The sequence below is a fragment of the Prunus persica genome, chromosome G1 (genome assembly GCF_000346465.2).
Source record: "Prunus persica cultivar Lovell chromosome G1, Prunus_persica_NCBIv2, whole genome shotgun sequence".
Lineage (NCBI taxonomy): Eukaryota > Viridiplantae > Streptophyta > Magnoliopsida > Rosales > Rosaceae > Prunus > Prunus persica.
The window spans coordinates 39,055,557-39,112,744 of NC_034009.1; the positions used below are offsets into that span (position 1 = coordinate 39,055,557).

The 57,188-nt window shown below is 36.2% G+C and overlaps 5 protein-coding genes across 5 annotated transcripts; 4 read left to right on the forward strand and 1 right to left on the reverse strand.

Moving 5' to 3' along the window:
• Positions 8,654 to 11,934, reverse strand: LOC109948316. The gene is made up of 2 exons (XM_020560969.1): positions 11,558 to 11,934; positions 8,654 to 8,875 (listed from the first exon to the last, which is right to left on the reverse strand). Exons 1-2 carry the CDS (start codon positions 11,898 to 11,900, stop codon positions 8,853 to 8,855), a joined length of 366 nt encoding a protein of 121 aa, XP_020416558.1. The 5' UTR covers positions 11,901 to 11,934; the 3' UTR covers positions 8,654 to 8,852.
• On the forward strand, positions 29,046 to 32,421 carry LOC18788167 (cysteine-rich receptor-like protein kinase 26). Its single transcript, XM_007226076.2, has 7 exons — positions 29,046 to 29,983; positions 30,361 to 30,483; positions 30,608 to 30,723; positions 30,803 to 31,013; positions 31,129 to 31,366; positions 31,516 to 31,666; positions 31,784 to 32,421. The coding sequence occupies exons 1-7, from the start codon at positions 29,131 to 29,133 to the stop codon at positions 32,159 to 32,161; spliced, it is 2,070 nt and encodes a 689-aa protein (XP_007226138.1). The 5' UTR covers positions 29,046 to 29,130; the 3' UTR covers positions 32,162 to 32,421.
• LOC18792486 (cysteine-rich receptor-like protein kinase 26) lies at positions 32,957 to 36,275 on the forward strand. The gene is made up of 7 exons (XM_020554595.1): positions 32,957 to 33,844; positions 34,202 to 34,324; positions 34,449 to 34,564; positions 34,644 to 34,854; positions 34,970 to 35,168; positions 35,296 to 35,446; positions 35,566 to 36,275. The coding sequence occupies exons 1-7, from the start codon at positions 33,004 to 33,006 to the stop codon at positions 35,941 to 35,943; spliced, it is 2,019 nt and encodes a 672-aa protein (XP_020410184.1). The 5' UTR covers positions 32,957 to 33,003; the 3' UTR covers positions 35,944 to 36,275.
• Positions 43,243 to 46,277, forward strand: LOC18790381 (putative receptor-like protein kinase At4g00960). Its single transcript, XM_020557717.1, has 7 exons — positions 43,243 to 44,095; positions 44,452 to 44,574; positions 44,675 to 44,796; positions 44,881 to 45,091; positions 45,198 to 45,435; positions 45,668 to 45,815; positions 45,950 to 46,277. The coding sequence occupies exons 1-7, from the start codon at positions 43,243 to 43,245 to the stop codon at positions 46,268 to 46,270; spliced, it is 2,016 nt and encodes a 671-aa protein (XP_020413306.1). The 3' UTR covers positions 46,271 to 46,277.
• On the forward strand, positions 50,487 to 55,109 carry LOC18791274 (putative receptor-like protein kinase At4g00960). The gene is made up of 8 exons (XM_020554596.1): positions 50,487 to 51,428; positions 51,810 to 51,932; positions 52,033 to 52,076; positions 53,542 to 53,619; positions 53,704 to 53,914; positions 54,013 to 54,250; positions 54,504 to 54,651; positions 54,789 to 55,109. Exons 1-8 carry the CDS (start codon positions 50,579 to 50,581, stop codon positions 55,107 to 55,109), a joined length of 2,013 nt encoding a protein of 670 aa, XP_020410185.1. The 5' UTR covers positions 50,487 to 50,578.

Consider the following 57,188-nt stretch of genomic DNA (forward strand, 5'->3'; position numbering starts at 1 on the left):
CTTGAAAATGGAGATCTGTGAGTACATATATATATATATATATAGATTATTGTTGGGTTGTTGGTTTAATGTAAAATTATTATCATGACTTCTATTAGAAAGGTATATTTCTGGACATGAAAAATAAAAAACAAGCGGACAATAGATAAATTAGTTCAATCACAAGTTGGATCTCTTAACAAGTTCTTTATTCATTGAAAAAGACATGGTACAAAAACTTGATTATGTAAAATGAATTGATAATTTTATATTGAAAAATACAAAATGAGTGATATTTAAATAATATTTAATTATATTTTTTAAAGTTGCTATGTGAATTATATTTTGTTTTGTTTTGTTTTGTTTTTGTTTTTTTTTTTCAGATTACAATAATTTGAAATGAGTAACAAAGTTTGGAACCAAGTATTCTATAAGAGTAATGCTATACTTATCACATTTTTATCCTACATCTTTATACCACATGATGTGGCATGTTCATATTATATGCCACATCAGTTAAATCAATGAAGTGTGTTTTAATTAAGACAATTAGAAAAACAAACACTGGAATAAATCATAAAAGAAAAGAAAATATTAAATAATTTTAATTGATGTAACTGTACACCTCAGCTGCCACATAAAATGGTATAAAGATGTAGTATACAAATATGATAAGAGTGGCATTATTCATTCTATAATTTCCAGCTAGTATGAGAATACTTTTTTTTGAACCGAGACAAACAAATCCTACCACTGGATGTTGACATGTTGTTGCGTGGTGTGTCTATGTTAATTATTTATATTCATGGATTCTATATTCTAGGGTTGCGTTTAATTAATTCAGGTAAAGTAATTAGTTTGATTTTCTTTCTTTTGCATATTCTTTCATTTGATAAGTGCAAATGACTTGAATTTGGCTGTTCCAAATGGAGAGGCTGCTAACATAAGGAAATATTCGAGTTTCTCATTAGGCTAAGTTTTGTTTCAACTTCAGCATCCCCGCAAACCAATATTTATTGAAAAACACTTATTATTTATTACATAATATATATATTAAGAAGAAGAAACTATCTGGTAAGATATGACTCATTTTGAAAGGGAAACAAACACTCATTAACAATGGCTAGTGGGAAATTGTAAGATGCAAAGGGACGAATATTGGGGAGAGAGAGAGAGAGAGAGAGAGAGAGAGAGAGAGAGAGAGAGAGGAGGGAGAAGAATGAGAGAAATGGGAAAATAGAAAGAATTAAGAGATATTTAATCATATACCTATTCTTAGTACTAATAATATAGATAAATTCTAAACCATTTAATTTCCATAAACAAACCCCAAAAAAACCTAAAAAATGACAGTTGGTCATATTGAATTTAATTTTGATTATTAAATTACTTTGATGCCCTATTAAATGTTTTGAGTTTTTTTTAATGAGGTTTTGGGGTTTGGTTTGTTTTAGGAAATCAATAACGGTTTTGTAATTTAAAAGAAGTTAAAAGCCTTTTTGTTATGTTGTAAATGAGCTTTGGGTGTGTTTCTAAAGTCCATTTCATACACTTTTTTTTATTTTATAATTTGGGCTCCTATATTTGGTATAATTATGAATCTCTCAAGAATTAATTAGGGCAAATAATTAATGAGAGGGAAGAAACTCTTAACTTTTTTTTGGATACAATCGATAATCTACTTTAAACTAATTTAAATTATAGGGAGGGAGATTCAAACTCGGGTGTAGAGTAGGGAGCACATCTGTTCCAGCCAACGTGGTTAAGCCTATATCTGCAAAATAAACATCTTAACTAAAAAAAATACATAAATACATAAATATTTAAATAATGTAGATATGGTTGTTTATTGTCTTTTGGTACAGTGAGAATATGATTCTTTATTAAGGAGTTGTTTACGCCGGACAGGTACATCCAATACGCAGGTATAGTTTTCCTCGGTCATGGTCTTTCTTTAATGTTTTCAAGTTTAATTCAAAACATTTGTTGCGCTATTTTTGGTTACAAAAAAGGGAGTCACAAAACTAAACCACAACAACTAATCTTGGTCTGGAAAAGTCACAAAACTAATACTCTTCTTAGAGAAATTAATAAGATAAATGCTATTAAAAGGCAGGGAATTGGGTACTTTTTGTTGTTAGTTCATGTTGGAGGTGATGTGTACCATAAAAAAACTTTCTATAGCATAGTAATTGACATAATATATACAGTATTATTTTATTGAGGGATTTCTTAAATAATTTTATTTGAAGGATGTCCTTTAAAGTACCCTACAAATTTTATTTTTTTTAATGATCTAAACCATCTATTTTTTTAAGTATTCATAGATCATTCTTGCAAAAAATTAGACAAATCAGAAATCGTTTAAAACTTCTAATTGTGTTCTACAAAATCAATGAACATGGTGCTTTAAGAAAGTATTAAAATTTTAATAATTTAATTGAGTGGTCAAATGATATCGGATTCAAGTGATTTTTTGCATAAATGATTTTTGAATGAATATCTACCAAATAGACGGATTAAATTAGTGAAATACAATGCGGATACCCTACGATGGTGTCCCTCAAATAAGCTTTTGAGGAATTCCTCAATGGAAGCTCTGTATGTGTGTCTATATATATATATAGTTTTTATTTAATGCGGATGTCCACATGGTGTTAAAATCTAGGTCGTCTCCTTTGCATCTTTGTTTTTGCAAGTGAATACCCACTTGGCTTGAGGAAACATATTGGCTTAGTTGAACCCGTTCATCACTGATATGGCACTAAAATATATATTTTTTTAAAATAGTAAGCTTGGCATACCCCTCCAAATTGAATTTTCCTTAACTGCAATTCATCACTTTTTATTCCTATTAACAAACCCATGTTTAGGATCCATCTCATCAAGTTACCTTATCAAGCTCAAGATCTGATTTATTTTAATTTTCATATTCTCAAAATACCCCTACATTTTTACATTGATTGTGCTGAATATAATTTGAACATATTTGCTGCAATTCAATGTCATTAATATTCAAATTGTGTTTTTATTAAGATAGGAAAATTGTGTTTTAAATTTAGCAATTTTTAAGGTAAGTTTTTCTCTTTTAAAAATAATAATATTCAGTATCTAAAAAAAGTCATGTTTAGGGCCTATCATGTTTTAGCATAAAATAATGTACCTATTATTTATAACTTTTTTTAAACTTTTTTTTAATGAATAATATACCTATTTTTTTACATATCTTTTGTAAATATACCTATTTTGTGTACCTATAACATACCTATTTTTTTAAAATAAAGAATGTACCTATTTTTAATTTATAAAAAATGTGCAGAAATTTCAATTACATAATGTACCTATTTTCTGACAAAAAAATCTCTCTCCCCGTACCTATTTACAAAAATTTCAATTACAAAGTAACGGATATATTTTTTTCTTTTGGTTGTAAATAAAGTACCTATATTATATACATATTATATATTTTTTATGGGTACATGATTTATTGGATATTAATTTAGGAATTTTTGTTTGTTTATTATAGGGATTGGCAATGTGTAAAGAAAATGCCAACCAAAATAAATGGGGTGATTGATATGCTATTAATAGGGAGTGTTAATTATAATTAAGATAAATAATGATATAATTAAAAAAAATTATAAATAAAATATGAAGATAAATATATAATATAATATAATTAACAATACTAGGACAAATTTATCTCACATGACAACCTATTTTAAATAAAAGTAAGTGAGTATATAACTAGAATGTAGTAGTTGAGTCTATATCGAAGGGAGGTTTACAGTAGCAACCAATGGTATTACTTCTTGTTCTTCTGCACACCTTCCCACCTTTAGGATACTTTTTTGGAAGACCCAACCAATGGTATTGATTTTGTATAACATTTGTTGCCTAGTATCACCACTGCATGCGCCCGGTGGTTGCCCAAGTCAACTAGCTCTCTGTAAATTAAATACGAGGAATCATTATCTCCTCATACATATATGTGCCCGGTGATAAGACAACAATATTGTCGTTTATAATAACTGTGAATTGATAATTTGTGTAAAACAAGTTAGTATTAAAATAAAATAAAATGTAGCCTGCTTGCTTGTATTTAAAAAATGTAACACAAACCAGTTCGATTTATTTATTTATTAGCAGTAAAAAAGGATTTTATAAAATCAAGGGATGCAGTGATATCATCAACTACGAAGGATTCCAAAACAAAAGTGGTAACGTCGTCATACCAACTCACATGCACTACTACGATTTCAGTTCACATTTTAATTAAATTAGTGTCCAACATTAAGATGCTCATGAGATGTTTCCTCACACTTTGACTTTTGTTCTTCGGGTAGCGGCTCATAAACTATAGTCTAGGTCACGACAAAATTTCTTAGTTTTGTTTTTTTTGGTTGCTTTTTCTAATAGAAGATAATTGCAACATGAAATCTCGAGCACAACTTAACCCTAAGCAAGTTAAAAGCAAAATTCACCCCAAAAAGAAGTGATTAATCCAGGTCTTAGGAGTAACTTGATTATGACCTAAAGAAGCAAAATGATCAGCTACAAAATTAGCTTCTCTTAGAACATGGTGAAAATAAATGAGGCTAGATGATGAAAATTCATAACTACGGAAGGGAGATTTCAACTCGTGTAACAAGTGGAGAACACATCTAGTATAGCCAACATGATTAAGCACATATATATACACCAACGAGGAGCTTATAATCTCCTTCAACTGACATTTTGGAGTATCTAGCCCACAACACTTTGAAAAGACCAAGCATCAAAAAGAAAAAAGAAAAAAGAAAAAAAAAACTTTGAAAAGACCATCCTTTACACCTTGCCCTTCTACAATAGGGCAAAGTTAGGCCAGCCCACAAACAGGATAGCCCACAAACAGAATGCTCAATATTGTTGCTTTGTCTGATTGAAAAAACAAAAAAAAGTTTCCTTTGTGTAATGGGAGAGAACTGTTGAGATAATGAGGCCCACTAGAGATCCTAAGTGGCAATTTTGCAGATGTAACCGAAGAAAAATCTTCCATTGTGTTCTCTAGTGTGGTACATGGTGAGAAATATCTTCCCCACATCTGTCCCTCAAACTAGCCGTATACCTAATAGGCGTTTATGAGTAGGGAAAAGACTTGTATGAAGAAAATAAGCTTGGACGGGGTGGATTTAGAGGCCAGGCTACAACACCGCAATTTAGTTAGGCTCCTCGGTTTTTGCCTGGAAGGAAATGAAAGGCTTCTTGTCTCTGAGTTTGTCCCTAACCCAAGCCTCTCTCGATCAATTCAAAATGCATATCGGAAAAGTTCATTTGTGTGGCATCATGGCATGCTTCTGGAAAAACACACTGCAATAAACATTATACAAAACGGTTCTTTTTTGCTTGAATATCTAGATCCAATCAGAAGCGTTGATTTGAATTAATTGGGATAACTGCTACAAAATCATAGTAGGAATTGCTCAGGGACTCCTTTACCTTCATGAAGATTCTCTTCTCCTTTACAAAATCATGGTAGGGTTTTGTTTGTGTCGATCGATATTCAGCCGGTAAATCAGCCACTGGGACGTACGCCACTTGGCTGGCCCCTTGGGTCGAGAATTTCAGGCATAAACAGTGGTAGTTGCCTCAGTAACTCTACAATTTCCATCGCACAAGCTTGCCCTAACCAAAAGAGGGAGTTCTATGGTGAGACTATTGCATGCTACGCTACTCAAACTGCTCCATAGGTGGCTTCATGGAAGCCGGTCTCATTTTCTATACCACGAGCTCTGGCATCGTGTCGTCATCTAACGTCGGAAGGTTCAACCTGATAAACATGGCAGAAAAAGAGATTTAGGTTTTGAGTTTTAGTGAGAGAAAGTTGAAGAGAATATTCAGTCATTAAACCTGGATCAACTAAAAGTTTTATCCCAAAATCGTTTACTTTGTCTACATAACTAAAGATTGTGTTGAATTCAAAATATGTGCATATTATAATTTCTCATAGATCTACATCATCTTGAGCAATTATCAGGACAATTGACCATATCTCCTCCTCCAAAAAATGCATGAAGTTTCCTGGAATAATTACCGTATACTTGAAAATGATATTTGTTGTCCATGCTTTACATTTGGAGTTGTAAACCAGCCAGTCTTTTTTGATCAAACAGGTAAGAGACTTGGCAGTCTTTGATTATTGGCTGTCTTTCCTATTAAATTACCACGACAAATTAAAATATTATAATTTTTAGTACAAGCAATAGTCTAAACTAAAGAGAAGGAGGATTTCTCACACATACACAACTATGATGTCGTGGAAATTCGAACCTAAGACTTCTTGTCTGCAAGTTAAGGGTCATTTTTCACTGGGTTAATTCCGTTGGCAAATTCAAATATTATTTTAATTACACATTTCATACTTTCAGAATTTATCAATTGTTCACTTTCTTCAACAAACTATCAACACCTTCTGCATGTATGGAACCTCCAGTTTCATAAAGTCTAGTTTTCTTCCAACCAAAAAGAATCCCTGTTTTCTTTTGGATCAAGTTTACACGTGGACAACGTAAGCACTTTGGTGTGGTCAACAAGGGCAGTGAAACCTTAAAAATTATTCTTGCCGGCCTTGTCCTCATTAGGGGTGGGCATGGTTCGGTTTGATATGGTTTTCATTTTAAATTGGAATCGAAACTGGTACTATTTAACCGATCCGGTTTAGACAAAAAAAATTTCAAAAACCGGCCGGTTCCGGTTTTAAACTGGATTATTAATTTTTTCATTTTTTTTCAAAAAATAATTAAAAAAATTATAATAAATAACTTATTTTTTTGGCTTGAAAAATAACAAATAATCCAATTCATACATTTATAAATTTTTTGAAGTTGAACTTAGAAAAATAGTGATTATAAAATTTAAAATATGGCATTAGATTTTAAAAATTTATAAAAATAAAAAAATATATATGATCGGTTCGGTTCGGTCCGATCCGGTGCGTTGGGTTGTAAAATCGGAATCGAAACCGGTCGAAATCGGTTCCTGTCCGGTTTGTTGACCTTTTTGGTCAACTGATTTTTTTTTTTTCTGGTTTTTTTTCACCGATTCGGTTCGGTGTTTCAATTTTCTGGTCCCGATGCCGACCCCTAGTCCTCATTTCTTCTCACCTTTCACTATTTCATTGGTAATCTACTTGTTTAACATATTCAATTAGTCAAATTGATATACATCATGTATATAATTTTAATCATTTAGCTCTCATTCATTACTTTCTCTAATTATTCTACTAATTACCTCCATTAACCTAATCACTCAATTCGTGGTTGCTCAGCCACGTTACCTGTCCAACTTCAACAAAGGCAACTTACCACACAAACCTCAACAACCTTCTATCCACTTCCCTCCTCTCCAACCGTAACGGCCACGGCTTCTACAGCTCCTCCTCCGCCCAAAAAGACGTCGAAAGAGTCCATGCAATTGGGCTCACCCCGATTCTTGTGGTAGTTGCCTCTGGTGATGTGCCTGCCATCTCCAATCCTGAATATCTTAAGTGATTTGAAGCTTATCAACTCATCGTCAGCTATCTTAATTACCTCCACCTTACTGTTGGTTGTGCTTCTTCTCGCGGGATTTGGACTTGTGTTCAGACTCACTTTGCTCAAGCTTCGATTTGGTATAGAATTTAAAAGTTGTTTTCTTTTTTAATACAACCAATTTTTATTCTTGACGTACAATTCAAACATATTAGGCAGCGTGAACTCTACGACAAGAAAAGCTCACAAATCATCGAACATGTGTTTAAATCTCTCCTAAACCAAAATTTTTCATCAGGTCCTCTTCTCCTACCCAGTACTTACATTATGAACAAATAATACTATTGCATATATTGAAAATATAAAACCGAGACACTCAATACATGTGGTCAGAGGTTCGAAATCCAAACACCCCATGAATATGTGTGTAAACTCCCTTCCCCAATCACTTGCATTAAAAAAAGTCAACTGTAAGAATTAGAAATTGTTATAAAATGGGGACAAAAAAATGAAATTGTATATTCAGGATCTGAAAATGTGACTCATTGCTTAGTTAAAAATGAAGCTTGATTGCAGCAATGATTCTCAGAATATACCTTTATAAAAATGAATTTATGCATAAATTTTCCTTCAAATATGGTGGCCTTCTTTGACAAGGCAAAGAAAAGTATAAGGATGTGCAAAGTCGAATTTCATATAGCGCGTCAATTTTCTATTGTAAGAAATATTGTAAACAAGCATTGGTGGCGTGCGAAGCGAGACTGCTAAGAAAGATGCCTTAGATATATAGGAGAACTTTTGCCCATGTGTAAAAAAAAAAAAAAAAAAAAAAAATGAAGAGAGAGAGATATTTAGAAATCCTATAAGTGTAGGAAAATCACAAAGTGAATGCAATTCCACTCTCATATTCAATTGATTTCACAACACTTATAATTGAAGTAACCCCATTATTATGTTTCCCTAATTATATGTAATAAGAATCAACCAAATCCAAATTTTGACCCAACCATCTTTTGAACCTCTAATTCTGAAAACAAATGCTGTATAGGTGCCCAAGCTCATTGTGGCATGATCTTTTAAAATCGTCACCTGTTTTTTTTTTAATAATATAATATAAATAATAGTTTAAACTATAAGAAGAGGGAATTTCTCACACACTATCACAGTGTCATAAGGGTTCGAACTTGAAATTACTTACTTGCAAATCAACACCTTTTTGTTATGGTACACAGTCAGAACACTTTTACATAAAAGTTTTACAATACTGACATTACGTACGTTTACAAACTCAGATTGTCAAACACTCTACTTGCTTTACTTTACAATCATTAAAAGCAGTTTTATTGAAAGCAAAACAATAACAAACTAGCCCATATTTTGACGACTCCCTGCAATCCAAACCAGAATAGAAAACAGTCAGCAAACTATAAAGTGGTCACGGAAGACACAGTCTGCAAACTATAAGGTGGTCACGGAAAACACAGTCAACAAAGCGATCACACTCATGATCAGTAGTAGGGGTGCAAGTTGGATTGAAAAATCCAATTTCGATCGATTTTGTTCCGAAAATTTCTGATTTTGGTAAGTCCAATCAATTCTGACATCCGAAAGTTTCAAAATCCGAAAATTTTGATAAAAATTGAATTGGAACTGTAATGTATTTAGAGATTCCAAAAAATACCGAATTCCAAAATATATTGTGGTTTTAAGCTTAGACTACACAAAATTACTAATTTCATGTTGAACTAACTATAATTTGATGAACAAATAAACATAGACAAGGTATTTTATAAAGGATAACAACATCTAAGTACTAGCATATAATAGTTTTCCAAACTTACAGTATGAGTTTTCAATTTGAGTCAATTTTAATCCTTCAAATGGTTGGGCATATTTAGAATTTTGAACTAGTTTATTAAATTTTCCAGAAAAATTCTGAAAAATTCTATAAATTCCGAATTGGAATGGATATTGAAATTCCGAATTCTTTTGGAATGAAATTGGAATAGAATCTTCATTCCAAATTTTTTTGAATTAGAATTGGAATCCCTTGATTCCAATCCGATCCGTCCAAAAATCCACCCTAATCAGTAGTAATACAAAAAAAAAAAAACATGAATTTAATTATTCTAGCTTTTACTTTTTATTCTTTTTTGAAGAAAAAGAGAAAAAAAAAAAGGTAAGAGAAAGGGGTGGGCGTTTGAAAAATAAATGGGATAATCAAATTAGGATCCCAAAATTCTACATTTAAGTTTCGTGCATCTACCCGCATTTATTTTATTCCTCAACCATCACAATAATCCAATTGTTAAAAGTGAAGCCACATAGCTACCATAACTTTAATGTTATTTATGGTGTTAATGTTTTTCTATTGGTGGTTTCTCTGCTTTTTATTCCTATGATTTACAGGAGAACATGTACTATTAACTATGTCTCTAATGGCAGGCAAAAAAAAGGCAATTGATTAACCCATTTCACAGCCCTCATATTTGTAGTTTCCACCTGTGCCCATAACTTTTTTTTTTTTTTTTTTGGGTTGAAAATGCCCAGAAACCTTCAACAATGACAAAAAGGAGAAAAAGAGACAGAATGCTTAAACCCAACAAGCTAATGGGGAAGTTGGGATTAAATCAAAATTGGTTGAACCCAACCCCCAACTTCCAGTAAACAAAGCCAACGACACCAAATTTTATCCAGACATATGATGCTCGGCTCACAAATCCATTGAATTAAACTTCTCAGACGATTAAAAAAGAAAGAAGGCAGTTGTGTGGTGATGGATTGGGAGCCAAAATACTGGTAAAAGTCGTAGAGTAATGGAGTAGTCATTAGTTTTCACAAAAAAAGATCAACTAAAATTAATTAAGGTAGCTTATGTGGCTTAAATTTTAATCATTAGTTTATTGTAATGGTTGAGATTAAACTAAATACAAAGTAAATGCACGAAATCTAAATGCAGAGGTTCAGGATCCATCAAATTGAGCCATTACCCTTTAATTTTTGAATACTAAATCCTCCAGATTCGTATGAGACAAATGAGTTGAATAAGTATATGCATTAAATTAATGAGGCATTGATCATACAATTTGGTGGGTATTTTGTAGGATGTGGATCCTTTGTTTGTTTGTTTGTTTTTCATACTTGAATCTGCTTGATTTTTATTTTGAGCATGTCACGTCATTTAAAAATAATCCAAACACCAAAAACATGAAACCACATATTTTTCGTCAGCAGCCTTCTTCCCCATTTTAGCATTCTGTCAAAACCAAAAACCAAACCAAGAGAAGCCTCTTCTCCTTTCAATCACGCTTTTCCCTTTCCTTTCCTTTTCTCCAAAAAGCCAACAGCTTTCATCTCCCGGCCATCTGTTTCTCTCTATTTATCTAGTTCTACAATCCGGACAGAATTCTTTTATTTATTTTTTCTTGATATACCCCTAAATTTAACAAATGAAACAAAAATATTCAATCCTAAATCTGAGTAACAGATTTAGAGTACCTTAATTTTAAAGTACTCGATCTTATTAAAACTGAGCAAGGGATCCATTTTTATCATTAGTCAATAAATTGTGTGGCTTCAGATTTTTCAAAAACGAAAAAACAACTTTGATTGCCTTTGCTATAGCTGATATAAGTCCTGATCTGATTTGGGTGGCTACTTCCAGATGACAAAGGTGAACAAATTATACGTTTTGAGACGAAGAGTGATTGAAAGGAGCTGCTTGTTTGGTTTCTCTTTTTTTGGGTCCAGCCGCTGGAAGCTTGGTTTGGTTGTGAGAGAATGATAAAATGGAGAAGAGGAGCTGCAAAGGGAAAAATATGTATTTATGTTTTGGATGATTTTTAAATGACGGGCCATGCTCAGAAGAAAAGTCAGATCCAAGCAAGAAAAAACCGAGTAGAGAATCCGCCTCCTATTTTGTAAGGCTACGTCCAACCTTGAAGAAGAGGTGGACACAGATCCTTGCATGGGATATTGGCTTGAACAAGTGTAGTGCATCATAAGATTCATATATTATAGAGAGATGATACCGAGCAATCTTTGCCGAGAAAGAGAGAGAGATCATTTACCTGATGATGAGGATTCTAGGGATTGTTTCTGCTCCGCCGCCACCAGTTTTTCCCCGTCTAGCTTAAAGATGATTCGTTCGTGGTTAGCGAAAAACTGTGCTGGAAGGAACATCGTTGTCTTGGTACCTTTAGCAGTTGTTGCGCTGACATGAACGGTTCTGGGAACACCATCATAAGAACTACGATCTAGGAATGTCTTGGCTTTTATCACCTTGCAATCCTTAGGTTGCATCGTAGCAAATAGCGTGCCCCCTGATTCATCACCTCTCTCGACCTCTCTTATCTCAAGAACCACCCCTGTAGAGTTTTCAATCTCGGTCTTCCGGGAAAACAAACTCGCCATTGATTAATTATTCCATCCCAACGACTCTGTAAACCGGTGTCTACTGTCTACTTTATAGAGAATGATATGTTTAAAAATGACAAAAGATCACCCATATTTTTTAAACATGGATAAAAAATAGCCCGAAACATAGATAATTTATTAAACATCATTTTCCTTCTATTTCCTTTTTCTTTTTCTTTTTCTTTAAAAAAAAGTTGAATTTTGTAAAAATGGTTGTAGGCCGGTAAAACTTAAGGCTTGAGGAATTTTACTGGTGTCAAATGTTTTAGATCTTGTAGCATTTCTGTCAATTTTTTTTTTTAATTTTATTAATTTTTTATGCAGATATTTCTATATTCAAGTTGTCCTCATACAAGATCTCTTCTTGGGGAGCATTTGCTCCAAACCACCACACTACGTGGGTTTTAGCTTAGTGAAAAAATGGTCTTAACTTGCAGATTAATGATCTTAAATTCGAACCATCATGACACTTTGGTATTGTGTGTGTGAGGACACCTATGACACCTAGACTATCGGCTGTATTAAAAAAAGTAATTAAAAAAAATTTTGACAAAAAAAAAAGTAATTAAAATTGATCATTAAGATTGTTTTTTTCTTCTTCTTAATATTCAGACTTCTTTATAATTGTGTTCCAGCTGCTGATTAGTCATTGGTCCAGTTGTCATATTGTTATTAGGCCACGCGTAATATATTCTTTTGCTGGATTAGTTACTGATTTCGTTAGCATCAGTTGGTTTGTTTGTTAATTGGTGCCAAGTGTTGCGTGTGAATCAGAATTAATACTGATAGGTTGTGCAGCGCAGGGAAGCTTGTAATTGATTTGTAGAAATAGTATCAAGAACAGTTCCTGTTCTTCTTTCATAGAAATCATCAGGTACAGCTCTTTGGTTAATTTTGCCCTTTGCTACGCGCGAATCTCAAAGAACTGCACCTGATGATTTCTATGAAAGAAGACTTTGTTCTCATATGCGTGAATAACAGCTGTTTAAAATTAAAAAATAACAAGTTGTTATGCGATTAAACAAGACTTGTTCTTATATGCGTGGACTAGTTGAAATTATTTCTTCTGCAGTGAACGTTCGTTCCGTAAGGCAAATGAACGACCACCAGCTCGACGGCATCCCGATTGAAGAAACTATATGGCACAAACCAACAGCTGGCTTGTTTAAAATAAATTTTGGTGGCTCCTTCCTAGAAGAGATCTCCCCTCGAACCGGCTGAGGTTCTAAAAACAATTAATTAAAATAAAAGATAGTTGTCATACTTCTAGGTATTTTTTTTAGTAGAAAGGATACTTTAAACTATAAGGAGAGAAGGGTTCGAACCTAAAATCACTAGTCTATAAATTAAGATTTTTTTACACTTAGCTACATTCCGATAATATAAATTTAGATATTTAATGTATATATGTATATTCTTAACATGAAGTCACTTGTGGTTTATGGGCACATTGCCTTCCGCTTTACCTTCACTACTACGATTTACTGTTTGCGCGACGAACATATTTTCGTCGCGCAAAAATCACTATTGCGACGAAAAAAAAATACCGTAGCGCAAAGAGCAGAACTCTAGCGTGACGAAATATCTTCGTCGTGCAAAAATCACTATTGCGACGAAAAAAAAATACCGTAGCGCAAAGAGCAGAACTCTAGCGCGACGAAATATCGTCGTCGCGCAAACAATCTATGCGCGACCAAAACTAATTTCGTCGAGCAAAGGTCGGGGAAAAAAACCCAGTTTTTATTTTTTGCGCCAGAATCTTGCGCGACGATAAAAATCGTCGCGCATGACAATATTGCGCGACAATAAAAATATTTCGTCGCGTAAAGATGGACAGAAAATTGTCTAATTTTTGTTGCTGTAAAAACCTTTGCGCGACGAACTTTTTCGTCACAAAAGACGCCTTAGCGCGACGGAAATAAGTACCGTCGCGTAAGAAAACGAGGGTTACTTAATTTTGGCGGCAAAATGCAGAGTGGAAAAAACTGTTTTTGCGCGACGGAATTACCTTCGTCGCGTAAAGTGTAATGTCGTTGCTTTCTTGCGCGACGAAATAAATGTTATTTGCGCGACGTAATATAAATCTTGCGCGACGAATAATGTTATTTGCGCGACGGATGTTTGTGCGACGGATAATTTTATTCGTCGCGCAAAAAACCTGATGTCGGCAGGTAATTGCGCGACGGAAATGTTTTTTTGTGCGACGGAAAAGTGGGTTTTCGTGACGGCATTTTGCGCGACGGATTGGGTTGTTCGTCGCGCAAAGTCCTTCTTCTTCATTTTAGTATCTGCCATTGCAGAGGCAGAATGCAGTTTCTGCATTCTGCCTCTCTCTCACTCTCCCACTGCATTCTGCCTCTCTCTCACTCTCCCTGCCATTGCTCTGCTGTGAATTCAGTACGTTCATTGGGTATGTATTTTTTGTCGTTAGTTTAAATGTATTAATGTAAATTCTTAGTAACGCTATTAATTTTGTTATCGTTAGGGATATTTGTGATTGGTGATTGGTGGAGAACGATTTAGAAGGTATGTTATTGTAAAAGTTTGTTTGTTATGTTTGTAATTTTTTTGTGAAGTTATATGTGTATAATGTTGTGAAATTGTGCGTGACATAGTACAATGTGTTGTGATGTACGAAGTTAATTGAAATTAACTTCGTACTTTTATTTTTATATTTAGTAACACGTAGTTTCCCGTTCGAGATTAGTTGGATTTCGTGCATGGATGCGTAATGCATGACTGCGGTCCAATTAATTCTTGAATTGTCCCATTATTTGGACAGTTTGGTAATGCATAGTGTTGTCACATAATCTTCGGCTACAGGATTAGGTTTCGATTGTGGAGATTTCGGTGTCATCTCGGTACGTTCTTCGGGTGGTACGTAGGTATTTATACCTATGCCCACTTCAAGAACTGTGTCGAGATGCTGCTGAAATTAATCCACGTCGAAATCTAATCTCATGTAGCCGTAGGTTACGTGACAGGACTATGCATTCCCAAATGGGATAGGGCCCTTACCGGAGGCATAAGGTGACATTATAACTTCGTATGAAGTTGTTGTGATTGTTGTGTCGTGATTGTGGCTTCAGGAATTATGAGCAGAAGGTGGATACAGAACCCGAATAGATGCGCAGACGAATACTTGGATGGAATCGAGGATTTTATTGAGTTTGCACGTAGACACAACCCGGGTGCAACTAGAATCCGTTGTCCTTGTAGGAGGTGTAACAACACGTTGTGGGAGACAATTGAAAATGTTGGATTTCATTTAGTAAGGAATGGAATGATTGAAACATATAGCATTTGGAACCTTCACGGCGAACAAGTAGACCATGCTTCTTCTTCAAATGCCCCGAGAGTGGATAATGTTGAACCTATTGTGGATCCTAATGATCAAGTCATGGGTATTATACAGGATGCTTTTCCATTCGCATCGACCAACATCAATCAGGAAGGGGAAGATGACGTGCCTACACCAATAGACAGTGCGGAGTTTGAACAGTATGAAAAACTGTTAAAAAATGCCAACCAAGAGTTATACCCGGGGTGCGAGAGCTTTTCCGTTCTCACTGCCATTGTGGAGCTAATGCACGGAAAAATAAAGTATCGTATGTCGAACTTGTGTTTCGATTACTTTTTGGGGGTTTTCAAGAGAATGCTTCCGACGGACAATTGTTTGCCGAAAGACCATAAACATGCGCAGAAGGTGTTGCATGGTCTTGGATTGGGTTATGAAAAAATCCACGCTTGCAAAAACAATTGCATGTTATTCTACAAAGAGCATGAAACGTTGGATACATGCCCTATATGCAATGAGTCGAGGTTCAAAATGACATCCCAGAATAGAACGACTAAGATACCACAAAAAGTCATGCGTTATCTGCCCCTTAAACCTAGGTTGCAGCGATTGTATATGTCAACGCATACTGCCACAGACATGAGATGACATAAGGAAAAACGGGTAGACGATGATGTGATGCGGCATCCTGCAGATGGGGAGGCATGGAAAGAGTTCGATCGAACGTTCCCCGAGTTTGCTGCTGATCCCCGAAATGTTAGATTGGGACTTGCCACTGACGGATTCAATCCGTATGGGGTTCTAAACCAACACCACAGCACTTGGCCGATTTTCGCATTCCCATATAATTTGCCGCCTTGGAAATGCATGAAAAAAGAATACATGATGATGACTGTTTTGATAACTGAGGATCCTGGTAGGTCAATTGATGTGTACTTAAGGCCTCTGGTTGATGAGCTGAAGGATTTATGGACAAACGGTGTTCGCACATACGATAAATCAACTGGGAGGATGTTCACTTTGCGGGCAGCAGTTATGTGGACTGTGAATGATTTCCCAGCATATGCAATGGTTTCTGGGTGGAGCACAAAGGGTTATATGGCATGTCCTGTATGCAAGGAAGATGTAACTTCTGGTTGGCACGCAGGAAAAGTTTGTTACCTTGGTCATCGGAGATGGTTGCCATGGGACCACGAATGGCGGGAAAAAGATAAAGAGTTCGACGGGAACACAGAGCGTCGCCTCAGACCTAGAGAATGGTCCGGTGATGAGATCTTGGAACAGTTGAACCGTTTGGATTTTGCTCCGTTCGGAAAAACAGTTAGTCGGACCAGACCTTCTACACATTTGAACTGGACGCACAAGCCTATGTTTTTTGAGCTCCCATATTGGTCGAAACTGAAATTGAGGCACAATCTAGATGTGATGCATGTTGAGAAAAATGTATTCGACACATTGGTGGGCACGATTCTAGATATCGAGGGGAAGACGAAGGACACGATCAAAGCTCGTCTTGATTTGGAAAGAATGGGCATACGAAGGGGTTTATGGATGAAGAAATACAGTGATAAAGCTAGAAGGGATCTTGCATTCTTTTCTATGAAACCGAATGACAAAAAAGAGTTTCTAAAGTTTGTATCGTCTGTCAAATTTCCCGATGGGTATGCTTCTAATATCGCACGTTGCGTGAATGTCGATGGGGGTAAATTTACTGGACTTAAGAGCCATGACTGCTATGTGTTTATGCAACGCCTACTTCCTGTGGGTATTCGCCACCGTAGCCTCCTTGCCGTCGCCCTCGCAACCGTAGCCTCCCTGCCTTCACCACCGTAGCCACTGCCGCTTCTCTTTTCTCTGGGCCACTCCCGCGTCTGTTTTCTCTGCGCCACTGTAAGCCTCTATCGACTCTGTGTCCATTGAAGTATGTGTTAATTCAGTTTTTATTTTTGTATTTGTGTTATGATGATTTCTGTCAGTTTTGATTTTGATTTTGATTTTGTATTTGTGTTATGATTTCTGTATGTTTGTTATGATTGATTGGTTGGATGGATATGTTACTGGTTAGCTGATGGTTGGTTAGGATTTTGTGAATTTTCGGTATAGGAAATAGGAATTAAAACCATAGGTTTTGGCCGGTTTGAATTTGGTTGCCGTTTGAGTCTTGATCGGATTTCGCCTATTGTGCGATTTCCAGGTTTGATATGTTCGGACCGTTGGATCGAACTGAAACTCATGTAGTTGTACGTTTGTGTTTCTAGGGTCGTTTAGGATTCGACCGATCGTTGATCGGAGTCCCGGATACTCCGAAATTCCAAACCCTAGGTCATGCTATGCTTTTAATTAATTAGTTTAAATTTTGAATGAAATTAAATGTGTAGATGTCAGACTTGATTAGACGTGGTAGGACGATGACGACTGCACCGAGTTCGGATCCCCCGGCTCAGTCGGCATCTGCTGCCACTGCTCCAGCTTTGATGGACCACGTGGTGGTTGGTCCCGGGGCGTCCCAGTCGCCCCAGGCGCCTGCGTCATCTGCGTCATCCGTGGCGCAGCCAGCTAGTGCTAGGCGGCGGCACCGGCCCACCGACTCCATCGACACGACATCGACCGACGGTACTGGTGCTTCGGGATCACAGCCAGGTATAACTACACTTTTGTATTGTTAATTTTATATTGAAATTTAACAATGTTTTTTTATTTAACATTAATACCTTTTTTCTTTGCAGCGAAGAAGAACACCCGAGGACCGTGTCGTCAGCTGAAGACGGCGAAGGTCACTCGGGTGACCAACAGTCGTATCAGCATCGGGTACGACGAGCGCCATCGGGCTACACCGACGGCGGAGTTGCATAGCTCCTTGGCCCACGACATTGGCCACGTCGTGCGAACCCATTGCCCGATGCAATGGAAGTCTTGGAGGGTCATGCCTGACGAGATGAAGGCGGAGGTTCGCGGCCAGTTGTCGGTATGTACCTTACATTTTCAATATTTTTCTTTAAAATTGTGTATATTTATATTACTTAACGTATCTAATTAATTGATTGCAGACGAACTATAACTTGGAGGATCTCGACGAAGAGTCGTTGACGTACGTCAACAGACTCTTCGCTGAGAGGTACAAGCAGTGGAAGAGCGACTTGCACCACCATTTTCAGGCCTATGATGATCCGCAAGTCGCTCTTCATGAGGGTTGCCCGAAGGAGCTTGAGGGGCGGGAGGATAGTTGGGAGTGGCTCTGCGCTCATTTTCAAGCGCCCGAATTTGCGGTATTTTTTTTTAATTATATTTGTTTAATTATTACTTATTACTTATTAATGTTTATTTTATTTTTTTATTTCATTATTATTTAATTTTTTATATTTTAACTAATATGTTTCATTTTTTGTATAACAGGATAAAGCCCAAGTGAATAAGGGTAATAGGAAGAAGAAGACCCTTCTCCACCATTCCGGCTCCAGACCCTTTTCGTATAGGATGGATGCACGGCGTCGGGTAATAATTACAAAATTTATATTTCATTTTTAATGTCATTTTTATTAATTTATTTTTTTCATACTAATATTTTTCTTCTCTTGTTCAATTTAGGAGGGGTCCAAGTTCCCAGAGATCGACGTCTTTGGTGACGTTTATGTTCGACCCGGGAATGAGTTGGCCGAGTCCCTTCATGTAAGTATTATTTAATTTTAATTCTTATGTTACGCATTCAATTTATATGCATGTTTTAATTTATATTTTATGTTATGTTCAACAGACGACGATGGTGGAGAGGAGCCAGTTGGTTCTTCAGGAGTCCGCCTCCCAGCTTCCTCCCGAGACCCCGATCGAGTCTGTGGCTCCTCCACAGGATGCTGGATTTCAGATCTTGACGGAGACGTTGGATCAGACTCTCGGGAGGAGGCCGGGGACATATTGTCGAGGGATGGGGAATGCCCGGAGGAGGGAGCCTAGACCTCGTTCATCGGCGCAGTCAAACAATCAGGTCACTGCTTTGACAGCACAGGTGGCCACTCTTCAGAGCCAGATGTCGGTCATTCTGCAGTCCCTCGCACAGTCCGGCATTCCAGTCCCGCATTTTGATGCGCCGACCTCCGAGCCCGTCCATCCCGCCCAGCCCCATCAGACCACTGCCCCGGTGAATGCCCAGACCTCCGAGCCGCATACTGGCGACGACATGGTTGATTTTGATTCATTATTTGATTAGTGTATTTATTTTCATCATAAACATTTATATGTTTGTAATACATTTATCTTATTTTATAAAAAAATTTTATTCTAATTTATTTTTATTGCAATTTCATTGTTTAATCAATAAAAAAAAAACCAATTTTATTTAAAATAAAAAATAAAAAAAATAAAAAAATGTAATATTATTTTTGCGCGACGGCAAATATTTCGTCGCGCAAACCCACACAAAAAATAAAAATTCAACTTTTTAATTACTTTTAATTCTTGCGCGACGAATACATGCGTCTCGCAAACAAGTTTTGCGCGACGAATGTGTTCGTCGCGCATATCGTCGGCGCGACGACAGAAATTTCGTCGGGCAAATATATGAGCGACGAAAATTTTCTCATCGCGCGAATGGTTCTGCGGCGAACATCTACGTCTCCCAAACAAGTTTTGCGCGACGAATGGTTTTTCGTCGCGCTAGTCTTGTCGTCGCGCAAATATACGTACGCCGAATACTTGTTCGTCGCGCAAATTTTATGCGACGAACAGTTGTTTCGTCTCCATACCGTTGGTGCAACGATGGTTTACTCGTCGCACATGTTTGCGCGACGAATGGTTTTACCTCGTCGCGCAAAGGCTTTCTTCACGATCTTCGCGCGACGGAATATGCGCGACGAATTTTTTGTCGCGCTGAAGTTAGTGCGACTAAATGGGACTTTGCGCGACGTTTTGTTATTCGTCGCGCAAAGGGTAAAATGTAGTAGTGCTTTGCCTTTGGTTTTGCATGTGCCCCTTATTATTTTTAGAAATTTAGTTATATACCCAATCTTCGACATAGTCTTATAAAGAAATCCTATACTATTTAAAAACTATAAACACACCCAAAACAAACCCAAAAATTGACAGCTGCCAATTTTTTTAAATGTAATAGCTATTTTTTAGTTTATTTGTGTGTGTTAAATACCTATATTGCCCTTGTATTATGGATTTGAGAGAGAAAAATCAGATTTGCCCAGATCTGCCAAAAAACTAAATCTGCAAAAAAATCAAATCAGATTTATTTTCTCCTTTCTTGTTAGTGCTTTCTCTGGTGTTGGAGCAAGAGGAGCTTCCATTGAAGCTCAGTCTCAGGTCCAACTATATTCTTCATCTTTAATCTACAATTTTCAATATTTCACCTTCGATTTCTTGTTCTAAAATCGTGCTTCTATTGATTTTTTTTCTTTTCGGATTGTTCAAGACCTCGAACGAACCTTGATCAAATGCTCTTAGCTCTACTCCTCTTTGCCACGTCATCGTCGTCGTTGTTTGGTTTGGACTTGAGATTTTTTATCTTTTGCTTCAATAATGTGTTTCTCTTCGGATTTTAGTTGATTTTCAAAATGTATTTTAAGATTGATAATCGATTTATCTTTTATTACTATTTCAGTTATGAATCTTATTTTTGTTTAACAATGTACTTCTACGACAGAGTATTAACAATGTACTTCTATTACAGAGTATTAACAACTTACTTCTATGACATAATAGTATTAACAATTTGGGCTCAACTTGTTTTGAGTTGGTCTGGTTTGTTCTTTCTTCATCTTTTCTTTATTTGACATGTATTAGAAATAGCAACATGACAAGCATTAATCAACATGATAGTAAACTAGCAATGTTATTACTCTACATTGGAACATTATAGGGGTAGATATGCATTAGAAATAGGATATCATATGAAACTAGCAGTGTTATTACTCTAGATTGGAACATTGCAGGGGTAGACATGCATTAGAAATAGGATGTCATAGGAAACTAGCAGTGTTATTACCCTAAACTTGAACATTACATGGGGTAGACATGCATTAGAAATAGGATTTCATAGGAAACTAGCAGTGTTATTGCCCTAGACTGGAACATTACAACAATTAATCAACATGACAGTAAACTAGCACAATTATTACCCTAGACTGGAACATTACAGCCATTAATCAACATGACAGTAAACTAACAATGTTATTACCCTAGACTGGAACATTACCAAGGTATACATGCATTAGAAATATGATGTCATAGGAAACTAGAAGTGTTATTATCCTAGACTGGAACATTACAAGGGTAGACATGCATTAAACATAGGATGTCATAGGAAAATAGCAGTGTTATTACCCTAGACTGGAACATTACGGCCATTAATCAACATGACAATAAAGGTGTGGAATATTACAATCATTAATCAACATGACACATTAATGAAGCTATGGTTTTCAAGACGTTTTGTTTGTAATGAATTGTTTGGGTTTTTAAAAAAAAATAAAAAATGGGCTAGGTTTGTTTTGGGTGCTATTTAAATTTTTTGTTTTGGACTTCCTTTTTAAGTTGATCAATGGCTATCATGTAATTTATAGAAATTTAAACACCAATTTCTTATGTAGTAAATGAGTTTTGGGTGTGTTTCTAAAGTGCATTCTATGTGGGGTTTTTTTAATAAAAAATTTTAGCCCATATTTTGGGTATATTAGTGAAGCTCCCTATTATTTTTTTGGTCAAATACACAAGCAGTGGCCTCATCGCGTTTAACACCAGCCTCAAGCTTTCATTAGTACTTTAATGTTTCTCAACTATTAACACCAACGCTTCCACTATTCCATTTTAAACTTCACTGGAGATGGGTGGCAGCCATGGCTGGTAGTGTGGAGATTAGTGACGGTCATGGCAGGTTTTGGGGATTAGGGGTATTGGGCAGTGGCAAGTGGAGGCCTTTCACAAAATATAAACAATAAAAAATTCGAACTCAAGACATAACAAAACATGAAAAATCATAGTGTTTATTCATTACAATAAAAATTGTCCTCAACGAGTTTTCATGTTTTGAAATCGTTGCGTAACAACCAATTCATCTATACTGTTAAAAATGTCTTTCTCAATATATGCAACCAACCAATTTTTCATAATATTCATAGTGAAAAATATTCTCTCTACACTTGTAGTTGCAACATGTAGAATTAGTGCTAGTGTCATAAGCAATTGTACTAAATGGTGTATCTAATCTTTTTTTTTTGTCTCAACCATCTTTTGTGCAAGATCAGTAATCCGTTTCAATTATATAAATACATTGTTAGAGCTTACGTCCCAAATGTAGTTCTCAAATTGTTAAACCCATTAAAATCACTAGAAAGAAAAAAATAAAAATTTCACAAACTAAAAAACACCATAATAGGTAGAAAGAAAACAATAACCAAAAAAAAAAAGAAAAAAAAAAGAGAAAGATTTAAAAAAAAATGAATTAACTAATTAAAATTTGATAACATAATATTGAGTTTGAGAGAAAAGTCACTAACACTGAAAAGTCTGCTCCCTATATGCGCCAATAAAATAGAAAAAGGGATTAAAATCTCTTTGGTTTTAGCTAGCGATTTGTATAAAACAGTAATATAATAATAATAGTTTTATACAGCATACTACATTCATTTTTTATAACTGAGTGGGGGCTTGGGACTGCACTGGTCTCAATGTGCCTCTGCCACTAGTGTTGGGTTCGGAAGGGGAGGGGTGACTGCACTGGTCTGAACGCCTATCACTAACCGGAGACATGGACACAAATTAGTAATATCTTCGAAATATAAGTCTAGAACGGAAAAATAAAATAAAAATTCTAATGGTCAAAATCTTCTAAGATGCAGGAAAAGCAAAAGGCAGATTAATTTGAACGGAAATGGCCCGTCAGGCAATTTCTAATAAATTCACAAATGCGTAGACAGAAAAGTTATTAAAATCATAAGTATCTAACTGCAAGCTTTATTATTTTTATCCTCAACAGTCCAAGAAATGCTGAATCCTGACAAAGCCTAATGCATTTATCATTCAGCTTGAATTAATGTTGCTTACACTGAGCTCCTGGTTTGCGAAGAGTCTTTATGCAAACCAAATACATGATGGCGGAAACGCCCAGATAAAAAGCAATGCAGAAGGCAACGAAAATGATACGCATACGTGGTCGGGTCACCATACCCTTTATAGAAGTATAACAATGATTTCCAGCCGGAGGAGGTGGTGCTGTTACAGCTACTGGAGAAGGCAGCGGTGCCGTTCCAGCTACCGGAGAGGGCGGAGCGGGAGAAGTTGGTGCTGACACGAAAGGTGATGTTCCAGGGGAAGAAGTTGGACTTTGTTCTGAAAGCTTGGCTAACTGAGTAAACCAGTCATCGCAGTCACGCCAGGATATATCTCGCTGGTTGCTGATTCTGATATATTCCCCTCCAATATAATACATTGCAATCAAATTAGGGAAGGCTGCTAATGAAGAAAGGGCGATGAGCAGCCAATAGGATAAACATCCGAAGACTGAGTTAGCATTTGCAATTGCCGTCAGAATAACTCCTTGAAACACCAAGTAGAAGCTTCCAAGTTGGAAGCCCTTTGTCTGAAGAGAACTGAGGCGACCATCGTGTTCCCTAATTTGAGAGAGTTTGAGCTCTATTTTCTCATTTAGCTCTTTTTTTTCTTGTTCAGGTTTGTTAGCCATGAGTTTACACAGCACAGAGATGTTTGTGTGCAAGCACAGAGAGAGAGAGAGAGAGAGAGAGAGAGAGAGAGAGAGAATACCTCACTCCGAGTGATCTTCTGATGTACACAAATCATATGTATATGTGGAGAGTTATTCCTTCAAAAAAAAGTGTGTTAAGGATCTACTGATTTACAATGTTTGAGATATGGTTCTCCCTTTGCATTGGGGCGACGGTTCGAGGCTGCCCAAGCCGGACTTGATATACAACAAAAGAAGACTGTAAAGAGAGTAAACCCAAGGATATTAAACACGATCGTTGACAACTTCTCAACATGTGCAAGTCTTAAAAAAGAATTGACTAGCATAATAATTAATGTCATCAAAAAATAAATAACAAAGAGTTAATTCCCATAAACATGTGCAATTCTTGAAGAAAATGACAACGATATACATTAAATTAAAGTGACGAGCGAAAATCAACTTTGACAACTTCTCACCATGCAGCTCAGCAAATAGTGTGGACCCCAATCAACCCCCATCACGATTCACGACCTCTCTTCGCTGAGCAACATCCACCCCTGCATCGTTTTCAATCTCGGTCATTCGATTCGAGCAAGCAACCTCGCCAGTTATTAACCAGGCAGTTGCCCAAGTCAGGCGAGCTCTCTGTAAATTAAATAAAGTAAATAGGAGGAATCATCTCACATGTACGTGCCCGGTGATGGGACCACTATTTTGTCGTTTATAAAATTGTCAATTGATAATGTTTATTGCTAGTCAAAAAAATGAAGGGAAACAGAAATAGATGGAACCACTTTGTAACCTGCTTGTATTTAAAAAATGTAAACCAAATATTTGAATAATTTCAGTCAACATTTTAATTAAATTAATGTCCAACATTAAAATGCTCATGAGATATGTTTCCTCAGACTTTGGCTTTGTCCTTTGGGCAAGTGGCGGATTCAGGATTACAAAGAGTTGATGGAGGTTGTCGAAGGTTGGGAGGTTAGGAGAGATTAGGGTTTGAGAGGATGGGAAGAGGAGCTGTTGAATTGGGAATGAAAGGTTTGGAGGCAGAATGAATCTGTGCTGTGCTTCTGTGCTGCTGTTATCTGTTTTTTTTTATTTTATTTAAAACTTGGCCCAAAACGACGTCGTTTTGAGGCCAGGTCAATTAAAAAAAATTTGACTGAGCCTTGGACCAAACGGCGTCGTTTGGCAAGGCTTGTTTTAAAAAAAAAGGACGCAGCGCGCGCGCAAGGCGCAGCGCAGCTGCGCAGCAAACATCAATATCGTCTGGGACTTTCGTCGAGCAGTTTGTGTGCATACAAGGGGGCTTCCAGCAGCTGTCCAAGGGGGCTTTCATGGAGTCCCTTGCCAAATTTCCAGCCTTCCAAGGGGTCGTCCGACCCCTCTTGTCCCAACGTGCATCCGCCCCTGCTTTGGGCAGCTTCTGATAAACTAGTCTAGGTCACTATAATATTTGCTATCCAAATTTTCTTATTTAGTCTTTTTTTTCCCCCCCTTAAGAGAAGATAATAATTGTAAAACCTCCAGCACAACTTAACCCTAAGCATTCAAAGTTAAAAGCAGAAGTTACCCAGAAAGAAAGGAGTGAATCCTTAAAGAAGCAAAATCATCGGCCACAAAATTAGGTTCTCCAACGAGGATCATGAGCCTCTACATTTAGAATTTATGCATTTTTTACATTTCGTTTAATTTTATTCGTTATAATAATCTAACGACTTATAAAATGACATATCTACCATCAGTTTAATTTTATTTATAACACTCTAAAAGTCTAATTTTACCCTTCCAATAAAAATTTACAAAAAAAATTGATTAAAATTAAAAAACTAAAAAACCAAACCCAGCACTTCCTCCGTCGACACCCAAAAAACTCCAATTAAAGGTGGTAACCCCTGATCAATAGAAACTCCATTTAAAGGCCCTCCAAGTGCCTGGCATTGTTCTTCCACAAAGCATTGATCACCTCATGGGTTGCTCTTTCCAACTCTACAAAGAATTTAGCTCGGAAAACCTTGTATTCTATGCTGCATGATAGTTGGCTGAACCTTGTATTAATATGGTCTCAGTTTTCCTTCAATGGCTGAAGATACAGGGGAAGCCATGACCCAATCGATGGCAAGCTAGTCCAAGAGGACATCAAAGTTGGCTGATCGTGGAGTGGCGGTGTGCCGATGCTAGGAGGGTGGCTTTGATTTCTTGGTTTTATTATTAATTTTATTGAAAGGGTAAAATTGGGCTTTAAGAGTGTTGAAACTAAACCTAAACTTATGATTGTTGACTTGTCATGTTATACGTCATTAGGTTATTTCAACAACTAAGATTAAATGCACATATGAGTCGGGTCGGGTTTTTTTTAGAAAATTCAAAGCCCAAGCCCAATTAATGTGCCGGGCTTTAAAGAGAAGAGCGAAAATACCAGGTCGGGTTGGGCTTGATTTTTTTAGAAAATTCAAAGCCCAAGCCCAACCCATGGGCCGGGCTTGAGAAAGTTCATCGGGCTAGGCTGGGCTAAGCCCAACGGGCCAGGCCAAAATAGGCCTACTTCCTTAAAAAAAATCATAAACTTAATCATAAGGGCATTTTAGTTCAAATTTGAGATTAAACTCACTTAATTTCAATATTTTCACATCAAACCAAATTCATAAAACACCCAATAAAGTCCCACAACTTAATAAGATTTTTCACAAAAATAATAAAACCAAGTATTAGTTTTGAGGTTATTACATAATTAAACCGTAATATGTTTTAAATTTTTTTTTAAAAATAATAAGTATAAAAAAAATATTTTTTTAAAAGGATGGTATGAATAAATATGCAAATATTTGGTGATGTGTTCAAGAAAAGCATGATTATATTTGGTGGTATGATTATGTTTCGTGATATGGTTATATTTGGTGATGTGATATGTTGTTATCTTTTATATATATATAATTATTGAATTAATAATTGACACAAATTAATGTGCTAATCATCCAATTATAAACTATGAATGAGTAAGAAAAATAAATGAAATGAAACAAATTATATATGTGATTTAAGTGATATAATCCTAAACATAAACTCTTATTTATATATATATATATATATATATATATATATATACAGAGAGCTTCCATTAAAGGATCCCTCAAATAAGCTTATTTGGGGGACACCTTTTGTAGGCCCCAATCCGAATTGTATTTCACTAATCCAAACCATCTATTTTGTAGATATTCATTCAAAGATCATCTCTACAAAAAATCACTTGAATCCGATATCATTTGACCACTCAATTGAGTTATTGAAATTTTAGCATTTTCTTGAAGCACCGTGTTCATTGATTTTGTAAGACACAATTGAATGTCGAAACGGTTTTCGATTTGTCTAATTTTTTGTAAGGATGATCTATGAATGAAGACCTAAAAAATAGATGGTTTATATAATTGGAAAAAAAATTATAGATTACCCTAAAGGGCGTCTCTCAAATAAAATTATTTGAGGGATCCCTCAATAGAAGGGGACTGTATATATATATATATATATATATGCGGGCCTAATGGGCCGGGCTTTTATGGGCGGATCGGGCTGGGCTTTTGACATCCAAACCCAAGCCTAACCCAGCCCAAAATAGATCGAGCCATCTCAAAGCTCATAACGAGCCAGACGGACTCCTATAGGCCATGAACCTGCAGGCCAAATAATGAAGCCTAAGAATAGCCCACAAACAAAATACTCAATATTGTTCCTTCAGTAAATATATATATATATAAAAAAAAAAAAAAGAAGCAATAGTCACGATTTTTTTAGGTGACTTTTGACAGTATTAGTCACCCCTTCAGTTACAAATATTGGGTCAAAATATTTAATTTGGAAGTATTGTAAGAGGGAGAGGCAGAGAACTCGGGAGAAGAGATGATAAAAGAGTAGAGACAGAAAATAGATCTAGGTTTTACATTAGTGAAGATCTAAATAAAATAATTAAAATTGATTATTGTTTAAGTGTTTGTTTTTGGTAATTATTGTTTAAGTTTTAGTCACCAAAACAAATGTCGCTAATTTATTATATTCAAATCAAATATCACCAAAACATTAAAATGTGAGAAAATTGGTCACAAATAATGATGAGGAGTAGAACTTAACAAATAAAGTCATTGACCAACCTTCAAATGTCACCAAAATCAATTTGGTTAATCTAAAAAGGTGAGCGTCGCCTACTTTTTTTTTGGTAGTGCTTTGTCTGGGTGAAAAAAGAAAAAAGAAAAAAAGATTCCTTTGTCGATTATTAAGTGAACGAATTGAAGATGTCATTGTCAAGTTTGGTATGACGAAAGTTAAGGTTCTACCTCAAAATTAATTGCCAATTGAGAGAGTAATTCAACTCTTTCCAAACTCATGTTAAGTCACTTAACTTTTCAATAGCAACAAATCTCTCAACATCTCCAACAATCGGCGAGGCCTGAATTATAGAACTGTGTCCTCGCTAGTGAGTGAATAAGAAGCATGTAATAAAAGCTATTGTATTTGGGAACCAAAATTTTTATATTGAAAAACATTTTGAGAAACATCTTTTGTTGTTGATAATATATGGACATGTGTTGAGCCTTTATAAGAACATGTTCGAATGTGATGCAAGTGTTTGATTGGTTCTTTAATTGTGGAAACAATTGCCCATAAAGACCAAAATTCAAGTTGTGCAATGTTGATAATCACAAAAAATTTAAAGGGTCTATGTAACTAGAGAAGACTTAAAGGCAAGCCACTTATGGATTGATCCCTGATTGAGATCAGGTTGTAGTTTTAACACGCCCTCTCACGTGTGGATAAAATTGGGGCTAAAACATGAATAATTGCATGTGATATCATATTAGAATATAAGCGCATTCAACTCAAAACCAATCCACAATAGGTGAATTATCATATCATTATCATTATGGATGGTTGGTCCAGTGAGGAGGTGGCATATGGATGTTATTCTAGATTATTGGATAGAATTATCACATCATTATTAATTCCATGTTCAGTGCTTTTGATATCACTTTTCCCTTGGAGACGCGTTAAACTAACACACGCAAGAACTTCGATATGGTCATCCATGACTGCCAAACCTCAACCAAACCCGAAAATAAAAAAGGGTAAATTTTTTTTCCCGATATTGACTTGGTCATGAGACTTTTCCTCACACTTCTCTTTTGTCCCTTGGGGATTTTAATCAGCATATCCAGTTTAAGGATGGTCACATCATTAAACTTTATTTCTTGGCCATGGTTTCCTCAACATTCAGATTATTGATCCTTTGTACACAACTTGCCTTAATCATTCTCATCATCAATATTAATATCACTCATGCACAGCTTCAACCGCCTGAAATTCCATCAGCCGTCTGTGATAACAACAAAGGCAACTACACCACTAACAGCACCTGCCAAAAAAACCTCAACAACCTCCTCTCCTCCTTGCTCTCCAACGGCAACGGTTACGGCTTTTACAATTCCTCCGGATCCGACAGAGTTTATGCAATCGGACTTTGTAGAGGAGATGTTAAGTCCGATGCTTGTGGTAAATGCCTTACTGACGCTACTTATGTTCTCCCGGAGGCTTGTCCTAACCAGAAGGAGGCAATTGGATGGTACGACAATTGTATGTTACGCTACTCAAACCGTTCCCTATACGGCTTGCTGCAAACTATTCCCAGTTACTTTTCGTGGAACGTACAAAACGTGTCATCTACAAACTTGGATGCGTTTAATCAAAAGCTCACTGCCTTATTTAATGGACTAACAAGCGAAGCAGCCGGGGGTGGTGATCTCCGAACGTTTGCAGTAGGAAACGCAAGTGTTGGTGCGAGTTCTAATGTAACAATCTATGGACTTGCTCAGTGCACTCCAGATTTGTCCGAGGTGAATTGTACTAATTGCTTAGATGATGCTTTGGGGGATATCCCAACATGCTGTAGCGGAAAAGTAGGTGGGAGAGTTGTCACACCTAGCTGTAACATAAGGTATGAGACTTACAGCTTCTTCGACTCTACAACTGAGACACCATCGCCATCGCCACCCTTAGCAACGCCGTCCTCTGCTCCTCCTCCATCACTGGGCACTGACACGATTCCAAGAGGTATATATTGCAATCCATGTCCCATTAGGCTTTGAAAGTAACCAAACATGTGGTTGAATTTCTGATGTGAATTGGACTGAGCATGAGGGCAACATTAATTTTCCATCCCATCATATTCTAAGTAACATCTCTGTTTTAGTTTTGTAATATGTTCTTCCGCACAACAGGGGAATGCTTCTTTTCTTCTAGTTGTAGATGCAAATGTTTTTTGTTCTTATACAAATGAGTTTGGTTCGTTCCCAAACTTTAATAGATGATCATATATCACTCTGAGTTATTAACTGTTTACTTCGTATCAAGTGAAAAGATTTACTTAATCGAAATTAGCTCCGTGATGCTCCGATCAGAGAAGCCAGATTAATTTCTGATTTTTGCAGGAAAGAAGAGCAATACATCTCGGACTGTCATCATTACTGTTGTGACAATTGTTGTTTTCCTGCTGCTAATTATATCCATCTGCATTTATCTGAGATGGAAGAAGAGAAAGGAAAAACTTGAAGGTAAGTTGAGATAAGTTTATCTTTGTAACTTCCCCTGAAACAAACTGACCTCTTGTTTGCCTTTTAAGTATGCCATGAACTAATTTAATTTGTGTTAAATTGTTTCTCATTCAAATATGAGAAGGAGATGAAATTGGAACAGAAGCCTTGCAATTCGACTTCAACTCCATTAAAATTGCTACAAATAACTTTTCTGAAGCAAATAAGCTTGGACGTGGTGGATTTGGTGCTGTTTACAGGGTAATGAAACATCCAAAATAAGGTTAGTTATGTGCCTAAGTGAGCAACAAGTTAACTTTCAGATTATTCTTGAATGCAGGGTAGGCTTTGGAATGAAGAAGACATAGCAGTAAAAAGGCTTTCTAGAGATTCTGCACAAGGAGATATAGAATTTAAAAATGAGGTTGCCTTAGTAGCCAAGCTTCAACATCGAAATTTAGTTAGACTCCTTGGTTTCTGCCTGGAAGGAAATGAAAGACTTCTTGTGTATGAGTTTGTCCCTAATGCAAGTCTCGATAAGTTCATATTTGGTATGGTTGGAAACTTGGACTTCTGCTTCCATTTTGAAATGTATGATAAAAGCTCATCTTATGTGCCTCACATGCTTTCAAAGAGTACAAATATTAATTTTCCTTGACTACGCAGATCCAATCAAGCGCGCACATTTGGATTGGGATAGTCGCTACAAAATCATAGTAGGCATTGGACGGGGACTCCTTTACCTTCATGAAGATTCACGTCTTAGAATTATTCATCGTGATATGAAAGCTAGTAACGTTTTATTAGATGCAGAAATGCATCCCAAAATTGCAGATTTTGGCATGGCAAGATTGTTTGATCTTGATCAAACACAAGGTGAAACCAGTCGAGTTGTGGGGACCTAGTAAGTACAAGCAGACTATACGGTTATAATTTGAAAATTCATGTGATTTAACAATTAGTACAAGAACTCAAAACAAGATAATTTGAGCATAAGAGTGAAAGTTTTCATCCATGGTAACTAAAGTTAACCTTCTCGTTGTTGATATGCAGCGGATATATGGCTCCAGAGTATGTAATGCGTGGACAATTTTCTGTCAAGTCTGATGTTTATAGCTTTGGTGTGTTAGTTTTGGAGATTATAAGTGGACAAAAAAATAGTTCTTTTCACCATGGAGGGCACGTGGAGGATCTTTTAAGCTATGTAAGTAACACAAAAGTTTGTGCTGTACATACTACTTCCAGTGATTGCCACAAATTTTTTAAAAGAAAAGAAAAGTCATATCTGAATTTGTTTCTCCATATTCAAAAAATTATGCAGGCGTGGAAAAGTTGGAAGGAGGGCACAGCTTCAAATTTAGTAGATCCTATGTTGAAGAACGGTTCAAGACCAGAAATAATGAGATGCATCCACATTGGACTGTTATGTGTGCAGCAAACTATAGCTGATAGGCCAACCATGGCTGCAGTGATTCTCATGCTTACTAGCTCCTCTGTTGATAATCTCCCAGTACCTTCACAACCAGCATTTTTTATGGATGGTGGTGGCATTGGATCCTCATCCGACATGTCGTTGGGGTGGGAAAATAGCTCAGGGGTGACAGGGTCCGATCCATCCAGAAGTGGCTCTGCCCAAAAATCTCCACATGAAGTTTCAATTCCAATCACAAGCTATCTCCTCTCTGCCAATGGATCATGATGGAATGAAATGCATTTATGATTATTATTTTTTGTTTATGGTTCATTTCATTGTCTTGGTAGGTTCTCATAAGCTAGGGTTATGAATCACAATAATATTTGTTTTCCAATTTTCCTATTTAGTTAAATGTATTTTGAGTTGTGACAATTGATTACCAACTGACTTAGATTAAACCGATAGAGGATAGAAATAAAAGGAAGGGGTATACTTTGCATGTAATTTATTTCCGTTGATTTATTCAATTTTTTTCTTTCCAGAAATTGTTTCCATCTTATTTTTCCTATAGTGCTGCGAGTGCGTTCTAATTTTCTTTTTTCCTTTTTTCCTTTCCTCTCGTGGTTGGGCTAAACCTGATTATTGATTGGCTGTGGGGTTTGTGTTGGGAGAGAGAGTTAAGCGACGGTGTGGCAGAATTATAAGCACTTTTTATGAGAATGCCACTGTGCCAAGGAAATAGATGAGTTAATTTTTATGAATGGAATGGTCAACTGCGGCGGGGAAGCATTAGAAGTTGCTGAACCAGTCCTGTTTCAATCACTGGTTCAATTATTCATTTAAGATATGATTTCAAATTCAAACCCCATAACACCATTGACAACTGCTGTTGCGAGACCTCAACCAATCCCGACATTGGAGTAATGAAATGGTTCCTATACTGACTTGGTCAGAAGTTACAGCAATCCCTTTTCAGTCAATATTTTTAATTAAAATAGCGTCAATTTGTCAAACATTAATTCTCATGAGATTTTTCCTCACACTTTGGCTTTGTCCCTTAGGGATTTTAATCAGCATCCGGTTGAGTTAAGGATGGTCACATTCTTAATCTCTATTATATCTTGGCCATGGTTTCCTCAACTTTCAGATTATTGATCTTACTTGCATTACAAATCATCATCACCATCAATACTGACTTCACTCATGCACAGATTCAGCCGCCTAAAATTCCAACAGCCGTCTGTGATAACAACAAAGGCAACTACACCACTAACAGCACCTACCTAAAAAACCTCAACGACCTCCTCTCCTCCTTGCTCTTCAACAGAAACGGCTACGGCTTTTACAATTCCTCCAGAGGCCAAAACGCCGACAGAGTTTATGCAATGGGACTTTGTAGAGGAGATATTAAGTCCGATGGTTGTGGTAAATGCCTTAGTGACGCTACTTATGTTCTCACGGAGTCTTGTCCTAACCAGAAGGAGGCAATTGGATGGTACGACAATTGTATGTTACGCTACTCAAACCGTTCCCTATACGGCTTAATGGAAACTATTCCCGCTTACTACATGTGGAACGTACAAAACGTATCATCTACAATCTTGGATGCATTTAATCAAAAGCTCGCTGCCTTATTAAATGGACTGACAAGCGAAGCAGCGGGGGTTGATGATCTGAAGTTTGCGGTAGGAAACGCAAGTGTGGGTGCGAGTTCTAATGTAACAATTTATGGACTTGCTCAGTGCACTCCAGATTTGTCCGAGGTGAATTGTACTCATTGCTTAGATGATGCTTTGGCGGCTATCCCAACATGCTGTAGCGGAAAAGTAGGTGGGAGAGTTGTCAGACCTAGCTGTAACATAACGTATGAGTCTTACAGCTTCTTCGACGATACAACTGAGACACCATCGCCATCGCCACCATCCTCTGCTCCTCCTCCATCACCGGGCACTGACACGATTCCAAGAGGTATATATTGCAATCCATGTCCCATTAGGCTTTGAAAGTAACCAAACATGTGGTTGAATTTCTGATGTGAATTGGACTAAGCATGAGGGCAACATTAATTTTCCACCCCATCAGATTCTTAGTAACATCTCTGTTCTTGTTTTGTAATATGTTCTTCTGCACAACAGGGGAATGCTTCTTTTCTTCTAGTTGAAGATGCAAATGTTTTTTTGGTTCGTTCCCAAACTTTAATAGATGATCATCACTCTGAGTTATTAACTGTTTACTTTGTACCAAGTGAAAAGATTTTACAATAATCGAAATTCAGTCCCGTGATGCTCCGATCAGAGAAACCAGATTAATTTCTGATTTTGGCAGGAAAGAAGAGCAATACATCTCGGACTGTCATCATTACTGTTGTGACAATTGTTGTTTTCCTGCTGCTATTTATATCCATCTGCATTTGTCTGAGATGGAAGAAGAGAAACGAAAAACTTGAAGGTAAGTTGAGATAAGTTTGTCTTTGTAACTTCCCCTGAAACAAACTGACCTCTTGTTTGCCTTTTAAGTATGCCATGAACTAATTTAATTTGTGTTAAATTGTTTCTCATTCAAATATGAGAAGGAGATGAAATTGGAACAGAAGCCTTGCAATTCGACTTCAACTCCATTAAAATTGCTACAAATAACTTTACTGAAGCAAATAAGCTTGGACGTGGTGGATTTGGTGCTGTTTACAGGGTAATGAAACATCCACAATAAGGTTAGTTATGTGCCTACATGAGCAATAAGTTAACTTTCAGATTCTTCATGAATGCAGGGTAGGCTTTGGAATGAAGAAGACATAGCAGTAAAAAGGCTTTCTAGAGATTCTGCACAAGGAGATATAGAATTTAAAAATGAGGTTGCGTTAGTAGCTAAGCTTCAACATCGAAATTTAGTTAGGCTCCTTGGTTTCTGCCTGGAAGGAAATGAAAGACTTCTTGTGTATGAGTTTGTCCCTAATGCAAGTCTCGATAAGTTCATATTTGGTATGGTTGGAAACTTGGACTTCTGTTTCTATTTTGAAATGTATGATAAAAGCTCATCTTATGTGCCTCACATGCTTTCAAAGAGTACAAATATTAATTTTCCTTGACTATGCAGATCCACTTAAGCGTACATTTGGATTGGGACTCCTTTACCTTCACGAAGATTCACGTCTTAGAATTATTCATCGTGATATGAAAGCTAGTAACGTTTTATTAGATGCAGAAATGCATCCCAAAATTGCAGATTTTGGCATGGCAAGATTGCTTGATCTTGATCAAACACAAGGTGAAACCAGTCGAGTTGTGGGGACCTAGTAAGTATTAGCAGACTATATGGTTTATAATTTGAAAATTCATGTGATTTAACAATCAGACAATTTGAGCATAATAGTGAAAGTTTTCATCCATGGTAACTAAAGTTAACCTTTTCGTTGTTGACAGCGGATATATGGCTCCAGAGTATGTAATGCGTGGACAATTTTCTGTTAAGTCTGATGTTTACAGCTTTGGTGTGTTAGTTTTGGAGATTATAAGTGGACAAAAAAATAGTTCGTTTCGCCATGGAGGGCATGTGGAGGATCTTTTAAGTTATGTAAGTAACACAAAAGTTTGTGCTGTACATACTACTGCCATTGATTGCAACAAATTTTTTAAAAGAAAAGAAATGTCGTATATCTGATTTTGTTTCTGCATATTCACAAAATTATGCAGGCATGGAAAAGTTGGAAGGAGGGAACAGCTTTAAATTTAGTAGATCCTATGTTGAAGAATGGTTCAAGACCAGAAATAATTAGATGCATCCACATTGGACTATTATGTGTGCAGCAAACTATAGCTGATAGGCCAACCATGGCTGAAGTGATTCTCATGCTTACTAGCTCCTCTGTTGATAATCTCCCAGTACCTTCACAACCAGCATTTTTTATGGATGGTGGTGGCATTGGATCCTCATCCGATATGTCGTTGGGATGGGAAAATAGCTCAGGGGTGACAGGGTCAGATCCATCCAGAAGTGGCTCTGCCCAAAAATCTCCACATGAAGTTTCAATTTCAATCCCAATCTATCTCCTCTCTGCCAATGGATCATGATGGAATGAAATGCATTAATGATTTTTTTTTTTTCTGTTTGTGGTTCATTTCATTGTCTTGGTAGGTTCTCATAAACTAGGATTATGAATCACGATAATATTTGTTTTCCAATTTTCCAATTTAGTTAAATGTTTTTTGTGTGGCTAAGATAAGAACATTACAACACGAACCTCCGAGCACAACTCAACTCTAAACAGTCAAGTTAAAAGCAGAAGTCACAACTGAAGGAATTAGCTTAGAGAATGATGGGGATCGAGGTCAAGACACAGGTCACCAACCACATACACGAGCACCAAAATCTAGGACTAGTGCAAACTCACATATATCGTAACAAATCCATGCCACAAATAAACTGTTTCATTAATCATCAACATAAACTTCCCTACAACTATTACATTAGCCTTACTTATAGGTTTTACAAGACTTGGACACCATGACCACTTGGTCCAAAAGTAAATTAATTAATTATAAAATTACACATAAATAATAAAAGATATCATAAAACTAACTAAATAAAAAAATAATAATATATCATGAAATAACTAATTAAATGATAAATATCTATCTTGATTCACCCCTATGCTCCAGCATTTGAGAAGCAAAAGCATTAGCCATAAAATTAGCTTCTTAATTAAGAACTTGTGAATATCCTTGACCCTTTGGAATATCCAGCCCAGAAAGCATTGAGAAGACCATCCTTTAGAGCTTGCCCTTCAAAATATTCAACAATATAATTCTTTAATAATTTTATTAGTTCGACAACGTAGAGCAGTAATCCAACCCAAACATATCAATAGAAAATAAATAAAATGCCTAAAAATTGTTAAAAGAAAATAAACTTGGCACGTGCGAGCCCAAACCTAGTACATCGCAGTCCAACCCATTACACTCCCCCTCACTCTTCCGCACGTGTGACCCCAATTCAATGTTTCGAGTTTCCAACTGAACCCATTGTATAGGACTAGTCCAATGGGAGAGAAGAAATAATAAACCTTCAAGAAAATTTTGCAAAATCATGTACATGTTTTCACACGAAAAGTTAATTGTTCGGATCAAGTTTTATCGAGTCAACTTTGTAACAAGTTGACGCAAACAATCACAGGTTTTTTGTAAAAAGTCAAGCTAGTATTCATTCGTTAAACAAAGTTTTTCCTTTTGTGGGACATTTTGTTTGGGTTACATGTTTAGAATTTTGTTTTTGTTTTTGTTTTTTTTTTTTGTGTGTGTGAAATGGACTCGATATGAATTTTTATGTATAGTTTGTATTATAAACTTTTATTAGCTAGCTTTTATACTTGCTATTGTTTGTAACTTATTATATTATGTCAAAAATATATATATTAATAAGTTAAGCAATTCAACAAGAAGACACGCTAAATTTGAGAATGACTTGTGTTTAGACTAATTACATGATATGTTATAGCACGAAACACATGTCGTGTTAGATCTGACTTTTAGAGTATCTACAATGGTTAGGATCAATGTAATTTATCGCATGAAATTGAACTAAAACAGTAAAATCTCACTTGCAATGGTGTGATTTAATTCATTACAATAGAAAGTGCTATATGATGAATCCTCTATTGAATTGCAATAGGTTAACTATGGAACCTACATGCCAATAAATTGAAGCTAATGAACTGTATCATTACAAGTAAAACTGTAGTTCAATTCAATATATGCCAAAATAATTCAATTTGAACCATTGCAGATGCTCTTATATGATAATACATGCATTAATATCAATTGAATAATTTACAAACAAATTCCAAATTGATCATTAATTTAGAGTTCTAATGACGAGAGTTTTAAGGACAATGAAGTAAGAAAAGTATGTCTGAGTTGTTTTAGCACATATAAAATCTTGCCTGCAGGTATGGGAAAGTTGGAAGGAAGGGAGACAACTACAAATTTAATAGATCCCACCTTGAAGACTGGTTCAACAACTTGGATTACTAAGTGTGCAGTGCAACCCAATATTATTGAGAGGCCAACCATGGCTTCAGACTTCAGTTATTCTTATGTAGCAACTCTCTCACTCTCCCAGTACCCTCACAACCGTTTTCTATGATTGAGCTATTTCCTCGTTAGTGCTCGATTGTTGTTGTGGGCTGACAAGTCATCATAAAAACTCTCTAGTTAATGGATCAGTTTCCCTTTTGTTAATCCAATAATTAAGGTCTTGGTTAGTCCAAACACATCAGATTTGGAGGTCCAAAGTATGTTTTATTGGACAATCATTCATTTATTCAATTTGTTTCTTTCCAGACATTGCCTCGATCTTATTTTGGTTAGTACTGTATTGCTAATGAGTTGTAAATTTAGTCAAGATTGTAAGTTTAAAGCCTTAGTCTAATTTTTCATAAATAAATAAAGCCTTGGTCAGTTTTAGGATTGCTCTCACTTTTAAAAAGTTGCTTATGTTGTGTTTTGAAAATACTTCGCTGTAAAGTAAAGTAGCTCCATATTTGGTAAACAATATTTTAAAAGTATTGTTAGTACAAAAAGCAATGGTAAAACGGTTTGGTAAATTTTAATATAAAATTATTGTAAATAATGAATAAAATAGACATGATGTTGAAATTGTTATGCATGATAGTGGTGGTGGTGGTGGTGGTGGTGGTGGTTGTGATAGTGGTGGTGGTGGGGATGGCAGTTGTGGAAGTGGAGGTGATGGTGGTGGTGGATGAGCTGGCGGTTGTGGTGGTGGCGGAGGAGGAGGAAGATGATGAGGAGTGTGGTGATGATGATGATGATAGTCAGATGGATGCTTTGCATCTACATATATGCCCACAACGTGGGAACTAAATATCACAAGAAGTCATTGTAAATATCATCTCTCTTTCTCCAACCCATCATCTAGTTTCCTTTAAAAGTTGTAAGGGAATTTCAGTTATTGCTAAACCAAAGTTCCAGTCTTTATTGTATCATGGAAGTGGTTTGTCTAAGACCTATAAGCAAACTCATTACTGAGTAGTGGACAAATATGACTTTAAGGAAAACGTAGTAACTTGCCTCAAAGTCAAATTTTCTGTTTATTCTCAATCTAATTTCTAATAGTGGTGGCAGTGGCAGAGGGGGTGGTGGTGGAAGTAGTGGAGTTGGATGTGGAGGGAGGTGGTGTCATTTTTAAAAATCAATTATGGTATTTTGGAAATTAAAAAAATTCATTAAAAGCTCATCTCTGTTTGTTTTGAAAGCATCAATGAAAAGGAACCCAGAACCGGCTTTTAAAATGTTATTGTCAAAAGGCCACGCTTTAAAAATAATTGGAATATTTTATTATTACCAAACACCTTTAACTACTTAACTTTAAAGAGAATCAATTGAGAGAGAAAGCAATCTTGACTGATCGCTTACTCAACCGTCACTCAAAACCGATAGATCAACTGCCCTGTTTTGAATTGTTTTTGTTACGTTTTCTTCTTCCTTCATTTTCATTATTTTCTTTTCCGGTTTTGTTTCATATCAATTTGTTTGTGTTTGTTTAGTATTCTTTACGAACTCAACCTAATTTGCACCGATTTTTGTTACAACAGCACATACAATGCAAGAGCCACCAGACCCAAAACCACAGAGAGCGTTGACGTTGGCATACCAAGTTGACCACCATTGTCATGGGCCGAAAACCACATACCGCAACCTGTCGACAATCACCAAACCAGAAAGTAGAGTATCCAAGACATCAGATTTGTCAAAACACCAATCCTTCTTGGCAAAATTCAAAGATAGGCGTACCACAGAGATCCAAAGTAGATTTAGAGACTCCAACTTACAAATAAATAAATAAAAACCAAAAAAAGCAAAGAGGGAGGGGAGGGATTAGTAGAAGGAGTGTGGGAGGAAGAGAGATGTGAGGGAAGGAAAAGGAAGGGTTGAAGAGGGAGGCTAAGTCAAATAAAGTGGATTAAATATTCAATTATGCTCATATTATTATTCTTCTCCAATATTTAGGTATTTATACAAGTATAATGATGTGTTAATCCTAAATAAAATAGGATACTTGACATTGACCAATCAAACAATTGTAGAGAAGGCCTTGTCATAAACCACGAGTGAAACATCTGAAAAACCCTAACAAATAGGGTACATAGACGAACACATAAAAGTATAACACGGAAACCCTGTGAGCACGACAGTAGGTAAAGTAGAACACAGAAACCTTGTGAGCACATCTGTAGATAAGGTAGAATACAGAAACCCTGTGAGTACGACAATAGATAAGGCAGAACACAAAAATCTTGTGAGTACGGTAGTAGGTAAAGCAGAACACAAAAACCCTGTAAGCATGACAGTAGGTAAGGCAGAAGCAAAGACAAAGGACACAACCGCAACAACAACAACGACAATGACCACATCAACGGAAAGCGAAGCAAGCAAAGGCAATGTCAATGGTGGCAACAGCGGCCCCAAAAATGACAATAGTAGTGGAAAACGGCAACCAAAAATTCTTCCATATTAACTTTAGTTAATTCACGCAGACACAGCTTCTCTTCACTCCCCTCTCCGCTTGAAGAGAAGGGGTCATCGGAGTCAAGAAATAAGCAATATTTTCATGGGAATACATCAAGGTAATGGGGATACGTCAATAAATATATCATTTTCACTCCCCCTCCCCCCCTTGAAGAGGAGGGGAGGAGAGCACTTAAATTGCAAGAAGAACGCAAGCACAGGTTACAAGAGAACCTATTTTTCATACCAAGTCAAACAAAGTAGGGAAAATATTCAGATATGCTCGTATATGCTCATATTATTATTCTTCTCCAATATGGAGGTATTTATATAAATACAAAGATGTGTTAACCCTAAATAAAATATGAAATATATCTAAATTACAATAGGAAATAAAACTCTATTACAATAGGATTAAATAATAATTGGCAAGTAACCAAAATTCTAACTAAATAAGGAACCAAAATCCTAAGTAAGGATTCTTCAACAGGCTGCCAATGTAACATCCGCATCGACCAACATAGAGGGGGTGATGTGCCTTATATGTACATGCCCACCTCCATCTAGCACGAGACCTTTTGGGAGCTCACTGGCTTTGAAGTTATGGGAATTCCGAAGTTAAGCGAGTTGAGGCTAGAGCAATCCATGGATGGGTGACCCATTGGGAAGTTGCTCGTGAGTTCCCAAAAACAAAACCGTGAGGGCAGAGAGGTGGGCCCAAAGCAGACAATATCGTGTTACGGCAGAGCCGATATCGGAATGTGACAATTTGATATCAGAGCCACTCTGCCATGTGGTGCGGGTGTGCCGATGAGGACGTCGGGCCCCTAAGGGGGGTGGATTGTAACATCCCACATCGATCAACGGAGAGGGAGTGATATGCCTTATATGTACATGCCTACTTCTATCTAGCACAATGCCTTTTGGGAGTTCACTGGCTTTGAAGTTATGGGACTCTAGGGTTTTTTTCTTTTTACTCTCCTTTTGAGAGGGCTGTTTCCAAGTTCAAGCAGTAGTCAACTTTGGGATTGGTTAGGTATGTTTTTTGATGCGATGGGTACCTTAATTGTTGAAACAATTGCACATATCGACTAAAATTCAAGTTGTGCAATGTTGATAATCACATAAAGTTTAAAACAATTACCCAAAATTAAAGTTGTGCAATGTTGATAATCAAAATTCAAATCGTTTCTCTCTCTCTATTCGCCCTTGACAACCCGAAAGGCATATTATCTTTGTCTTTATTCTTCCACCCAGCAACCCAGATATTGAAGAAAAGTTTCCTTTCTCTTCTTTCTCTTTGGATGCTGAAACTTTCATTAGAAAAGGCAGAAAAGATATTTAAAAAAATACAAGGGGAGAGATGAGGTTGAACAAGATAGGATAAAAGATACACATGTGACTGAATATTTCAGACTCTCTTTGAGTGAAACCAGTCACAAACACACAGCCCATAATTAGGACTGCACCGTAATGTTACACAGAAAAAAAAAGTCAAAATAAACTAATACGAGAGGGGGGTGAAAACAAAACGTTTTAAACGTTTTCTCTTACTTTTGAATTAACTAGTACTGAATTGAATTGCCGCGTCATGATTAAATCGACCTCATCAGCTCTCTTCTTACCTTTTCCCTGTTTATCGCTCTTGAGTTGTGCATCACTCTGGTGTATCTCGCTTACCTTTTGGGAGTTTGATTCAATGAAATTCTGTAGTTGACAAAAAATAAAAAATTAAAAACGAAGAGAGAAGAAAGAAAAGCTCACGTGTTAAATGCAAGAAGTTGGATACAGTTATCCGTGGCTGCGAAACCTCTACCAAATCATGGGAAGAGTCATGATTCAAATTTTAGAGGGCCAAAATATTAACATGTACCAAATATATTGAGCTATAAGAAAATAAAGAAGATTGTGGTTAGAACAAAGTAAATTACGGTACAATTTAAAAACTAAAGACCTGAACAACATATATTGAGTGACATAAGAGTACATGTAGCTGTTGTCATGGGCCTCAACACGTGGATAGCCTGCTTTGATACTATAAAGGAAGTTGAGGTTCCACCCCAATACCAAGACAATGTACGTAGAGACTCCTTATAAACCCATGTTAGATCCCTTAGGGCTTGTTTGGTAGGGAGGACTAGACTAGACTAGAAAAATGTCTACATTTCATGTGCATTGAAGGCATAAGAGCATCTACAATCCTGCTCCATATTTTTTAGTTAAAATTTAGCTAAAAATACACAAAAGTTATTTTAGGAGCTCTCTATGAAATTTGAACTCCAATCATACTTCTTAGTTTAGGGAGTCATAAATACTGTAGTTATTTTTTAATTCAATATGATTGATCCATCTTTATAAAAAATAATATATAAAAATAATTAGTATTAATTAAAAGGTTGATGGGACTATATGGATTGCCTAACCTGAAGGAAGAATTGAGACTATCTATAAAAGGTTGATGACTAAAACTTATTCCCCTAATCCCCTTGAAATTGGTTGGATTATGCAGGATAAGTTTTAGTCACCAACCTCTTATGAATAATCCTCCTACATCCTTCAAGTTAGACAACAATATACATATTATATCTTGATTGCACATGAAATATAGGCATTTTGCTAATCCATTCTAATCTAGTATAGTCCTCCTTAACAAAAGAGGCCTTAACTGTCAATGTAAGCCAATATTCTCAACAAAAACACGCATAATCCTTTTAATATTATACAATCCATTGCATTGATTGGTAAAATAAACATTAAGAAGCCCATGAGATTATTCCTCACGCTTTGGCTTTGTCCCTTGGGATTTTAATCAGCATCGATCACATCATTAATCTTTATATCTTAGCCATGCTTTCCTCAACATTCAGATTATTGATACTTTGGACATTATTTGCGTTACCTATCATCATCAATATTAATATCACTCAGGCACGGATTCAACCGCCTGGAATTCCTGCAACCTTCTGTGTTAGCAGCAGAGGTAACTACACCACTAACAGTACCTACCAGCAAAACCTTAATGACCTCCTCTCATCATTGCTTTCTAACAGCAACGGCTACGGGTTCTACAACTCCTCCCGTGGCCAAAACTCCGAGATAGTTTATGCAATTGGGCTTTGTAGAGGAGATGCTAAGTCCGATGTTTGCGGTAAATGCCTTAGTGACGCCGCCTATGTTCTCCCGGAGGCTTGTCCTAATCAGAAGGAGGCAATTGGATTTTACAGACGTTGTATGTTACGCTACTCAAACCGCTCCATGTTTGGTTTAGTGGAAGTTAATCCTGCTTTCTCTGTGAGGAAAGTAAAAAACGTATCATCTACAAACTTGGATGCGTTTAATCGAGAGGTCTCTGCCTTATTAAATGGACTAACAAGGGAAGCTGCTGGGCGTGGTGATATTCTTAAGTTTGCAGTAGGAAATGCAAACGTCAGCGCAAATTCCAATGTAACAATCTATGGACTTGCTCAGTGCACTCCAGAGTTGTCAGAGATAGAGTGTACTAATTGCTTTAATGTTTCGTTGGGGGCTATCCGAACATGTTGTAGTGGATCAATGGGTGCCAGAGTTTCCACACCTAGCTGTACCATAAGGTATGAGTCCCACCCCTTCTTTCACAGTACAACTCAGATACCATGGCCCCTTGCAACACCGGCCTCTGCTTCTCCTCCACCACCACCTGCCAATCACACGGTTCCAAGAGGTATATTTTTCATGTCCCCTTAGGCCTTGAAAGTAACCAAATTTGTGGTTGACTTTCTGATATGAATTGGATTGAACATGAGGCCAACATTAGTTTTTCATCCCATCATATTCTAATAGTAACATCGCTGTTCTTCTGGACAACAGGGAGGGGAAGGTTTATTTTCTTCTAGTTGTAGATACAAATAACATTGTTTATTTACTATTTTTTTGGTCTTATGCAAATGAACGTTTTGGTTCCCAAACTCTAATAGATGATCATAACTCTGAGTTACTTAGTGAAAGGATTTAACTGATCAAAATTCATCCCCATGATGCTCCGATCAGAGACACTAGATTAATTTCTGATTTTTGCAGGAAAGAAGAGTAATACATCTCGGACTGTCATCATTACTGTTGTGGTACTTGTCGTTTCTTTGTTTCTAATTACATCCATATGTATTTATCTGAGAGTGAAGAAGAGAAGGGAAACACTTGAAGGTAAGTTGAGATCAGTTTGTCCTTATAGCTTTCCCTGAAACAAAGTGACCTCTTGTGAACTTTTTAATTTGTGTCACATTGTTTCTTATGCAAATTTAAGAAGGAGATGAAATTAGAAGTGCAGAAGCCTTGCAATTCGACTTCAACTCCATTAGAATTGCCACAAATAACTTTTGTGAAGGAAATAAGCTTGGACGTGGTGGATTTGGTGCTGTTTACAGGGTAATAAAACATCCACAATCGTGTTGGTTATGTGCCTACGTGAGCAGTATAAGTTAACTTTCAGATTCCTCTTGAATTATGCAGGGTAGGCTCTTGAATGAAGAAGATATAGCAGTTAAAAGGCTTTCTAGAGATTCTGCACAAGGGGACATAGAATTTAGAAATGAGGTCGAATTAGTAGCGAAGCTTCAACATCGAAATTTAGTTAGACTCCTTGGTTTCTGCCTGGAAGGAAATGAAAGACTTCTTGTGTATGAGTTTGTCCATAACGCAAGTCTCGACCAATTCATATTTGGTATGTATATATATATATATATGCATGCGTTGGAACTCTGTTGCTTCCAAAACGAACAACAACAAACATAATTAATATAAAATATTATTTCTTCATGAGTATGCAGATCCAATCAAGCGTGCACAATTAGACTGGGATAGGCGCTACAAAATCATAGTAGGCATTGGGCGAGGACTTGTTTACCTTCATGAGGACTCTCGTCTTAGAGTTATTCATCGTGACCTCAAAGCTGGTAACATTTTGTTAGATGCTGAAATGAATCCTAAAATTGCAGATTTTGGCATGGCGAGATTGTTCGTGCTTGATCAAACAGAAGGGGAAACCAATCGAATTGTGGGGACATAGTAAGTACTAGACCATGATATATATATATATATATATATATCGGTGTTTGGCTTTACCAATAATTTCGAAGTTTACAATGATCCATATACCATAAACTTTGTGAGAAATATCCTGACTACTCAAAGACTTAATTATACAAGTAATCACAAGAAATAAGATACTTTGAGCATAAAGATGAAAATTTCATCTAGGTTCACTAAGTTTGATACACTTTTGTCGATTTACTTGTAGCGGATATATGGCTCCAGAGTATGCGATGCATGGACAGTTTTCTGTGAAGTCTGATGTTTATAGCTTTGGTGTGTTACTTTTAGAGATAATAAGCGGACAGAAGAATAGTGCTTTATGCCACGGAGGGGATGTGAATCTTTTAAACTGTGTAAGTAACTACGTCTGGTTATTATTGCAATTGAATACACGCATATATGAAGTAAGAAAAAGTATGACTGATTTTATTTTATTTTGGTCAAGTACGACTGATTTCTTTTTGCACGTGTGAAATCTTGCATGCAGGTATGGAAAAGTTGGAAGGAAGGGGAGAAAACTTCAAATTTACTAGATCCCACCTTGAAGACTGGTTTAACAACTGAAATAATGAGATGCATCCACATTGGATTACTATGTGTGCAACCGAATATAATTGAGAGGCCAACCATGGCTTCAGTTGTTCTTATGCTTACTAGCAACTCTCCCACTCTCCCAGTACCCTCGCAACCATTTTCTCTGATTCAGCCGGAAACACCAACAAAGGTTATCCGGTCAAATCCTTCCCAAAACAACTCTGTCCAAAAATCAGTAAATAAGGCTTCATTCACCGAACTATTTCCTCGTTAGTGCCCGATTGTTGTTGTGGGCTGACTAGTCATCACTGAATGATAAAATATGATGAAGGAATACTTCGCATATAATATATCTCCGTTGATGTATTCAACTTGTTTCTTTCCCGAAATTGTTTCAATCTTAGTTTTGCTAGCATTGCAAGTTATTAGTTGTAAATTTAGTCAAGATTTATGTGTTTAAAGACTTCATCCAAGTGCATGTTGTTATAAATGGTGTTGCTTTGTCTTCCTCAGAGGAACTGATATTCATTCACGCCTGCATGAAGACGAGGTACCTATGTTCATTCTGTACTTTCGTATACTGAATATTTTTTTATAAATGAAAATTGGTATTAACCCGTCAGGATCACCGAGCAAAGCGAAGAGTTGGACGATCAACCAAGCAAAGCTGGATGAACAGATTGTTGGCGGAACAATAAGAAATATGAATTTGAAGATAATAATGATTCTCAACATAATTGTAATAATCAAATACAATAACAAATTTACATGAAATTAATGTAAATCAACAAACACAGTAGTAGAAATACTGATAACTTTAACGATTGAGGCTTGCAAGAATTGCCTAATCCCAATTGTTTACGTATACAAATTGTTTACCAACACAAATTAAAGCAGAGGTACATAATAAACCCAGAAAGTTGTTTACCTACACAAATCATAACAGTGGACAGAACAGAACAAACCCAAAATGTTGATCACCTATTTCAATTATTTACCTATCATATGGGCAATCTGAAACACGGTTACAAAACAAACTCAACCCAAGAAACCAGTTCTTAATACATACAAAGCATAGGTTACCTGAACAGTACATTGAAACCTAAAAGTATTGGGGTTTATAGGTAATTGCAAATTGGAAAACGTATACAAGTCATGCAAAACGCATGACTGACAGGAAATCGGCGACACCACCAAAAACCTACTCTGCCCCGAATCTCGCCAATGGCCAACTGCGATCAGTGGTGGAGCCACTCCTAGACCCGGAGTGGCCTTGGCCAGCCAAAATTTTTATCTCTTCTCTATTATATTATATATAACATATAGAATTTGTAATAAACTACTTATAATTTAAATTAAAGTTCCCTCTAAAACAAATTAGACATGACTAAAATAGAAATATTTTGCTCTAAACATGTAATTATTGAAGACTTAGGTATTTTTATATACTTATATTTTCTACTTTGGCCTCTCTAACTTTACAATTCTAGCTCCACCCCTGACTGCGATCATATGTTTCGATGTTGTGTAACTATTACTAATAATTATGTAACGTTCATATGCTGCCATTGAACACAAGATGTAATGGAAGCTGCTTGATTTCAGTAGCAATGGCTTATATACTGTACATAAGTCTTCCTAATTTATTGTGGTTGCAAATAGGGAAGGCTACAGAAACGATACAACCACGTAACAATGTGTAATTTTGGTTTTTTTTAATATTAGTTAGTACCAAGTTGGATTTCAAGTTAAGGAAAGAATGTGTAGGAATAACTGCGTTCTTATATATATATATATATATATATATATGTTAGAATAAAAATAAATCGGCTTGGAGCTAAGTAAAAAAGAATATATAGTTCCTTTCTATTGAGGGATTCCTCAAATAATTATTTGAGGGACACCGTTTATCCCCTACGGATTTTTTTCAACGATCTAAACTATCTATTTTTCAAGTCTGCATTCATAGATCATTTTTTCAAAAAATTAGACAAATCAGAAACCGTTTCGATATTAGAATGAAATTGAAACCCTTGATCCTAGCTAGTACAAGGAATAATGTTTTAAGAGGATATTTTAGTAATTTAACTTAAAAGCTTATAAATAATATATCTTTGCTATTATTTTGTAGTTTTTGATATATTGTACGTGTTATTCCCCATCCTTCGTTCGCTTCTCTCATTTTTATAGTGCTTAAGAAAAATAAAATATTAATTTCGGAATGTATGGGAAGATAGCAGTTTTCTTAATGTTGTTTCGTGGTTCTGATTTTATTATTATTATTTTTTTTTAATAATTCACACGACGCATTGTCAAATTTATAATAGAACAATAAAGGAGGGTAAATTTTATACGTTGAAAGCTATAGTTTATATAAAGAGAAACGAGTAACAATTTCAGAGTATTGATGAGTTACAAGTAATGGCCAAACTAACCCATAACAATATTAAATATTTCACAAATGTCGAAGAGAAATAATAATACACAAAAGTTGCTGCAGAAAATCGCAAAGCAATTGTAACACACAAAATCATACAAAACATTACAAATGGAGAAAATGATTTTAACTGGCAGGGAAGGGATAGAATCCAGCTATAGGTAACCAAGAACGGGGAAAAACTAAGTTCTACGTACGTACATAAACTTTGTTTTGTCCCAATCTATTTAGATAATTATTCCAAGCGTTGAAACCCTAGTAGTCAGTGCAGACTGCAGATGCTTATGCACTTGTCCCCTTCACAAAACCTAATGCATTTATCAGTATTGTTGGATGTTGGGTGCTTACACTGATCACCTTTCCTGCAAGAAATGGTCCAGATACCAACAAACACAATGATCGCAAAATTTTTTGAAAATCACAGGCCCTGCAACTACGCGGGAAAAGCTGTTCGTGGAGGAAGAAAGGGTACGTGCATGACACGTGGACATGGCTTAAAAGATTTCAACACGTCCTACAAATTAGGAATTTTTTATCTTTAATTTTTTGGAAACCACAAAAATAAAGAAAGAAAAGTGTGTTCTATTGGGTAGAGATAGAAACTTGGACGATGCAAAACTTGACCTGAATGACAGTTTTGATTATCTTTTTTATCCGCCCTTCTTTTCTGAACAAAAAAGCGTAACCACACACAAAAGCTATTAATTAGTGTTCCTTCATACGTTTGCCATCCACCATAATGATGATTAATTGTAGTTAGTTAAGAGGGCCAGGTGCCAGTAGCTGAGTAAGCTAGTCTGTTAGATTGTTAGCACAGAATAGTTAGTTTGTTAAGATAGTGGTAAAGCTATATAAGCTGACTTAGCTTAAGCTCTATACCAAGATCAGTTGTGTACAAATATCAAAGGATTACAAAGGACCCACTAATGTAGTGGTTTAGTGTAGTGGTTTGGAGTAATTGCTCCCCCAATGCAAGTTCCTAGGTTCGAATCCTTTTATTTCTGCTTTGTGATTTCTTTGATTTCATTCTTTTTGGTTCCATGTTATGATCTCTGTAAACAATTACTTTTCTTATACTCTTTCTTCCATCCAATTTGACCATGACCTTTCCACAAAACTCATATGTCTATATTTCAAGGATCCAATAGAATCAAAGTTTGTGGGGTGACGAGCACTTATTCTTGATTGGATGGTTGATTCTTCATTAAGTCGTTTGGGACCACGAGGAGTATCATGTGGTGGATGATCTTTGATCATGACATTGTCAAGAAATTGATGTGTGTTTGTTGTATTTGGTGATTTCTCCAAGAACTTTCTCAAGAAGACTAGTATTTTGTTTGGCCGGAGGGTTTTCTGACTTGCAAAGGGTTTGAGCTAATTGAGAAAATGAACCTGCGTCGGTATTGTTGACCAAATTAGTGAGTTTCTATTCTACCAAAATTTCTATGTCTACACACGCCACAAATCTACCAAGCAAGCCCAATACGAAAGCAAACAAGCTGTCGATCTTAAAAGAAAATGAGAGACAAAGACAAGAGAAAGCAAGGGAGACCTAGCAGGGAACGCAAACGAAAAGGAAGACCCAGAAAGATTTGTCAGCATATGAATTGTGGAGCTGTCTGTACCATCCATTCAAATTTCAATTGGAAAGACAAAACAAACGTTAATTATCGAACAGTACTATCGATGGAAAAAAGAAGAAGAAAAGAAAGAAGCGAAGCCAGGACGATTCCAAGTCAATTGGCCCGTTTATCTCCCTTAGTTTTTTTTACTTCGTTTGTTAAATAATTATGGCCATGTCCGGGTCCATTCTGATGATTTTAAATCTAGAGATTTAGATGACATCATAATTAAGGTGAAAGTGTTTATTTAATTAAACCACTGCAATCTTTGTATGTCAAGATATGAATAAAAAAGAAACCAAGAAAATAAATGGATTTTAAATGACTACTTACGTAGTCATTTCAAATCCATTCTAATATCTTTTAAATTCGTACAATTTGATATTTTTTTAGTTTTTTTTAAAGCAAATTTAACTTTGCTAGGTCGAAACTGTCTTAGCTTGAAGATTATTCCTCACACTTTGGCTTTGTCCCTTGGGTTTTAAATCAGATCGATCACATCGTTAATCTTTATATCTTGGCCATGCTTTCCTCAACATTCAGATTATTGATACTTTGGACATTATTTGCGTTACATGTCATCATCAATATCAATATCACTCACGCACGGATTCAACCGCCTGGAATTCCTGCAACCTTCTGTGTTAGCAGCAAAGGTAACTACACCAATGACAGTACCTACCAGCAAAACCTTAATGACCTTCTCTCATCATTGCTTTCCAATAGCAACGGCTACGGGTTCTACAACTCCTCCCGTGGCCAAAACTCCGAGACAGTTTACGCAATCGGGCTTTGTAGAGGAGATGCTAAGTCCGATGTTTGCGGTAAATGCCTTAGTGACGCCGCCTATGTTCTCCCGGAGGCTTGTCCTAATCAGAAGGAGGCAATTGGATTTTACAGACGTTGTATGTTACGCTACTCAAACCGCTCCATGTTTGGTTTAGTGGAAGTTAATCCTGCTTTCTCTGTGAGGAAAGTAAAAAACGTATCATCTACAAACTTGGATGCGTTTAATCGAGAGGTCTCTGCCTTATTAAATGCACTAACAAGCGAAGCTGCTGGGCGTGGTGATCTTCTTAAGTTTGCAGTAGGAAATGCAAGCGTCGGCGCAAATTCTAATGTAACAATCTATGGACTTGCTCAGTGCACTCCAGAGTTGTCAGAGATAGAGTGTACTAATTGCTTTAATGTTTCGTTGGGGGCTATCCGAACATGTTGTAGTGGATCAATGGGTGCGAGAGTTGCCACACCTAGCTGTACCATAAGGTATGAGTCTCACCCCTTCTTTTACAGTACAACATACCATGGCCCCTTGCAACACCGGCCTTCTGCTTCTCCTCCACCACCACCTGCCAATCACACGGTTCCAAGAGGTATATTTTTCATGTTCCCTTAGGCTTTGAAAGTAACCAAACTTGTGGTTAACTTTCTGATGTGAATTGGATTGAACATGAGGCCAACATTAGTTTTTCATCCCATCATATTCTAATAGTAACATCGCTGTTTATATTTTTGTAATATCTTCTTCTGGACAACAGGGGAGGGGAAGGTTTTTTTTCTTTTCTTCTAGTTGTAGATGCAAATAACATTGTTTATTTACTATTTTTTTGGTCTTATGCAAATGAACGTTTTGGTTCCCAAACACTAATAGATGATCATAACTCTGAGTTACCTAGTGAAAGGATTTAACTGATCAAAATTCAACCCCATGATGCTCCGTTCAGAGACGCTAGATTAATTTCTGAGTTTTGCAGGAAAGAAGAGTAATATATCTCGGACGGTCATCGTTACTGTTGTGGTACTTGTCGTTTCTTTGTTTCTAATTATATCCATATGTATTTATCTGAGAGTGAAGAAGAGAAGGGAAAAACTTGAAGGTAAGTTGAGATCAGTTTTTCCTTATAGCTTTCCCTGAAACAAACGGACCTCTTGTGAACTTTTTAGTTTGTGTCACATTGTTTCTTATGCAAATTTAAGAAGGAGATGAAATTAGAAGTGCGGAAGCCTTGCAATTCGACTTTAACTCTGATAGGATTTTTAGTACTTGTGCAAACAGTGTTAAAAATCACATAAAATACTTGCAAGAATACAAGGCTATTGTAGTATAGATGCTCATGCAAGGTCGTTTTCCTCAAGGACTAATTAGCAATTTATGTAAAAACAAATTCCAATTACTACTTAAAATAAAAAGTCAAGAAAGATGATTATAAATTTGGTGGATTCTAAAAAACAAATATTAAACAAAAACAAATACGATTGAGAGAAAGAGTTTTGAATATCAATTTATAAAAACACTAGGGTTTCACCATCACCTAGCAATCCTATGAACTTTTACCAATTACTTATGATTTGCACATGCCACTTTGAAGGTTAGGTTTTCCTAATGTATATTCTACTTGGAACCTCCAACACAGAACGTATATCCAACATGCAACCCGTCCGGACGTTCGGATCAAATCTGAACATGAAAGACTCATTAAGTTTTGTGAAAACCCTTTGAAAAACTATGCAACCCTTAAGACGTGGTGTTCATCTTAAGTGAAATTACAATTATTAATCACAAGAAGCTAGCATCAATTTCAGGGAACCTTCCGACCAAAATTGCATCCAATTACTTTTCTAAAGATCCTAATGGTGATCAGGCATTAAGACAATTAGATAGTTTAAAACAGTGATTAACAATTCAAAATACGCATGCACTCATCATAAGCAATTAAATAAAAATCACATATTCATGCTAAGGTTCAAGGCTTCACCCTAGCAAAAGAAATTTAGTTACGCATACTCATAATTGAAATCCAAGAAAATATCATTAAGAAGAAAAGAACGAAAACACCTGAAAGTTGTGAAAACCCAAAACCCTAGCAATTGCTCTCCACAATGCAAAGTTCAAAAGTGAAAAGGGAGTCCTTCAATTCCTTGTGAGAAAGAGCTTAAATACCCCTTAAAACCTAGCTGCCAATGTACAGCTTTTCTATCCCCACAAGGAAACTAATTAAAGTAAAATAATACTAGGAAATAAAGTCCAAATTGGAATAGGAGAATTTGCCTAAAATCTGCCCAGCCACGTTTTGGCCCCAAATCTCCTCCAAATCTGGCCCAAGATAGCTTGTTTTAAAGATAAAAATGTTCTGAACACTTCTCTAGAAGGCCACGAACCCATCCGAGGTCATCTTGGGCTTCAAAAACGCAATAAAAGCCCAACACGTCACTATTCCAGCACCGCGCACTGCTCATTTATTTTATTGCCAGAAAATAACCGCTTGGAAGAAAGATCTGAAATTTTGATACGATCAAGCTAAGTGACTCAAGAACGTCCTCCAACTGGAATTACTCCAAAATTCCTCAATTTGATTATGTTTTGCTCCAGAGAGAGTCGAAAGTCCTATATTGAAAATATAATTCAAAGTATCAAAATTCTTCCAAAATATTAACCAAAATATACTAAGAATGAGGTTAAATATATAATATAAAATATGTCCATCAAACTCCATTAGAATTGCCACAAATAACTTTTGTGAAGAAAATAAGCTTGGACGTGGTGGATTTGGTGCTGTTTACAGGGTAATAAAACATCCACAATCGTGTTGGTTATGTGCCTCCGCGAGCAGTATAAGTTAACTTTCAGATTCCTCTTGAATTATGCAGGGTAGGCTCTTGAATGAAGAAGAAATAGCAGTTAAAAGGCTTTCTAGAGATTCTGCACAAGGGGACATAGAATTTAGAAATGAGGTCGAATTAGTAGCGAAGCTTCAACATCGAAATTTAGTTAGACTTCTTGGTTTCTGCCTGGAAGGAAATGAAAGACTTCTTGTGTATGAGTTTGTCCATAACGCAAGTCTCGACCAATTCATATTTGGTATGTACATATATGCATGCGTTGGAATTCTGTTGCTTCCAAAACGAACAACAACAAACATCATTAATACAAAATATTATTTCTTCATGAGTATGCAGATCCAATCAAGCGTGCACAATTAGACTGGGATAGGCGCTACAAAATCATAGTAGGCATTGGGCGAGGACTTGTTTACCTTCATGAGGACTCTCGTCTTAGAGTTATTCATCGTGACCTCAAAGCTGGTAACATTTTGTTAGATGCTGAAATGAATACTAAAATTGCAGATTTTGGCATGGCGAGATTGTTCGTGCTTGATCAAACAGAAGGGGAAACCAATCGAATTGTGGGGACATAGTAAGTACTAGACCATGATACATATATTTATGTGTGTGTGTGTGTGGGGAGGAGGGGCTTGTAACGGTGTTTGGCTTTACCAATAATTTCCAAGTTTACATTGATCCGTACCATAAACTTTGTGAGAAATATCCTGACTACTCAAAGACTTAATTATACCAGTAATCACAAGAAATAAGATACTTTGAGTATAAAGATGAAAATTTCATCTAGGTTAATTAAGTTTGATACACTTTTGTCGATTTACTTGTAGCGGATATATGGCTCCAGAGTATGCGATGCATGGACAGTTTTCTGTGAAGTCTGATGTTTATAGCTTTGGTGTGTTACTTTTGGAGATAGTAAGCGGACAGAAGAATAATGCTTTATGCCACGGAGGGAATGTGAATCTTTTAAACTGTGTAAGTAACTACGTCTGGTAATTATTATTGCAATTGAATACACGCATATATGAAGTAAGAAAAAGTATGACTGATTTTATTTTATTTTGGTCAAGTATGACTGATTTGTTTTAGCACGTATGAATTCTTGCATGCAGGTATGGAAAAGTTGGAAGGAAGGGGAGAAAACTTCAAATTTAATAGATCCCACCTTGAAGACTGGTTTAACAACTGAAATAATGAGATGCATCCACATTGGATTGCTATGTGTGCAACCGAATACAATTGAGAGGCCAACCATGGCTTCAGTTGTTCTTATGCTTACTAGCAACTCTCTCACTCTCCCAGTACCCTCGCAACCATTTTCTGTGATTCAGCCGGAAACACCAACAAAGGTTATTCGGTCAAATCCTTCCCAAAACAACTCTGTCCAAAAATCAGTAAATGAGGCTTCATTAACCGAACTATTTCCTCGTTAGTGCTCGATTGTTGTTGTGGGCTGACTACTCATCACTGAATGATAAAAATATGATGAAGGAATACTTTGCATATAATATATTTCCGTTGATGTATTCAACTTGTTTCTTTCCAGAAATTGTTTCAATCTTAGTTTTGCTAGCATTGCAAATTAGTTGTAAATTTAGTCAAGATTTATGTGTTTAAAGCCTTCATCCAAGAGCATGTTGTTATATATGGTGTTGCTTTGTCTACCTCAGAGGAACTGATATTCATTCACTCCTGCATGAACACGAGGTACCTATATGTTGACCCTATACTTTCGTATACTGAATATTTTTTTTATAAATGAAAATTGGTATTAACCCAAAAAGATATACAGCAACAAGAGGCCATAAAAATGATAAGAAGCTTTCCCGTGAGCAAGCAACAAACTAGCAAAAAAGAAAATCCGTCAGGATCACCAAACAAAACAAAGAGTTGGAAGATCAACCAAGCAAAGCTGGATGAACAGACTAAACAGCACCCAAACCGACCCAGACAAACCCACCAAGCAAAGGCTAGACAGCATCAGGAGCAAGAAAAGTCTCAAATTCCCAATCAAGCAGGAGCAATGGACATCAAGATGACTGGAAATAAAACAAGTAATACACTGACTGGAAGAGATTAAGGCAAAACAGAAGGACTCGGATGTCAACCAAAACAAGACACATCAATCAATAATATGACTGGAAGTCTGGAATCATTTAGTGGTGGATGGTGGTCCTAATTAATGTGCTTAACAGCTTAAGACTTGAAACTCTCTCTCTTTCTTGCTTTTTCAAGCAGAGAGTTGCGTGATGAAGCCGATTTTTCTCTGTCCATTGATGAACCATATGTAGCAAATTTTGACAGCTTCGAACCTTAATTTGCCCTAATTAGGAAGATCACGTTAATCTAATTAGAATGATCCATATATATTATCATTAATATGTCTGATCTTCCAACTTTAAAAAAAAAAAATATTTAGGGTTTTCAGCCAAAAAAGGAAGAAGATAAGTACTATTTTAAAACAAGTGATTTAATATATAGAAAATTAGATATAAACCCAAACCTATTAGGGTTTATTAGGAACGTAATTTCAATTTTTGATGTAAACCCTTCTTCTTTTTTTCGATGTAAGCCCATTCCATATCAGCAAACACGTTAGTTAATTTTTATGTGCCAATTTTGCCCTCTACAGCTTTCTTTTAGTCAACCCCTTAATTGTTGTCTTCTTGTTATTTATTATTGTTTTATTTGTTTACATTTTTTATTTTGTACCTTTGAATTACTATTATTGTTTTTAGGCTTATTATCACAAAACGTCTCCAAGATTTACGAAACTATCAGATTGCATCCTTACTGTTTTTTTTTGTCATTCGTGGTCCTCAAGGTTAGTATGTATGATTACAAATGGTCCTTACAGTTAGGTTCCTTCAAAAACTTCGTTAGTTTGCTGACGTGGCATATATGTATATCACAAAACATCTTTGAGGTTCACACACCTATCACAAATGGTCCTTATGAAATTTTTTAATTTTTTAAATTTAAAATTTCATAAATTTTTTGTTTTCTATTTAAAATTTTATGAATTATAATTATTTTAAAATATATATTAAATTTTAAATACATGTGACACTATATTATTGTAGATGTTGGCTCCATATATATGCCACATCAACAAACTAATGAAGTTTTTAAAAAATAATTTAAAATTCATAAAATTTAAAAATAAAAAAAACTAAAGGTTTAGGGTTCATAAATGGTCATCAAGATTAAAATCCTTCTATAAATGATTTTTTCATTTATAAATAATTTTAAAAAGAAAACCAAAATTTTATGAATTTTTAAATTAAAAAATAAAAAAAATTCATAGGGACCATTTGTGATAAGTGTGTAAACCTTAAAGATGTTTTGTGATATATATGTATGTCACGTTAGCAAACTAACAGAGTTTTTGGCAAAACCTAATGGCAGAGACCATTTGTGATTGTATATACTAACCTTGAGGACCATAAGTGACACAAAAAAACATTAAGGATGCAATCTGATAGTTTCGTAAACCTTATAGACGTTTTGTG

Coding starts and splice junctions, on each gene's coding strand:
- LOC18788167 (XM_007226076.2), top strand. CDS start 29,131: ATGGTTTCCTCAACATTCAGATTATTGATCCTTTGTACACAACTTGCC. Junction 30,484..30,607: donor GAGAAAGGAAAAACTTGAAG/GTAAGTTGAGAT, acceptor AAATATGAGAAG/GAGATGAAATTGGAACAGAA. Junction 30,724..30,802: donor GATTTGGTGCTGTTTACAGG/GTAATGAAACAT, acceptor TCTTGAATGCAG/GGTAGGCTTTGGAATGAAGA.
- LOC109948316 (XM_020560969.1), bottom strand. CDS start 11,900: ATGGCGAGTTTGTTTTCCCGGAAGACCGAGATTGAAAACTCTACAGGG. Junction 8,876..11,557: donor CCTAGAATCCTCATCATCAG/GTAAATGATCTC, acceptor TTTGGATTGCAG/GGAGTCGTCAAAATATGGGC.
- LOC18791274 (XM_020554596.1), top strand. CDS start 50,579: ATGCTTTCCTCAACATTCAGATTATTGATACTTTGGACATTATTTGCG. Junction 53,620..53,703: donor GATTTGGTGCTGTTTACAGG/GTAATAAAACAT, acceptor TGAATTATGCAG/GGTAGGCTCTTGAATGAAGA. Junction 54,652..54,788: donor ATGTGAATCTTTTAAACTGT/GTAAGTAACTAC, acceptor TCTTGCATGCAG/GTATGGAAAAGTTGGAAGGA.
- LOC18790381 (XM_020557717.1), top strand. CDS start 43,243: ATGCTTTCCTCAACATTCAGATTATTGATACTTTGGACATTATTTGCG. Junction 44,797..44,880: donor GATTTGGTGCTGTTTACAGG/GTAATAAAACAT, acceptor TGAATTATGCAG/GGTAGGCTCTTGAATGAAGA. Junction 45,816..45,949: donor ATGTGAATCTTTTAAACTGT/GTAAGTAACTAC, acceptor TCTTGCATGCAG/GTATGGAAAAGTTGGAAGGA.
- LOC18792486 (XM_020554595.1), top strand. CDS start 33,004: ATGGTTTCCTCAACTTTCAGATTATTGATCTTACTTGCATTACAAATC. Junction 33,845..34,201: donor CACTGACACGATTCCAAGAG/GTATATATTGCA, acceptor TGATTTTGGCAG/GAAAGAAGAGCAATACATCT. Junction 34,855..34,969: donor TCTCGATAAGTTCATATTTG/GTATGGTTGGAA, acceptor TTGACTATGCAG/ATCCACTTAAGCGTACATTT.